The 71,489-nt window shown below is 38.8% G+C and overlaps 5 protein-coding genes and 2 long non-coding RNA genes across 7 annotated transcripts; 2 read left to right on the forward strand and 5 right to left on the reverse strand.

Annotated features, from left to right (window-relative positions):
- Window positions 1–3,256: 3,256 nt before the first annotated feature.
- On the reverse strand, window positions 3,257–5,628 carry LOC147483835 (uncharacterized). Its single transcript, XR_015205682.1, has 3 exons — window positions 5,577–5,628; window positions 3,742–4,186; window positions 3,257–3,289 (listed from the first exon to the last, which is right to left on the reverse strand). It is a non-coding gene; the product is annotated as an uncharacterized LOC147483835 (long non-coding RNA).
- Window positions 5,629–22,712: 17,084 nt separating this feature from the next.
- On the reverse strand, window positions 22,713–25,574 carry LOC147483836 (protein SCARECROW-like). Its single transcript, XM_086580485.1, has 2 exons — window positions 23,581–25,574; window positions 22,713–23,466 (listed from the first exon to the last, which is right to left on the reverse strand). Exons 1-2 carry the CDS (start codon window positions 25,404–25,406, stop codon window positions 23,025–23,027), a joined length of 2,268 nt encoding a protein of 755 aa, XP_086436611.1. The 5' UTR covers window positions 25,407–25,574; the 3' UTR covers window positions 22,713–23,024.
- Window positions 25,575–33,108: 7,534 nt separating this feature from the next.
- Window positions 33,109–36,096, reverse strand: LOC147483837 (calcium uniporter protein 1, mitochondrial-like). The gene is made up of 2 exons (XM_086578329.1): window positions 35,560–36,096; window positions 33,109–33,920 (listed from the first exon to the last, which is right to left on the reverse strand). Exons 1-2 carry the CDS (start codon window positions 35,944–35,946, stop codon window positions 33,459–33,461), a joined length of 849 nt encoding a protein of 282 aa, XP_086434455.1. The 5' UTR covers window positions 35,947–36,096; the 3' UTR covers window positions 33,109–33,458.
- Window positions 33,927–36,013, forward strand: LOC147483838 (uncharacterized). Its single transcript, XR_015205322.1, has 2 exons — window positions 33,927–34,584; window positions 34,652–36,013. It is a non-coding gene; the product is annotated as an uncharacterized LOC147483838 (long non-coding RNA).
- A 1,952-nt stretch (window positions 36,097–38,048) lies between the features above and the next one.
- Window positions 38,049–42,212, reverse strand: LOC147483839 (TRAM, LAG1 and CLN8 (TLC) lipid-sensing domain containing protein). The gene is made up of 9 exons (XM_086581307.1): window positions 41,919–42,212; window positions 41,685–41,768; window positions 41,182–41,270; window positions 40,957–41,095; window positions 40,237–40,311; window positions 39,815–39,936; window positions 39,660–39,735; window positions 39,078–39,137; window positions 38,049–38,466 (listed from the first exon to the last, which is right to left on the reverse strand). Exons 2-9 carry the CDS (start codon window positions 41,763–41,765, stop codon window positions 38,329–38,331), a joined length of 780 nt encoding a protein of 259 aa, XP_086437433.1. The 5' UTR covers window positions 41,766–41,768; window positions 41,919–42,212; the 3' UTR covers window positions 38,049–38,328.
- A 1,795-nt stretch (window positions 42,213–44,007) lies between these two features.
- On the reverse strand, window positions 44,008–49,456 carry LOC147483840 (methylenetetrahydrofolate reductase (NADH) 1-like). Its single transcript, XM_086581306.1, has 12 exons — window positions 49,124–49,456; window positions 48,863–49,045; window positions 48,227–48,287; window positions 48,048–48,130; window positions 47,351–47,524; window positions 46,604–46,777; window positions 46,415–46,515; window positions 46,180–46,291; window positions 45,645–45,725; window positions 45,362–45,539; window positions 44,615–44,949; window positions 44,008–44,389 (listed from the first exon to the last, which is right to left on the reverse strand). The coding sequence occupies exons 1-12, from the start codon at window positions 49,340–49,342 to the stop codon at window positions 44,306–44,308; spliced, it is 1,785 nt and encodes a 594-aa protein (XP_086437432.1). The 5' UTR covers window positions 49,343–49,456; the 3' UTR covers window positions 44,008–44,305.
- A 5,753-nt stretch (window positions 49,457–55,209) lies between these two features.
- NUP1 (nuclear pore complex protein) lies at window positions 55,210–62,616 on the forward strand. The gene is made up of 9 exons (XM_086579655.1): window positions 55,210–55,548; window positions 55,683–55,732; window positions 55,891–56,015; window positions 57,410–57,581; window positions 57,805–58,101; window positions 58,197–58,265; window positions 58,386–59,135; window positions 59,665–60,146; window positions 60,622–62,616. Exons 1-9 carry the CDS (start codon window positions 55,299–55,301, stop codon window positions 62,138–62,140), a joined length of 3,714 nt encoding a protein of 1,237 aa, XP_086435781.1. The 5' UTR covers window positions 55,210–55,298; the 3' UTR covers window positions 62,141–62,616.
- Window positions 62,617–71,489: the final 8,873 nt, after the last annotated feature.

The raw sequence follows: 71,489 nt of genomic DNA on the forward strand, positions 1-71,489 counted from the left end.
CCAAAAATCGATCGAACTCCGACGAATACCATCTGAAATATTTCCTATTAGATGATTGACAATGTGTTTAAAGTAATCTTACCAGTTGAGACACCACGGCTAAGTAAGCAGGCCTTATCTAGAGCAATTTAAATGGCGATCTTCACTACATGAGCTATATCCACCACAGTATACTCAACAACATTGATACAGAACCAACTACTTAAAATGCAAATTACAAACATGACATTCTACCTTTCTTCTCCTCAAGGTCTATTGTTAAGTTCTCGTCGGTTGTTGTCTTGTATAAAGTAGTGGTTTCAGGATCAGGAGTTTTGTTTATCGGTTCTCGTCCTAGTGTCACCATCAAGGTCTTGTTTGAGTTTCATCTCTTCCTCAGAATTATATAGATTGCCTGCATCACCATAAGAAATTAAAGGACATAAGAAACATTTAATTATGGACAAAAACATAATATCGCTATAATAGGTTTCCTATAGAGGAGAACAAACACTTGAAGCCAAAAAGATAAGAGTACCTTTCTGCTCAATGAGAGTCTTTGTCTCTTTTCACATCGGTTTTATCGAGGGGTCGATATTAATAGTTGCTTATCCTGCTCATTTCTCTCTTACCATTGGAATCTATAAATCTGCTTTCGTCCCATCCCTCGGATACCAGCACCTGTTCTAAACTGGAATTTGGCGACATATTGCTCTTCTCCGACTTACAATAAATGCATTCATTGCAATTTGCTAGAAAAGAAGGAACAACTCTGTCTCCTTCCTTCACTTCCTCTACATAATCTCCCACACTCTCCACCACCCTATATGTTGAAAAAGATCCATTATTACCGGCTTGACAACGATATTTTTATGGAGAAAAGGATAATAGCCTTATAATCGACTAATTTATTCTTTAACATGTCTAAGTAATAAAGCAGTCTTTGTTAAGTCGGACTTGGTCTTAAGTTCTTTAATCATAACAGTTCAATCAGTCTTGACATATACATATGATTTGCCATAGAAATCAGTATTTAGGAAATGTGAACTTTCACTATCATCTACATTTGCATTTGTTTTTCTAATGACTTGAAGTAGTTAGTTTTAGCCGATCTGTAGCAAATTATTATTTGTCATACTATCAAAAGTATAAAATGAAGGTCACTTTCCACATAATTTTTGTTCAATGTTGATAAAGATGAAGTTAAGTAATGCATCGTCGCCGTGATTATTTCAGAATCGCAGCTGGTCATTTGATGAAGAACAACAGGCTATCTAGCTAACTGGAAGAGAAAGGGAAATTCTTTAATTAAATGCAGTTACCCAATAGCTTCATGCCCGAAAATCGTTGGATATACTCCTAAAAGGTGCCTAAAAGGAACACATCAAGGAAATTCACTGTGAAAAATAGAAGCAAAAATTCAGTAATATCGCTAATTGTATGTTCAATTTTTACCTCCATTTTCCAACCGGTAATGTCGAAGAATTGCACGGATTAGGCGTGGGAAGAAAGATACCATTTACCTATGTTATATGGTTATTGTGGATCCCACGAAGAAAAGACCTTTCTTTCCTAATAGGTTGTTATTGATTCTCAAATTTGATGAAAGAACAGAAGGAAACGCCAGGAAGTAGATAAGTTTATGTGATTGGGGAGGAGGATCATATAGAATGAAAGCCAGTGGTGACCCACTATAGAGACTTAGAAATAGAGACTGAAGCATAGGGCCTTAAGCAACCTTTCGGAAAAGAAGATGTATCAAGGTAGATCTGAAACTACAGATATTGAATGAAAGGCTCGGTGATATTGAAGGATTTGGGTAGAAGCTCGACAATCAAACAATTGTTAATGAGCTAAATGGAAAAAGCTTCAAATGTTTGTTGGAGAGTTGTTGTCGATCTAGCCTTTTGTTGGAGATTCAAAATTTTCAAGTCATTTATGTTTTGTACAATTGTCTTTTGTCCAAGGGATCTTATTCAGCATGCTCATCTTTTGGCTGAATTGGCTAGACTGCATATTCAGTTATGTAATGGTTTGATCCCTATGTCGGTCGGGGCAAGTTTCGGACTTTCAGTAGAGTCCAGAATGCTATGTATAACTCTTTTGCCATATAGTAATGAATGGGTCTCTTTTGAAAGCAAAAAATGCACTTTAAGCGAGAGACAAACATTTCATTGGAAAGGTTAAAACCGCAATGTGAAAACTGAAATTTTAGTGTAGTTTGGTGTACCAAGCCATTAGACTGACTGCGTGATAAACATGAGTTGGATCCAAACCAACGTCTCGTTTACTCTCGTATATATCAATCAATCATCAGTTCATCACATGAGAAGTATTTTCCAGCAAAATGTAAAATCCTTCTATTCTGCCAAGAAATTTCAAGTACTACATGCTACTATGCCCAAAAGTAAAAATACAACGCAGCAGTAGACTATTTTACAGACCAAAAGTGGTACGGATCTGAAGTTAAGGATGATACTGCGGTAGCTTTTCACATGTCGGCAGTACCACTTTCCTCTGAACCTTGTCTCAGGCGTGAGCCCAACGCACGAGTAATGGAACCATTCACCTCCTTGACACTGTAAAAAATAATAAAATTATAACGCTTTCACGTCAAGGAGTTGGCTTTCATGTATTGCTCTGTAGCACTTGAGACTGCACAATGGAAGCTCTGACTTGGAATCTCGATATACATATGGATTGGTGCAGGAAGAACCAAAGACATTTTTCACGAAGAGGTGGGTAACGAAAGTCCAAACCAAATACCTCGTCAATTTTGTAAAAAAATGTAATGTGTATATAGTTTAGAGATGGGGATAGGCATATCATGTCTCAATTTTGATCCCACGAGAATGAAGCCGGAGGGATTTTCACCGCAAGGCTTCGAGCTAAAGTACTTGGTAAGCCAACATCTTCGAGAATGTAACGATCGTCCCAGAGGGACGAATGACCCATCTAATAGTATTTGGTGGAAGTGTCCGTGCATTGGCAGCCTTCTCCTGTCAGCAGAAAAATATTGATGGCATAAACGAAGGGTTGTAGATGCCCAACAATAATTTTTAACACAGATTAAAATTTTCAATAGGCCTATGTACCTGTGCTAACTCATCTCTCTCGCTTCTTTAGCTTATCTTCTCGGAGGAAGACAATTATGATGTGGTGACATCCATCTTCTTTGGCTTGAGCTGCCTTCTCTTCTATTGATACAGTTCAATTACGGTGGCCAAGGGCATTTGCCTCACTGGCACAAAAGATACTTGACTCCTCCAATTTGCTTTGCATGAATAAGGACCGTGTGTCCAGCTTCTACCTTCATAAACATAAACCACACATCTTAGAACAAAAAGACCACTAACTAAACAATCTAGGGAAAACATTTATGAGGAGAGCACTACAAGCAGAAACAATTCATTTTCTTGGGATAAACATCAAACATTACTCATTAGTATGTACCGTGTAAAAATTGTGAAGAAAATTCACTATTCATTTATAGTACAGAATTTCCAAACAGGGAAAATGAAACAATTGGTAAAATAGAAACATATAATATTTATTACATGGTTCTTTTGGGAATGTGTACATTAAAGAATTCATACATTATGTTCCCCATCTAACATCTATCTCTTTTGAAAACATTTGAGGTCTTAAAACCTTAGGTGGACATGTCCTAGTGCTATTAAACTTCATGATTTTCCAATGAGCTCCTGCAATTGAAGTTAAAATAAAGTTTATGGTACCAAATGACTGAAATTATAAACAAACCTTGAAGCATTGGCGAAGTAAGAACCAAGCTGCCATTCCCTTAAGCATGACAGAAGCGCCAACAATAGGATCTATAGAAGATGGGACAGACACCACGACACTTGCAGGAAGGACCTGTTCTTCAGTGTATTAACCCATTGGATTTCCCCCATAAGCAACAACATCTCCAACGCTCCTTCCAGTTAATCCAGGACCAACGGCTGTCATCGTCTCAACTGCTTCTCTGCCTGATTAAGGGAAGAGAAAGACCTGTCAACAATTTAATCTCACCCTACACTTTCATTTGCTTTTTATATATTGTTTTTGCAGCAGACGCATAGTATCCACTCTATAGTTTAGCCTTTTTTCATTTCAAAAATACAACTTCAACCACCTATGCCAAGACAGATATAATAAAATAAAGTTGAGAAATGCAGACAATTTCTGCCTCTCCTGTACTGAAAGCCTACAAAACAATGAAAAACAAAAGGATCTTAAGCAATCTAAATCTCAACATATCAAAAACAAAAAAACAAAATGAAAGAAGCATCGAGACATCAGGTACTTTGATTTGGGATTTCTATATAATAAAATTGGTTTTTTTTGTTTGTTCTTGACGAAGAATTGGGATTGTTTTGAACATGTCGCGTTAACTTGAATATTACCATGTACATAATACCTTGTAAAAAAAAAAAAAAAAAAAGGAGTCTCATTCAGCATTTGAGCAACCATTGCTAATGAATTCACATTGAGTAGCTCAATTTTCTTCTATGTGATTCTTTCGGGTTTTAATTGAACGATCATAAGAAACCCTACTTATATTTATTCAGTATTTTTCGTACATATTTATGGGATGGTATCCTTTTTTTCTGTGAGTAGAAAATGCCTTACCACTGGTGCTAGATGGAATTCTCATTGGAAAATCTATTTTCGTGGGCATTTTAGCTAAATCACTATGATCTCGTGAGAAGTGATTTCTTGCCAGCAAGGGTATTTTCATATAAGTTTTTATAAACAATCTATTGCAGAGTAGGTATTGAAACTCCTTTTAGTTAAACATTATAAAAATCTAAACATTGAAAGAAAACAAAATATATAATCTTGAAAGTTTTAATAGTCCTCGATGAGACTCAAACTCAAACTCAAACTTCATTTCAACATCACAAGATAACAAAACTTCGTCCATAAAGAAGGAAGAGACGCGACAACAAAAATTTGTTGTAACATTGAAATAAAAATATAAATATAAATAGGAAGACGTATTTATATACACCTTAAAACACACTAACAAAATTATCCGCACCAATTTGCACTTATCCAATTTGGTACCTTATAGGAAACCCAAGGTGACACGATAAACAAATAGAACAACGTACATGTGTTATAGGCTTTGTATTTTACAACATGAACAACACAAAATGATAATTCCCTTGTAGATCGGTATCAACTAATTTAACTGAGGGTTTTAATCATCATTGTTACAAAACGATAACGGTGATAGATTTTGAGGCCTTGCAAGGTGTTTTTTTTATTTATAAGCGTACAGAAACTCATGCGAGGAGCATGCTGAACCACCAATAGAACTTCTTTTCATCACTATTTCCCTGGAAAAAGTACACTGACACTTTTTAAATCATCTAGGATGACTAACATATAGCTTACATGGTTTTAATTGGTATCTGACAAATGTATGCTAAATGTTTGTTTTGGAGATAAACGTATGAAACCATGGTATCATTCAGTTCAAATCCAATGGGTGGTTCGATTCCAATAAAACTAAGAAGAAAAAACAATAGATAACCTTCAAGAATGCTTGCAGATAATGATAGAGCAGAGATAAAGTCAATTTGACTTACCGCCAGAGCAAACGTAGTAATGTATAAGTCAAGCGGTTTTAACGCCATCCACGAGAAAGATTCACACCGCGGAATCAGACCAAACCAAACATCGGATGTTAAATACATACTCATACGGATGCAAAATTTTAATGAGAGAAAGAGAGGAGAAATTGGATGTACCCATAAAAAATTATTTGATAGAGTCGAGAGGTTTCTACTTACTCAACTGAAATTGGTTTGTGTTTTGTTGATTATGGGTGATTGATCAATTTATTCTTCTTTTCTTGTTGTATCAAGCAAATTGGGGGTAGAATATCCTTGAAATGCTAAGAATGGTCTTTGGTTTCAATTCTACATGGTAGCTCGATAATCATAGTTTTCTCAAGTTCTCAACCCCAAATTTACTCAATGGAGGTCCCACGAGCCAACTTGTTAAGAAGATAATCATAATAATTAAAAGAATCCTCCTTTGATCCTTTCTCTATTTCTCTAATCTCTTCCAAGCATATATAGATGGTCATCTAACCAGTACTGGAAAGAGTTCATGAAGAAAGGAGGGAAGTTGAAAGAACTTCGATATTAATTGGAAGTTAAGTGGGTATTAATGGTATTTAAGTGGGTATGAATGGCAAGGCAACACTGCGTACATGTCAATATAGGCGTGGATTTGGTTTTTGCCCTGAATTGACATAAAACTCCTTTGTCTGTGTGTTGTAATTGAAGGGTATAAATAGAAATAAAAAATTAAATGACGAAATAGTCCTTTTTAAAGACATTGAATAATATTTTTTTGTATTTAATCAGGGATATTAGGTGGTAGAAAAAAGGCTGGTCTAATTTAAAAGGCCAGGTTAATTATGGTGTATTTTACTAATAGAGATTAACCAAAATCAATATTGATAAAATATATTATTTAAATGTGATAATTAATTTATCGCGAATCAATTTAGCAATATTATACTGTAAATAAAGAGTTTAAGAGAGTAATATGGTCCAACCCTCAATTATCTAAAGAGAGGGATGAGGTGAGAGGGTTTCATAATTTTAACATTGATCTTTATAGGCCCGTCCGTCCCTCACTACATCCAACCCCGCCCTCAAGTGGTTTTATGATTTGAGGGTCGGCCCGACCCGACTCGTTTTACACCCCTACTTGTAAATACTACAATCATGGAGAGAGAAAAAATATGCATTTGTTTATGAAAATTTTCTTAGAAGGTCGGTTGAAACATAATTTTCAACAATGAATAATCACTCCCGAGAGGTTTGTAACTAGTTGCTTGTAGGGGAGTGATATTCTCTATCCAGCACGCGCCTAACATGGTGGAAATAACACATCGACCTATGGATACAGGTCGCATCCATGAGCCAATAGAACGCTACATACAGATCGCAATATCATGCTTAACCACGCTAGGAAGTGACACGGACCCCTATCCATAAGCAATCATGACTAAATGGTACTTGTACATATCTTGACCCCACCGGCCCGGTCACTGGCCGCGAGTTACTTTTATACTTATCTGCCGCTCCACATCATTACAGCAGACCTATGAGAACAGTTCTCACGTGCTATCCTAATCTCCACCCCTCGTTTAGGACACCCTTTACGCGTGGAGAGCAAGGATACACTCTCGATCTCTATAAATACCTCTCCTATGAACTACGCCAGACCTGATTCTACTCTCCCCCAGACAACCCAGAGTAAGATACGTAGGCAGTTCGCTCTCAAGTCGAACTCGGTCTCATCCAATAATCTATTCCAGTCCCCCAGAGACTGTTTGTAAGGGAAAACCATATCACGCCTTTACATTGGCGCCGTCTGTGGTCTCGATTACTTGAGAAACCAGACCATTTCCAAACAAATCTGTAGCCAAAACTCTCAAGCCCATGAAGCATGGCAAGCCTCGAAGCTCAACTCCACCTTTTAGCAGGCCAACTAGGGACAGTGAACGAGCAAATAGCTGAGCTCAGGCAAGAAAACATCACACTCCATGCACAGGTGGACACACAGAACCCACTAGGAGTCACCGCAGAGGACGACGTCATCAACGTCAGTCAACAGATCACCGAGCTAAACCAAAGGCTCGACAAAAACGCGGTAAAGAAAGATTCCACTCAAATAGTGCAAAAGATATTGAAAACCTACCGCGCATCTCCATTTGCTGCTGAAATACTGCACAAAGTCTCTCCTCCAGACTTTGTCCAACCACGGTTCCCGATGTACGACAGCCGCACATGCCCAGGCCAGCATATAACACGATATGTTCAAAGTCTTGCCCCTACAAGTAGCACGGAGTTCGACCATCTCCCGCTGCCGGACTATTTCCGGCGAAGTCTAAAGGATGGCCCACTCGATTGGTTATTCTCCTCGAGGCGGACTCCATAAAAGCTCGAGCGGCTCACCGACTGTTCCGTGAAGCCCGATCGTCCACAATAGGCGTAAGAAGGGTGATCTCGATTCACTCTTCCATTTCGCTCTTGGCAAGGAGGAACCCTGACTCCTTCTAAGCCGGTTCAAACGAGAACTCTTGGACATGGAAAGCGGCCTCAAAGAGTCATTTGCCGCACTGGCTTTCACAACCGCCTGCCGCACCCGCAATACCGACCTAACTAGATTGCTCACGAAAAGACCCGAAATGCTTTGCCGCGGTATCGCTTCGAGTTGATAAATACATCAAGCTGCAAGAGGGTCTGAAAAAGCATAACCAAGAAGAAGAAGAAATAGAAGAAGGAGAGGTTTACGAGGTAACATCATCCTCTAAAAAGCGTGGTCGACAACAAGGACAACCCTCCAAACCCAAACCAAGCAATGACCGAGAATTCGCCGTACTCACCAGATCTCCTAGTTACATACTAGAGAAGATCAAAGCGGTCAGATCAAACCTTCTACCGACCCGGAGATAAGGCGGCCGCCAGATCAACCCGACTAACCTAGCGGGGCGTTTCAAGGCGCCCGGTATATGCCATGAGGCGTGTCTTTGGGGGCTCAAACATTATTTGCAAGACCTAGTCGGGCGGGCACATCAAGCGGTACACCAATATACTCGACGGGCGACTGCGCCACAAGCTCATGGCATGAGAATCTGGAAGCGAGTCCCCCCACGGCGGGCGATCCAGCGATCCCAAAGTCGTCCTCACAGAGGAGGGCGGCTCGAGAACGCCCCGTCAAGATCGCCGTCAAACATCAAAAGGTCGCGAGCATGATGAGCGGAACCATCCACATGATCACACTCGGGATGATTCCGTCTCGAAGTTAAGCGAGAAAAAGAAGCGCGTCGGTGCCCTCCATGAAGTGTACAACTTTTCTTCACAAGCGGCTCCAGCGCCACGCGATTCGGGGCGTAGAGCGGGGAGACATCACCTTCTCGAGGCCGACCTCAACAAGGTGCGCCTCCCGCGACAACGACGCTCGTGGTCCACGTCAAAATCGGTGATGGACCGCTGCCGAAGTTTTGATCGATCCCTGGCAGCTCTGCGATATTTTGTTCTACCACCACGATCCAAGAGATGAACCGCCAAAGTCGGTCTTCATAGACCCCATCGCACCCCTCTTTCGGATTCAACGGCTCGGGGCCGATCCAATAGGAGACATCATACTCCCAGTCTAGGTGGGCTCCCGAGAAGACAAGGTCAGCTTCAATCTGGCGTTCAGCGTCCTAGATACCAAGTCGCCCTGGCGCGCCATTCTAGGGCGACGGTGGATCCATCAAATCGCAGGCGCAAAGATCCGTCCACTTTGCACCAAGTGCTCCGTTTTTCAGGCCCAGCCGGGAATGATGGAGCTTCGAAGCAAACCACTCGAGGCCCATCATTGTAATCAGGTCATCGCAGCAAACAAGATCGGTGAACCTCCCATCACCGTCGGCAACGACCCCACCAGCTATACGATGACCAAAGACTTAGTGGCTGAGGTGAGAGCCGATTAGACCAAAGCGATGATCAAAGCGCCGGGGCTCAACAAGAACTTCCTCTCACCGGCCCGGATCCGACCGCTACCAAGGCAAATTTGTGTTACCATTACCGGATTACAAATCCTTGAGGTAAGCCCGATGGAGAACGTCGGCGTGCAAACAAAGTCAATGGGGATCTGGGCATCTACCGGCTCTCATACAACCTGGTTAGAGTTGGGTTGCGTGAAACCACCCGGTTTACATTTGTCATGGCAACAAGTTATCACTTCGACCGTGTTGTCGTAACCACGAAGGCGGATTTCAACTCCTACGGCTATTCCGGCCGGTCATCGGACCATTTCGGCATCGGCAAAGTGCAATCCTCCGGAGAGCACTCAGAAGCGGTTTAGCAGAACCAAACCAAACCAAACTTAAAAGCGGCAAGTGAATGACGGGAACCGAAGGCGACCCTAACTTCGTCTATGTCGGGCTAACCTTGACCCCACACTTAAGGCTCATCTTGTAAAATTTCTGTCCATGAATAAAGATGTGTTCGCTGGTCGTATATCGGCGTGCACGGTATAGACCCTAGAGTTGCATGCCACCGGTTAAGCGTCAACCACGGTGCCAAACCGGTTCGACAACGACCTAGAAGATTGTTTTACGCTTTCAAAAGCGGTCAGCGATGAGGTAGATAAGCTCAAACAAGTAGGTTTCATCCGGAAGGTCGATTACCCGAAGTGGGGTCGCAAACATAGTGGCGGTTCGAAAAGAATGGTACGATCCGGCATTAACTTCGACTTCACCAACCTCAACCAAGAAACTCCAAAGGCGACTTCCACTACCCGAATCGACCAACTAGTCGACCCGGACTTGTGGGCACGAGCTGCTCTCATTCATGGATGCATATAGTGGGTACAATCAAATACCACTTGCTGAAGAAGATCAGGAGAATACCTCATTCATCACTGAGCAAGGAATTTATTGTTACAATGTTCTCCCGTTCGGACTTAAAAATGCAGGGGCGACATATCAACGACTTGTAACTGACATGTTCCAGGACATGTTAGGAGATACCATGGAGGTCTACATCGATGACATAGTTGTCAAAAGCAAGAAAGCAGGTGACCACCTCACTCACCTCGAGCAAGCGTTCTCCAGACTACGACGAACCAGAATGAAGCTGAACCCAGAGAAGTGCCTTTTTGGAGCGTCCTCCGGAAAATTTCTCGGTTATCAGGTCTCGCAGAGAGGTATCGAAGCAAATCCAGACCAAATTCGGGCGTTCCTCGACATGCCCGACCCTCAAACAAAGAAACAGATACAAAAGTTGTCAGGTATGGTCGTTGTACTCAACCGATTCATATCGAGAGCATCAGACAAATGCCGACCGTTCTTACAGATACTAAAGAAAGGCGAGCAGTTTTCATGGAACAATCAATGCCACCAAGCATTCTCCACTCTTAAGGAATACCTGACAACACCCCCCGTCTTAGCTAAGCCGACAGACGGAGAAACTCTGGGGCTTTATCTGGCAGTATCGGATTTTGCCATCAGTTCGGTCCTATTCAAAGAGGAACACAACTCAGAAAAGTCGATCTACTTCACAAGTAAGACACTCACTCCAGCAGAGAGGAATTACTCCCCACATAGAGAGCGATCCTTGCTTTGTTATACTCGGCAAGAAAATTCAGACCTTACTTTCAAGCCCATCCAATCAAAGTACTTAGCGATCTCCCGTTGAAGAGGATCCTTCACAAAGAAAATAAGACCACTAGGATGGCAATATGGGCAGAAGAATTGGGCGAGCACCACATGGACTTCGTCCCCCGCACGTCGCAGAAGGGTCAGGTCGTCGCAGATTTCCTAGCAGATTTTCCAGTCGACGACCCTAATTGGGAAACAGAAACAGAGGTCACACCCACAAAAGCGAACATAAAAACAGTCTGGTCCCTCTACGTCGATGGTTCCAACAACCCCGGCGACAATGGTATCGGAATCGTTTTAGTGTCCCCCGAGGGAACTATGGTAGAGAAAGCAGTCCGCATCGACTTCGCAACTTCCAATAACGAAGCGGAGTACGAAGCACTAATAATGGGAATGCGTGCGGCAATCCAGCTCGGTGTAAGGGAGATCCAAATCTTTAGTGACTCGCAACTGGTCGTTCGCCAGGTTGCAAAAGAGTACACTACCAGCGAAGGTAACCTTTCCAAGTACCTTCAAGTTGTTAATGATCTGCTTCCTTCTTTTAGCAGAGCTACGATACACCATTTTTTGCGTGACGAGAACCGTCACGCAGATAGCTTAGCATACCTAGCGACCCAGACACCGAATTGTGCCCCAAGACAACTGACCATTGAAGTGGTCGATCGACCAGCTTACCAAGTGGACCATGTCTTGGCAATCAGCGACCTGTGCCCACTCTCTGAAGATCAGATGAGTCAAACATGGATGCAGCCTATTATACAATACATCCAGCATGGCACACTTCCAGATGAGCGTACCAAAGCCAGAAAGGTCCCACACCAGGCACATAGCTATTGTTTGTTGAATGACAGGTTATTCCGCAAGTCCGTAGGAGGACCTCATCTGAGGTGCATCAGTCCAGAGCAAGGTCAGTTAATTTTTGCAGAGATCCGTGAAGGAGAGTGTGGCAATCATGCCGGAGGTCGCTCATTGGCCCACAAAGCGATCTCCCAAGGATACTTTCGCCCCCCGTATGCGATTGATGCCAAATCGTATGTCACCGAAGTGTGTCAAATGTCAAACATTTGGTCACAACATCATACTGACCGACCCGAATTGATTAACATCGCGAGCCTTGGCGTTCCACATGTGGGGCATGGACATTATGGGACCATTCATCCTCGGAAGAGCACAGAGGCTTCGGCCGACCTTCTTTGCCCGCAGTTATTTCACTAAGTGGGGGAAGCAATTCCGTTGGCACCGCGTCAAAGAATCACATGTCGGGAATTTCATTTGGACTCATATCATCACCCGGTTTGGCTTACCCACACACCCGGTGATGGACAATGGCTCCCAGTTCAAAGGTAAAACAGTTAAATAGTTTCTGGCCAAGTGGAAGATCGTTCATGCCTTCTCTACGCTGATGCGCCCAAAGCAACGGATGGCCGGAGGCCGGCAACAAAGCCATTCTAGATAATCGAAGAAGAAAATTGAAAAGAACAAGAGCCAATGGCCAAATCATTTCGAGAACATACTATGGGCTCATCGCGACTACAATTTCGCTCCAAAGACCGTGAATCACCATTTTCCTATGTTATGATACGTAGCCGAAGCGTCATCCCCACCGAAGTGACAATCGCGACAACCCGATCCGAGCTTGTCGAGTCAAACTGAATGACTTCGGTTTTAGCTCGAGAGGTCGACCTCCTCGAGCAGTAGCGATCTAGCGACCATCGAGTAGCATCCTACCAACAAGTCTAAAAAAGCGATCCTACTGACAAAGCGAGTGCATCCTCGATCTTTTCAACGTGAGGATCTCGTTTTGAAGAAAACTCAAGATGACTCTAAACTAGCACCAGCGTGGGAAGGCCTTTACATAGTGGAGAAGCGTCGTTGGCAATGGAGCGTATTGGATTAAAACCCAGGAAGGGAAGTTGCTGCCATGACCTTGGAACACATACTTACTAAAACAGTTTTACCAGTAGTGGCATTATGTATTGTAATTCATGTCCACGTGTACTACAAGCTCAAGTGTAAGCTACTGAAGATTGTTATCATAAACTGCGGTTTTTTTTTACTCAAATCTCCAAGCTAAGCCACTCGCACCACAAGCATCATACACACGCTCTCAAGTGAGCAGAACGCTCTCAGGAGTTTACAGGCTCATCGCCTCTCCGAATCTCGCTAAGTTGAGGACCTATACTCCTAGGATCAACTTCGGTGAGAACGCTCGAGGCAAAGACGCCCTCGGGGGGCTACAAACTCTCAAGCGAAAGCGTAACTCGGGGAGCTTACGGGCTCATCGCCTCTCGAATCTCGCTAAGTTGAGGACCTATACTCCTAGGATCAACTCACGAGAACGCTCGAGCAAAGACGCCCTCGGGGGCTACAAACGCCTCTCGAAAGCGGCTTAAGCGCTCTCGGGGAGCTTCGGGCTCATCGCTCTCTCCGAATCTCGCTAAGTTGAGGACCTATACTCCTAGGACCAACTTCGGCGAGAGCGGCTCTCGGCAAAGCGCACGGCCCCGGGGGCTACAAAGCGAAAGCGGTAAGCGCCTCGAGGAGCTTACGGGCTCATCGCCTCTCGAATCTCGCTAAGTTGAGGACCTATACTCCTAGGATCAACTCGGCGAGAATGCTTTCAGAGAAAAGACGCCCTCTCGGGGGCTACAAGCGCTCTCAAGCCGGCGAGCGCTCTCGGGGAGCTTACGGGCTCATCGCCTCTCGAATCTCGCTAAGTTGAGGACCTATACTCCTAGGACCAACTCGGCCGAGAAACACTCTCGAGGCGCGGCATGCCTCGGGGGCTAAAAGCAAACTCTCAAGCGGCGAGCGGCTCGGGGAGCTTACGGGCTCATCGCCTCTCGAATCCGCTAAGTTGAGGACCTATACTCCTAGGATCAACTCGGAGAACGGCTCGGGGGAAAGACGCCCCGGGGGCTACTGCACTCTCGAGCAAGCAAGCGTTTTCGGGGGCGTCTGGGGCTCGGTAGCTCTCCGAGTTTCACTCGTTGAGAACCTATACTCCTAGAACCTACGTAAGAATGCTCTCAGCGACCAACACGACCTCGGGGAACTTCGGAGGCCCGTTCCCCTAAGCTTTAAGCTAGTCAAACACTTACATCTCCTAGATGCGGCTCTCGAGCAATACTAAACAAGCATAACACTTTACGAGAACACATCGAAAACAAGTTCAATGAAAAATAAGTAAGAAAGTAATACCTACAAACGGTCAAGCATAAGATAAACATCAAGCATACAAATTACCATGGAGCTATCTGACCAAGTTTCCGATAACGGTTCGGAAATCGTCGGATCGGACGGATGACGAACAGCGAAAGCAAAATTAACGAACTGCCACTTTCGTGGAGACCGGTTTCCGTATCGAAGAAAAGCAAACTGCTCAGGGCCAGCCTGAAAACACAGCTCTAATGTTTAACCCTCGTAGGGGCAAAGAACAGACAGATTATTTCAACACGAACCAAATGTCTTACCAAGAAACAGAATCAATATCACGGAGCACCAACCACATGCTTGTCACGAGGGCGGCGGTCGAAGGAACATGCCTCGCGACCAGCGAGAACAATGCGCGCATACCGTCCCCTTGAACCCCATCGCCTTAGTCGGTGACAATACTTTCGTCCCGGCATACATACTCACTACAGGCGTGGTATCGCGCTTTGAGCTTTCGCGAGCAACCCACGACATCGCTTAGCATACTCGGTGACTTACGCTACCTCCATTTGTAGCTCATCCATCTCGTGACTAGCCTAAGCGTTCTCATCAACGAAGACCGCGGTCTTCGTAGTCATCAGCGTCAAGTTTCCTCTTGTCGGCCGGCCCTGCATTTCGCAAGCATCCATTTCGACCGGGAGTTGACATCGATATCGACCGCGTTGCCTGGCGTTCTTGAGTTTATCATACCCGGCCGGAAACTACAAGGACGAGTCATAATCGAATCACTTAAGAAACAAAGCGGCAAAGGCGATGAGGAATACTCACCAAACAACTTCGCCATATCTATAGTCCCCAGTGGCGTGTCCATGTCTTCATCCTCGACTTCAGCCCGGTCCCCATCTAACACGATCCCTTGGCCGGCTAGCTAGTCGCTATGGAAGCCAAGTGGAAGCTGCAATCAAAGCGTTTTCTGGACGCTTCTTCCCGTTCTCCCCCGTAATAGAATTCGGCTCCCCCGCCCCCAACCGACGAGGGCGAACCCTCACTAGCGGCGTGGCGACCTTGCTTTTGTGTCGTCGCTTCCCTCAGCAGCCCGATGGGAGCATTCCGCTCGCTGCAGCGACCTGAATACAATGCCGCCCGTCGAGCGACCCGACCCCCTGGATCGTTTGCTCTTCTTGCCACCAGACACAACAACTTTCCTCTTACCGCAGTCCCCATGGACATGAGGACGGAACTCCATCTCCTCCATGAGCAGAGGGGAACTCGCTCTGACACTCCCTTCTCCTCTGACGTAAGGCAAACACCGAGCCATAATGAAAAGCGAAACGAGAAAACAAAACAAAGATGGTCGGGCGACCCGGTAACTTCTACGTTCACAATCTAAACGAAAGCAAGAAAAACGTACCTGAGTAAAAGGCAAAGCAGAGAGAAACCGAAGCAGGTAGGAAGGAGAACAGCCGCAGTATGAAGAACAAGAAGAGCAAATGTCGTTGTTCTCCCTAGACCGGTCGTATTTATTCTCACGAAACGTCTCTTCTCAAGGCACACCATTATGGCATCGAGACACCAAACGCCAGCCAACCTGGCAGCCATCATTTCATACCCCCTGACCGCCCACATTCCGACACGTGCCACGCACGCACTATATCTCAGGCCGCGCCAGAGCACAGAACGCCCCGGTGCCCTCATCGAGATGAACGACCTGCACCAATTAGTTCATAACAGCAGGCACAGGCTTACAAATATAAATATTCCTCTCATACAAGGCCCGACCATAAAGGGAAAGAACAACAAGATTCACATTTATACAAGGAGGCGACCTAACGACAAAGGGGCCCAGTTCCACGATCAACCGTGTTCGAGAATACTCGGAAATCCAAAGACAATTAAACATCCAGATCGTAATCAATAACAAAGAAAAAAGTGAGCTGCCCAGGTCAACCTAGGAAACCAGCTCTATTGTTTACGGCCAGAGGCCCATTACAACCGCATGTGCTAAACAAATGTTCTAAACATTTTCACCTAAATCTTCTCCAAGAGTAACATTCAAAATAGAGACGGAGCTTGGATCACCGGAGGGGCGCCACAACCGCCCAAAGACCAACCACGAGGGGAGATCGCTGGACCCCTGAAGCTGCTCACTCATCAGACCAGCGAGGGAGGGTGACACGACTGCGAGAACGAGGAGGCGGCTGACGAGGCGATTCACCTTCGAGCTTCGCTGAAGTCCGGCGTTCCGCTCCTCCTGCCCGGGTTGTCCATTTTCCTTTCCAGCTCCTCCACTTCAGCACGGATGGCGAGATAGGCTTCTTTGGCTTGCAGAGTGGAAGTCTTACATCGTTCAGCATAAGTGTTCGCCGCGGCTAGTTGGCCCCTCAACGCCTCCACCTCGTGCTTCAACTCGATTGACTCGTTCACCGCAGAGGTCCTCTCGAGTCGAGGCGGTGGTGAGGCCTCATCAAGATCAGTTCGGCTTTTTCGCCTCTTTGCACGGCCCGAGATTGACAACTTGTTCCTTAGCGACTCAACGTCCGCCTTCTCCAATTCAGCGATCTGAGCAGCCGTCTTCAGCTTCTGGTACCCAGCGATCAGCTGCGATAGCTCGAACAACATATCACGTTATCATCAAACAATAGCATGTAGTGCAACAACACAGTCAAGAAGAGCGCAAAAGTTACTTACCAGGCACATCGCCTTGTCCATCCCCCTCAAGTTCGACTCCAGCTCCTTAGCATCCAAGTCCTTCCTATCACCGTCCAGGGTCATCCCCTCCAACAGGCAAGCAGCTATAGGGGCGGACTTGTAGCTGCAGTCAGACCTCCTCACATAGCGCTTCTTCCCAGTTACCTCGTCAATGTACATCAGGTTGCGCTCCAGTTCGTCCTTTCGATCTGGATCGCCCTTTACCGATCTCCCTTGACCCGACCTTTCCCTTCATCTTGCGGAGGATCTCCAACAACCTTGGGTCGGCGACCTCCGGGGCATCCTCACCTAGGGCCGAAGTCGGGCATCGGCCTCGCCCGAAGCCGCGAGCGCCGCTTCCCCGATTCGCGACTTCACCACCCGGTGCGGTCTCGGCCACCCTCGCAGCCTTTGCGGTCGATACCGGGAATGTCGAGAGAAGCGTCGTCCACATCAAAGGAGGCGTCCTCGACCGACCTTTCCCCCCCGGACCCAGAGGCCCCAACACTCCCAACGGTCGCTTCACCCGATGACGGCCCTTTGCTGTCTTTTCGTCGCGTCACGGATCGCTCTTACGCTTCTCCATAACATCTTTCTTCGACGTATTCCCACTCAAGTTACCCTTTCGGGCTTACGCTCTACTTTTCTTTTTCCCGGATGGCAGGTCCTCCGCGCTCTTCAAAGAAATGCGCAACTTCTGGTAGCTTGGCCTGTTTTTCAGCTCGTGACAAGCAAGCAAACTTCTCGATCACTTGTCGACTTGACTCCTTTTTCAGGCGGATATCTGCATAGGCAACAAGACAACAATTTCAGTAAAAGTTAAACAAAACCAAGTTGACCTAATCAGACAACGCTACTGCTACCCCCATAAAGTTGCAGTTGCATACTTTATGGTTCACATGAACCAGCTTACGCGATGGCGTCCTACAAGGAAGCGCGGTCGTTTGTCCCCCGACTTCGTTACTCTTTACCGTCGAGCGCCCGACAGCCAGTAGCTTCGTGTTTTTGAGGCTAAAATTTCAGCGACCTAGATCGCTTTACGAGGTAGTGCTCGATCACATCAGCGACCTCGATTCGGTACTCACCACTGGCGTTCAAGAGGTCAAAAACCTTAAATAATCGCCACGTGTTCCCCACAAACTGAACAGGCGCCTTGCCACAACGGTTCAGGAACTCACAAACCAGCTTGGAGAATGGTATCGTCATGTGCGCCCTCAGCTGTCCCTCACAGATGATCACCCCATGATTGGGGGGGGGGGTGTACCTCTCACTAAAAACCAGAGCGTTCCGATCAGGCTCATGGATCTCCAGATCGCTTATGGTTATCCCATATTTCTTTTCGGATATGGGGAACCCTCAAAGCATGTCTATCCCATTTTAGGGCGGCGGCTTGAAGACGGCGACCCTCACCGCGACTGAAGTGCTAGCTCGCATTTCTACAGACGCAGATCGAGCCACATCTTCCTCACTGCTAGCCCCTCAGCCGCCTCGCCTTCATCATAACTCTCAACCATCTCACACACAGACTCACCCTTCTCCTCACTTTCGTCATCCCAGCCAAGATAAACTTCGCGAACCTCATTAGATCGAGTGTCATCGGAGTCCGACATTGTCTCTTCTAACCCTAACAAATCTAGCTACTAGTATCTAACAGGGTATCTTAACAACTTTAGCACAGAGGCTTAGCACCAAACAAGAAGAAGAGGTTCAAAAATGGCAGAGAACTAACCTGAAGGATGATGCGGTAATGAAGTTCTGTCTACCAGACGAAGCAGCCAAATGAAGTCTCAGCAGAGCAAGTGAAATTTTTGAGCAACCGCCCCTCCAGTTTTCAAGGCATCATGATTACACCCTAGCCCTAGCGGCCCACGACTTCCAACCAATTGTCTTGTCTTTTCACATCCCAAAAAACGGGCGCCATTTTTTCTTCTCTGCGAATTGCTTTCGGATCATCCGCGTCGGCCGCGACATGCATCAAACGTTCGCACCCACTAGCTCACATGGTTAACACGAGCCATTCCTCACAGGTCATTGGAGATTTCCACCTCTCACATACTCCACGCGCGCTACCGATCTCTCTCAGCAGGTCGCTCTCACAACCTATTGAGAGGGGGCTGTGTAGGGGAGTGATATTCTCTATCCAGCACGCGCCTAACATGGTGGAAATAACACATCGACCTATGGATCTGTGTCGCATCCATGAGCCGATAGAACGCTACATACTGGTCGCAATATCATGCGAACCACGCTAGGAAGTGACCGCACCCCTATCCATAAGCAATCATGACTAAAGGGTATTTGTACATATCTTGACCGTCAGCCACTGGTCACGGCCGCAAGCTACTTGTACAGACTGCCGCTCCACATCATTACAGTAGATCTATGAGAACAGTTCTCACGTGCTATCCTAATCTCCACTCCTCGTTTAGGACACCTTTTACGCGTGGAGAGCAAGGATACACTCTCGATCTCTATAAATACCTCTCCTATGAACTACGCCAGACCTGATTCTATTCTCCCCCAGACAACCCAGAGTAAGATACGTAGGCAGTTCGCTCTCAAGTCGAACTCGGTCTCATCCAATAATCTATTCCGGTCCCCCAGAAACTGTTTGTAAAGGAAAACCATATCACGCCTTTACATTGCTACAACTTGAACTTTTCTAAAAAAAGGCTTTTGATGGTTGCTAGTTTGCTTGCCGCTACTCTTGAACCAATTCCATTCTGGGCTGTGCTCGAGATGTTGTTGGGACCTCCTGCTTTTCTCAAATTGTATTGTACGCACAAGTTTTTTTTTGGTCACTATTGTTGTATTGTACACACAAGTTGGAGGTACTGCAATTTCACATTATGCTTTTCACAATCATCTAAGCAACCGGCGTAAAAAAACTTAATAAAAAAATTTCTTGCTTCCTCTTCGTTCTCGTGCTCATATTTGTAACTGTTTTTAAGATGCTTATGTAACAGACATTGACAATCGCGATTAACCGATAGAGATGCTACATATATTTTGTTTCGTCCCTGAGATTAGAGAAGACAATATCTTCTGCATACAAAATAGTTAATAAAAGAGCTATTTAACTTTTTGGTCAACTTTTTAATTGGATATTTTACGGTTGGTCACCAATTTCTAGTATATTTGCATTTGGGTCAAAATTAATAGTTTATTGCGTTGACTTTGAGTTACCGTCTTGTTACATCAATATTTCCCTATAAACATGTCATACACGTGATTTACTAGTGGACAAAACACAAATACAGTATAACCAAATACCAAAAATTCAAAATAATAACCAGACACTTACTAATATATCTAAGATTTTTCAATGACCATATAAGAATTTTTTTACGACCACTATTTAACCAATTTATATTATGCACTTAAGCCAAATTAATTAATTAACATACACACGCAAATACGACCCACAAGTGATGGGTGAAAACAAAACAAAATGTATATTATTAAATTTTGTATAATTGAACGAATTAAATAGTCTTGATCATTTTTTTTTGTGATTGGAACAAAACGAAACTTTACGAATATTATTATGAACACGTTTGAAGTTGTGATAATTCAATTACTTTACTTAAAAGTTAGAAGGTGTATGCTTTTCATTAGTTTTTGTACTAAAATAATTGTGAGGTATTGTTCAAATTAGAATATCTCAAGCCTAAATTTGAACACAATTATTACATCTATATAAAAAGATGACCGATTGTAAAACACCTCATACGGTTTATTACCAATGTTAGTCATAGCGATGAACAATCTATTGTTAATTCAATCGCTATTATTAGGTATAAACTATAATATAATAAATGTTGGTAAAAGAGATCAGAGTAAATGTTTGAGTGGCCAGGTTATTCAATTAGATAGTTTTAACTTTCATGGAGGCGGTGGTGAGTTTATGTTAATGGGGGAGGTGGAAAAATATAAGAATATAATATATAATATAATTTTTTAAATATGAGTTTATAAACGTAGCAAATGGAGAATATTAGCACCATAAAATTATTGTTTAATAATATCAAAAACATAAAATTGTACACTCAAATTAGTGGCTAATTTGATGTCAATTTAGAGTTGATCATTGTATTTAGGGTCAAATACCAATTACATGAAATATGCAATATATTATAACAAATTTAGGGTCAAATACCAATTAGAACAAATTTACCCCATTTATTACATGCTCAAGTTTTATCTGGAAATTAGAGTTTGGCTTTCAAATTTTAACTGAAAATTAGAGTTTGGTCCTAAAAATAAATGTGTCAATATATAAAATATGAATGAAAAACCGTCAATTTTGCTCCAAATGTAAATAAACAATTAAAATTGGTGACCAATTGTAAATTATATAATTGAAAACTACCACTGTTGCGTATATAATTGAAAAAGTAAAAAAATAATCTGGGCGACACTCTTACTATTGTGCATACCGTTGAAAAAGTAAAAAAGTAATCCACCCCACTTCCAGTGCCGCACCCGCAAATGAAATCACAAATTTGTGAATACATATGCGAATGGATAGTTATTGTGACCAGGTTTGAGTTCACCTTTCCGAATTGGTGGTAGCATCCACCAAATTGATTTTACGATATAGAGAAGCTCTAACCTGCCAAAAAAATATCGGACATAGACAATTAGCAGTATAGCAGCTACTTGGGCAATGCTAATATATATGACTTTTTTTTCAATAAAAAACACGCTCCTCATTTTGTGGCCAAAAGCCCAAAACTAATACTAATTTTGTACGATATGTACGTGTGCCCAAATACCCGATTACAGTAATTATCTGTTAAAGTCTAAATATGTATGTTGCTGAATTAAATAACTATTCATTAGTTTATCAAGTTGAGAAAAGGGAGGATGAACTTATTAGAAATCTTTTGAAATAGTACTCTGGGCGTCTGGGGTCTGTTCTTCCGAGGCCCCAGACACGTAGTTTAAACTTTAAAGTCGGAGTAGATCTCGTGACTTTTAGCTCTCGTCCTCTCTACTCATGTACCTGCCTATTGCACCAAAGCCACATGATCTCTTCATGGCTCCTTTTCCAATGCACAACATCCATCTCTCTATTATCTTTCCTCCAAAATGACGAAAGTAGTATGTGAATCCAAACCCACTCTCACCAGTCTCTGGATCACATCCAGAGCAGGAAAAAGGCATTTACCTTTGCAGCAAAGCTATTCATATAACAGTACCTAGCTCCCCAACATGAGCACACAAAGGCTCTAAAAGATACAAGAATAATTAATTGAAGGGGCATATTAGAAATTAGCTATTAATCAGTAGGGACCTTTATTTTTTTTTAATACATTATATGGCAAAAGGGACAGAAAAGTTGCACACTGCTCGAAAGTCGAAACACAAATCCAACCAGTAGAGATCTCAAAGTAGGTCAAAATGACCTAAGATGTTGTGAAAAGTTGGTCCTTTAACAATTGAGTTTTGTGTCAGCAGTACTTTAGCTAATTGGAATATTATACAGGAATAATCAATCAACAATGAGACCTAATCAACATTTAACGTGCCACTTACCTACTCTGCCACTCAAACCATACCATGCAATGCATATAAAACTTTGTCTTACGAAATCAAATGAAACTAAACTCTGTGCAACAGCAACTGATCAAGCGAAACGCGGAACTGAATCCACACTTCACATTTAAAGCTAAAACAAGATTTTTGAGAAGGTATATAGTTCAGAGAATAAAGTAGAAAAATGTGATTCTTTAACAAACTAAAAGTGATTGTTTCTTTACTTGTACATATGACTAAAGAATCATAATGAAAGAGATATCAAAGTCCCATCAAGAAAATTGGTGAATTTAGAAACAAGAACATGCGCGTGTGAACAAGCCAAGTACATACATATTTGTATCTCAGCGACTCAGCCTTCTAAAAGGTTGTGACGAACAATCAAAACTTGGGTGTTTGCTTTTCATCCTCTTTTTTGTGCTGTGAAGTACTTTTTACAATGTACCCAACATTGAGATTCATCTCCCACTAAAACTCACTCATACTACCTGTGGGTGGTATGAATAGGTCTCCAAGCAGAAGCAGTGAGCAAGCAAAGATCTTTCCAACCAAGTTTCAATGCACCATTGTCCTCAACAAGAGTATAACCATCACAAGGAAACATACCCAACAACAAATTAGCCTGTGTAGCTGCATTACCACCTAAGGATATCCCTCTAAACCCAGAATGCTTCAACTTCTCCCTCCAATTGTGAAACTTAACCTCTCCAGTCCTCCCAGGTCCCCCAACAGCCAAAACATTCCGAATCTCCCTCGACAACAATTGTTGCTCTACAACATGCCTCTCCTCACTCTCCTCACCGTAACTCGCACCGAGCGAGTCAAACAACGCCGAGTAGTAATGTATTGCCTCGACAAATCTTCCCAAAAATGTACCTGCTTGGCTTAAGTCTTGTTCCACCATTGTTACTACCTTTGGGGCCAACCTGAATTTGCAACAACCCCACATCAATACACACTATACCGTTCGGAATGCCAACAAAACCGCTATAATAACTAAATTAAAAAATCAAATTCAATGTTGAAAACAAGAATGTTACCTTTGCAAGAGCCATAGAGTATTGTTGTCTGAACCAGTAACGTCATAGAGCGAATGGTGCAACCAATGCACTGCAACAGCTTCTCTCTTACTAACATTCAGTCTTTCGGGATCCAAATTGCCAACCTTTTCAGCCACAGGAAAGAACTCAAATGGAAGACCTAACGTCTCTGCGAAATCAGACAATCGTTTCCCAGTCGCTTCCAATGCTTCAATATTCGTCCCAAGCCCGGTTAACCGAACAAAAGGCGGTCCGCCAGGCCGCGACGCAAGAATGTGAAACAGTCCCGGCCATTGTAGTCCCTGCATTATGTCAAGGTCAATGATATGCACTCTATCTTCCCTCTCAAAGGCTTCTTGTATTGCTTGATTAGCTGTGAAATGAGAAAATTTCACAAAAGGACTAATTCCGTTGAACACTTGGAAAGCTGATGCCATTTTTTGGCTGTGGATTGGGGCATTAGGCAATGGGGCATATATCCCTAGGCATGAACTCACTAGTCTAGCCGACATTGCCTCTGAGAAGTACGCCGCGACGCGTTGGGCGGATGTTCCGAAAGGCGTCGACAGCTCGGAAATTTCAAGAAGCATTTCATTTGCTTCTTGAAAGTTATCCGCGGACACTGCTTCTGCGCATTGAAGAAGTAAGGTGAGGAGGTGGAGACCCTCCTCATCTCTTTTCTTCTGTCTAATTTCTTCTTTCTTGTCTCTGATTGCAACCTGGGGCGTTATGGGCGCCACAGGTTGAGCTAAAGCTTGCTTCTGTGCAATCTGTTGTTGTTGCTGCTGCTCTTGTTGCACTAAAGGGGGAATAGAAGTCATTGGACTAGACTGTTGTTGTTGATGAATATGCTGAAGTCCTTCATTAGAAGGCGGATTTGTTACTGCCCAACCAATAAATGGATTCACAGCATTTGAGGTAGGATCTGAAAATGCAAAACTTGTATCAAGTCCAGAAGACCCTTGTTGCACTTGGGTATGATGCAACTGTCTATTTAACCCCACCAAATTATTTCTTCTATCAGTCTGTTCCACTACTGGTTCCATTAAAGATCGTAAACGATATTCGAGTACAGCAGCAAGATTCGCATTACAAGGGTAGATAATATCTCTAATGTTTTGAATAAGTTGAGGAATGGAAACACTACTTGAAGTATGAACAAGGTCTTTAATGATTCCATCTATCCAAGCAGTTGCTGTATTATCATCCATTGGAAGTATGTTTCCAGTAGTACTAGAAATGTTGTTGGTGGGGTTTGATGTGCTGGATGGAATACTTGTGGTGTTACTAGTGTTACTTATTCCAATGTGGGGATCTCTTTCTGATGGAAATAAAGGTAAACCTGAAAACCCACAAACAGCAGGTGATGAAAGAAGCGATGGAGGGTCGACAAGATAAGGAGCAGGGAAACTAGATGTAGAAGAAAACCCAGTGGTAATAAGACCTGATGTCATGCTTGAAAATGGAGCTTGGGTACTATTACTAGTGGAGTGGTTGGGTATAGCAAAAGGAATAGATGAGTTTGGGTTTGGATTAATGATGTCAGTGAAGAGATTATTGTTTGAATTTGCAGTGGTGGGGCGTCTTGAAACTAGCCTTTGGTACTGATGAGTACGACTAGCTTCAACTTGGTCCATTTCTGATGCACTTCTCTTTCTAACCATCTTACCGTCTAAGGAAAGCAAGTGTTGTTGCTGATGTTGTGGAAGTGATGTTGATAACAAGTTTGAATTTCTTATATCTTCATTTGAAGAACTACCCATTCTATCACTACTACTACTACTTGTGCTATTGCCATTTCCACTAAGTAAAATGCAAGCAGCCATAAGCAAAATAGAGCAAAATGGAAAGAGTAGTAATGGAGTTGTACTTGTTAGTGTAATAAGTTCTGAGTAGTGATATATGGTTACATAGGTGTGATTTTGGTGAAGGGGTTAAGAGGGTATGTGGATATTTGAGCCAAGGGAAGCCAAGGAGAAAATTGTGAGGAGATTGGGACATTAGTATTTTGATTCCTTTTCACTACTTCTTTGAAAATTTAAAACATAACACACACCCCAACAATGTATTATATTAATTCTTTTTTGGCAAACTTTGGAGATCAAGATGATGGTGTTGTGGGTTTGAGTTTGTAGGAGGGAGGGAAGAGTTTATAGTTAAGAAATAGGTTAAGACATGGGGGGTGTGGAATGTTGTTGTTGGCGTTCCGTCGTCTCTATGTTCTGTTCGTCGTTGCTTGTTTAACTTGTTTGTTAAGTGTTGAGTTATGAGTTGGGTATTATCCAAGAGGATTATGCAAGGCTAATCAGATGAAAACAAAGAAGCAGTGTACCACAATGTAGCAACTAGCAACTAGCAAGAGGCCAGCCAGGTTGATGAAGATCAATTAAATTAGAGTTTTAAGTATAATTTTGCTTTTCTGCACATGGGTTTAAGGTTCTTCTCTATGTACTTGCATTGCGATTTGAGATAAAGAATGTTTGGGCCATCCTAATAACAATGTACTGCGTACGTGTAGCACGCTTGATACGCAGTCCGTCCCCCCCCGCCCCGATAACCACCACCCTAAACGCTTGACACGCAGCCAAACATTGTTAATGTTTTCTCCACTCCACACATGGTGCACAAGCCTGATAGGTCCTCGACTTTAGCCACCACTGAGCCCAAACCGGGCAACCCGATGTGGTCGCTCTGTCGGAATTCAGATAATTTCGTGTTGTCAATTTCCACCTTGAACCCAAATTGGCCCAATAAAACCATTGATTCAGTCGTTCCGCTAGTATAAACAAGCTTAAACAAGCTCCGATCTTAGCCACCACCAGGGTCAATAGATTGGGCTCCTCCATGGTACCATGCCAAAAATCAGGCTACTGGGAAATTTCGGTATTTCTACCACATGTTTATGTATGCCAAACAAATAGTGACGACAACATTCGACATTTATGTAAATTGTTATGGACATTTTTTTAACAGTTAATTAACAAGACTCACTCAAGTGGAAGTGTGGAACTCTCCTGTACCGGCCTGTTAATTAATCTCGTTTCGTTACTATCGTGTAGTCTAATTTAATTCCTCACGACCTCACTGCAGTATCAACCATCGCTATCGCATTCTCAGCTTAGAAATTAGGATTGATATTTTCAGATCATCATTGACATTTTTCGTGAGTGTGAAATCTGAACAGACCTCTTTTCTTCTTTGTTTAACACAAGTAACTAAGGATACCTAGGAGAAAACGATGCTCCATAAAGACTGTTCTTTTTGGGGCAAATGTAAATATGTATTTGACTCTTAGGCCAAAATCCTATATATTTATGGGAATGTATTCAATTCATGGTTTCCTATAAATCTGGCCTATTAGATTAGATTCCTTATTCTAATATATATTTGAAAAGCTAACACGTTGAATATGAAACCTAGTGCCTTTGCAGGTAGTCTTGGTATTTAAATGCATGTTCTTCAATGCAAACTGAACAAATATTGTTGAGCACTACTACGACAGTTCGACGCAGCCTGGGCAATTAAGCCAGGAAGTGATAGAGTCATGAGGCACAGATCTTTTCATCCACGTATCCTGATTGTGTGGAGATAAACATTTTACCTTGATATATATACATTGTTCTTGGATGAGATATGATGGTACTTTGTCAAAACGAACAAAATGGTCCCAAAACTTTTGATCAGCTAACCATACATGAAAACAATCTGGGTGCACGTCTCGGGAACAATTTCTGATCGAAAATAACATGTTTTACTTTACAAGTACCTACAAGAGTTAAAACTGTAAAAGAAATCTAAGAAGTAAGAACAGGCCTCGCATGGGCCTTGAAACTAACACATATTCTGAGCAAATTGTTCTCCTCCTCAATAGAGTCCACGAGGGCCCTCGAGCATTGGAACTTTATTTCCATTATTATAAAAGTTTATTTCGAGCATCCTATTTGCCTCATCCTTGAATGTTTTTTTTTTTTTTTTTGAAATGGTCTCATCCTTGAATGTTATTATCAGATTTCGAACCAAATCGAAGATAGGCTCCATTGCTCCAACACACATTGAAAACGAATTGTACAGTCGTTTAATTTGTTATCAAGTTCTAATCATGGTACAAATGTACAATTATATGCAGAAGTGTTCAACAAGAATTTTTTTATAATACCACTATTGTACCAAATGGCATATAACATGTGGGAGAGAAAGAAACATGTAACACAAATAACATCACAAGGTCACAACTACTCTACTCTCTCCATCTGTATTCTCTATGCAGAATTTCAGATTAGGAAGAACTCTGGAAGAATGAGACCATGGGAAATGGGACTACGTCGACTTTCAGTTCCCCAAAACACAACTTAGTGTTTGACATTTTGCTTACAAATGAATCACCTTTTGTTCTCATTTCATTATGCATTAATTATTACTACTTTCTGTCTTCGACTCTTTCGCCGTCATCTCTGTAGTCTCTTTCTGTTTTGTTGTTTTCTTCCTTTTGATTTAATTATTACTGACCTAACGCTATCTCCGAGGATATTAAGATATGGTCATGTACAGAAAAACTAACGCTTAGGACTTCGGAGAAACTCCTTCTGCAAGAGTTGTACCGTGCAACCCCTCAACGTCTAATTCCAGTTTGTAGTTTATAGAGATCATTTATTTATTTGAGATTTTTTTTTTTTTTTTAATAACTTAGAGAATAGAGATTATGACAGATCTCAACCTGTATTAGATGAAACTCGGGCTACATAGTACCTATTCTATCTTTTCTATTATATGATGTAATTTTGCGACGAACGAAATATAAGGCCGACCCTGAGCAGGTACTATGTGGGCGACCGCATAGGGCCCCGAATATGCAAAGCCCTAAAAATATATGTTTAGGTGAAAATGCCTATTTGGCAAATTAAAATCCCAAACCAACCAAAAACCCAAAAAATCGGAAATTTCACAATAAACAATCGAAATATTCTCTCATATTCTCTTTCCTCATTAATTATTTTCGTAAAAAAAATAAAATAAGAGATATAATAAATGAGGAGATCTTCTCAACGGCCAGATATCTCTCTCTTCCTAATTAATAACGTTTTCTTTTGGAAAATCACTCCAATTACTTGTTGCTTGAGTCGCCCCTCAATTACTCAAATACAAAAAAAAATAAAAAAAAAACCTCCTCATTTACCTTCTGATCATCTAGTATTCTCTCGTTCTCAAAATTTATTTATTTACAATTGTAGATTTGTATTAGTTTTCACTTTGATCAATCTCAATTATTTATTCACCTAACTTTTGATTTTTCTTCAAGTAAGCATAGCTTATAGAATTTTGTTGACTGTTCCTATTACTGTCGCGTTTGCAGAAATAAATTTTTCAAAATTAAAATGATTGAAATCATATCTTAGATCTACTATATCACAAAAAAAACTAAAAAGCTTCATTGATGATTTTGCAACTAAAAATGCGAGAAAAGCAATATTTCAATGATCTATTTTGTATTGATGGAATACTGGAAGAGAGCTACATTTTGTTGTTTGCACAGGGCCATTGAAAACTCAGGGACGTCCCTGACGAAATATCTAGTGGTTACCAAACAAAAAAAGAGATATATCTAAGTCGATCTTGCATGTTTGTACTTTGAAGGCACAATTGTGCAACTCTTTTATAGGGGTTGCTGTTTAGCATCTCTTATATTCATGTATTAGTATGGACCCTCCCTGTAGTCCTAGTCCTAGTACATACACATCCATCAGATCTTGATTTGTACACATACCTTTTGATTGTCTTGTAAAGTCCAATGTCTCTTGCTGCATTCTTCTTCATTGATCTTCTCCACGTGACACTTTTTGGATATTACTAGTTTATACAGGGCAGGTAGGTTCTTATGGTCCCCATCTTCTCCACGAAAAGCACTACCAAAGTACCAATAAATGAAACTAGCAAGCATTTGCTTCAGTAGTGTCTTTGAATTCGAATATTAAAAATTTTAAACGGTAAAACCAATTCAGCCGCTGAGAGCCTGAGAGTGTTTGCGATTGCGTCAAGTCATGATTCATGATACTGATTGTGCAAACTACTAACTTACTGACTGTACGGCAATTGGCAAGGGCTTGTAAGCAACGCTACAAGGCTACAATTAGTCCATATGATATGAAATCGATATGTATGTGGACTTCGCTCGCATAAATTGATAATTGTAACATGTTCATGAATCTTGATATTACCTGCCCAGCTAACATGCAAAATTACAAACGAACTTTCACACAACTGAATTACAATAGTTACATTTAACGTCAAGTCAGGTTCCAGAGCAAAATTACAATAGTTACTTTAGCACACAACTGAAAATACAGGCATAAGACCAGACAACCATAGGCACATATATCTAAAATCTGTGTTATTCATACTCTCCCTACCAGCATAAGTAAACTAGAGTCTGGTGGCGTCCAAACATCAACAAGAAGACATGAAAACAACTGCTAAAGCAGACACGCACGACTATTTATTCAAAAATTTCCACACAACACTTAGAAGTAGCGCTTGACCTTTGGTATCACCTGCAAGTACTTTCGCAATTATATAGGCTTATTATCAGACAGTTGTTGTGTTGCCATCGCTAGAATTTGCGGTGCACTCTGTTCCGTCCTTTTCCAAGTGATTCCTATTATCGTTTGTACTTGAACGAACTTATGTGAACTCTCAAATCTTCAACATGTGACTTGATCACTTGCCTCTTCTAACATGGCAAATGACAAGGTATATCCACGTTTGTCTAGTGCGATTGTGATGGGAGTATTGTCAGCGAAACTGTTCTGCAGCTAATCTGCGCACAGGGTGCTGGTTAATTGAATCAAGTCATAACTTTTTGTTCATTTGATCTGACCAAATGGCTGTGTTATAAGAAAATGTATGACTCTAAGTTCTAATGATATAGTGGTGACTGGTGTGCTCAACCAGTGCGAGCAGGTATTAGCAGCCACTCATAGAAACTGCAACATCACTACTGTAGTACTCTCTTTCGAAAATCATCCTAGCACGTACTGTTTCTTTCCTGCCCCTTTTCTTTGATCTTCGAAGAATTATAATGGATGGCTTTGGTTGACCGCCTAACTTTCTAAACAAATCTTGAAGTTAGGCAAACCTCTACCTGTATTCACTAGCATAAAATCTTGCAACAGCACTACAGATCCTCTTTGACACAGGAGGGTTCTCTAGAACAATGTTTTAAAACACGAAAGCGTCGGGCGAGGCGTTTGACCAGCCCATGATGTGAGGCGTAAGGCATAAGCACAAACGCCTTTTAAAATAATGCTCTAGAACACTAAAATAACTAGAAAGAGACTACGACCCGTTAGAGATATCGATTATACAGGAGATCGAGTTCAAAGCCATAATCATCTCTGAACACAAGAAAATTCACTTCTTATATAGTTTAGTACCATAATTTAGTGAAACTGATTACTCATGATTTCCCAGTGGTAGTATGTATTTTATTAACTGTGGCATGCATAATGACATTGTATATAGAAAGAAAATTAAATTAATATCAAATCGACATACTTTACGTTTTAAATCATACTTAAGACGAATCACACGAACTTGACGAACAGAGGAAACAAGAGCAGACAATAACTCCAATGGTGGAGACGGAGTGAAAGCTTTTAACGTTGTTTGGGTTGACATGTAGTCAAACATATCAACTTGCCATGCAGTCATGCATGACTACTTGGAAGGACTACCCCCAACCTGTTCATTGCGAAGTGAATAAAAGAACAAAAATAAAAGTAACTTCTCTGTACTCTATACCGAAGAAAGCATCAAATAGATACAGGAGGGGGCCATTGAAGAAATTCATTAGCTTCCATGATTACAACCCCATCATTTATTGTCTCGGTAGCAAACTTCGCATTGTGTTAACTTTGAATTAGATGATTCGGCAAATAATGTCGCAAGCCTTATTGTTGCTAGACTGTACGATGAAATTTGAAATCGCTGCATAATGGAATCAAATGACAAATTAATTGGGAGAATTTAAATGCATCTTCCCCGCTGCCCTGGGTGGGGATGGAGTGATGGACAAAAATGACAAGATGAAGATCCTTGATCATGTAAAGAAGTAAAGGAAAGCTGGAGAAGTTCTGCTTGAGAGGAGCGAAGAGGACTTTGGTGCCCTATGATGAGAATGACTTTGCTAAATTAGAGATAATTTCCTTCTTACTAATACTTGTGCGCAAGCCCCTGCTCTAAATGTGTTCCCTTTCTCACGGAAGCTAGGTGTTCTACAGCAATATCTTACTTTGGTGTCCCTCGCTTACACAAAAAATAATGGCCTTGCTAAAGTAAATTCATTTGTACTTCTTCAACGATTTCTACATGAAACAGCTCGTATAGTATGAGCATCCCATCTATAAAGATACTATATAACAAGCGATCCATAAACCAAAATTTCAAAACCCCTTCCGCAGCTAAAGTCAATTAGTATAACCATCTTATACAGCAGCAGACAGATTTATGTCACAGTATGTACTCAGTCCTGGCTGGCTTACCTTGAAAATGTTTAAATTCTTCGTCATTTTGAGAGTAGTAACTCTTAAAAAGCTCGAGACTTAGGGGTTGAAATAACCATGAGTCCACTATACGTGTCGTTGACTTCATATGCATAGTCTGGAAGCACATCTAGAACGTTTTAAGTTTACTTGAGGTCTCCTCATCAATTTCAATGCCGAAAGCAAACGGCGTCTTACACCAAGTAATATAAATCTTAGGCATGTATTTACGTGAATAAATATACCAACGCTGACCAGAAACCTTACCATTTCACAATAACAATCCAAGATTTCTTCGTCGTCGTCCTCATCACCAAAAAGTTGAGGTCGCTTTACATGAATAAGCCAATGATCAGAGTTCCACTCTAAATTACGTTCAGAAAGGTTATGATAAGTGAACATGTTATCAAGTCGTTGATCCGGGTTAACAAGAGTGATCAATGAAAGATTACAAAAATCTCCGACCACACATGTAACACCTGGCTTATATTTGGTCTCTTCATCAATTTCAGCACCAGAGCCAACGCGTTTATGAACGCATGAAACAACGTAAATTTTCTTTCTTGCTTGGTGTCAAAAAATAAATCCTTGATATCTAAAATCAGGAGTAAATGACAAGGTGACAAAGTTTATTGTACCACAGCCGCAATCAACAACCTCACCCTCACGAATTTCTTTGATAGCAGGCACTAAATAAGCGAGTTGAAGTGGAGTTCAGTTAAACAAAACTGTACTAGTGCTGTTCCCTAGGGTATATGAAGTAGAAAAAACTCTTTTGAATAGCAAAAACATGGAAGAAGACGAAGTAGAGAGAAGGCCATAAATGTAAGTGGGATTGGAAATGATAGTTGGTACTGTAGTACAGTAGCAGTAGCCATTGCTGGGAAGATTTCTGCCTGAAATTAGGGCTAGCGGAAGTTTAAAAAGATGGCAGCCTAAGCCCAACATCAATTGATTGGTTGGGCTAAATTAGATCCTAAGAATAGTCCAGAAATACTGCAGAAAATAAGGTAGTATTCATCCACATTAACTGTTATTTGTAAGCCGCCTATCAAAAGGATTACAATAATATACTTGTCAGTATGCACTGAAATACAACAATTCACAATTGCAATAGACATCCAAAGACCATCAGTAATTATGTTGTGGTTCTCAAAATTTTGGGTTCCTAGTGTATTTTTGGGCAGTTCACCTTCAGTGGAAGATGTGTCAAATTTCTGATGCTGTAAAACTATGCCCAAGGAATGTAATATGGCTTAAAGAGCCATCTCAAACACTTCAATGAGAGGGCTAGGGAAGCTACATTTTTAGTCAGTAAATGGTGGATTCCAAAGGTAGCGACGACTAATAGTGTATTGCATCTTCAATTCGTTTGGGATATAGAGTAGCATCCAAGGGTGACTTGCAATGTTTCTGCAGCTCCTTCAATCGATCAAAGTCGAAGTTTTGTGCCTTGAACAACTTCCTCTGCCTTGACAGGAAGAGCCTTTTCATTAGGTCTTGGTAGGTGGGATCCCTGGAGGTGAACAAGAAGTATGCATATCCAACAACGAGGCCAGTGGTGGTGGCGAAAAATGCAATGGGCTCCATAACATCCCATGAGAACTCCCAGAAAGTTAGACGGAAGAAGAGGCCGACCTGTACAATAGAAAAACCCAGCCCTGCCCACAGTATGCGACGCACTTGCTTATGGGCCAGTGTATCAAGTTCTTCTTTCTTTTGCTGAAGCATCTTGAGTTCATCCTTCCTTGGATCATCATCAGGCGTTAGTGCAAGCGGTACTGCTTTTCTGACCAAATCAACCACCTATTGAACACACAAAAACAAAATATTGAAATACAAGCAAGACAACATCAGAGAATCATGGCAAAAGACTAGTGACATAGAAAATGATGCATAGACTGAAGACATAACTTATATAGAATAGAAAATGGGAAAAGGATCAGGTCAGCTGACTTAAGTTCCTCGGTATGATGCTATAACTTGCAAGAAAGTGGTCATTTGTGTAAAACTATGTCCTCCATACAAGTTAAAGGGTGAACCAGAGACCTTCAAATGAAAGATAAGACCTCAAGTATGCTCCACACTAAGTGCATCACAGTTCAGAACTAAGTCCCAATAACAAAGGGAGACTATCAGGTGGAAAAATTAAGATGTGAAGACATAAATCAACTATGACTATGCAGCTGTCCGGATAGCTTGCTAGGTACAAACTAAACAAATGCATCGACCTAATATTTCTAACGCTCGAATATAGATTGGCCATTAAACAGCCTCGGCTTTATTACGAATAGCCAAATAACAAATTTAGGAGCGAGCATTAATCAGATATAAAGTTAATTTTCCTCATTAATCCAAGTCTATACATGCCACGACAATCTGTAAAGATTTTGAAGATTGATGCCAAAATGACATACACTCCACCACTGATAAATAATGAACATTTAATATCCTTGAATTAAACAATGAGGTGAAAATATTCATTCCATCAAGGTAGACGGTCTTAACAACAGAAATTCATGATTGTCTTTGACGAGAAGGAAAGGGGTATAAACCATGTATAAGAGGAATAACACAACACAAACCAAATGCAAGGTTACGTTTTCCTTTTCTTTTTTTTAGAAAGGTGCAAAGATGCAGTTTATCTTTGACTTTGATCGAGAAGCTTCTTCTGTGCTAATGTTCTGAGATTACATAAAATGCGCATGGTGGAGAAACAGAGAGGTCTGGAGGGCAGAGTAGCGAACTTAATAAACATGGGATAAACACAGTAACCAGAAGTTAAGATTCATTTGAATCCTTCACATTACCATGTTAAATTTAAAAATACATGTGAGTGTGCCGTGTTACTCATTTGGGTAGCATAGTCTATAGCTATAACAAACCTAAAACATGCCGAAGTTACTTCTCAGTTGTTAACAAGCCACATGGCGTCAGTATGTCGGAGCTCATTAATAAACTTACTGATCAAAATTCTTCAAACAGTATGTACTATACACTCCTCCAATTATAACAATATTGTCAGATTCTAATATTCAATAAAGTCAGGTGATTTAACCTTAAACATTCAGGCTAGCCGAAAGATCAATAACGTACAGTTGGGCAAATTGGCAACTATGTGGGGAGCCATATGTGGTGTTGCTGAATAGCAGTTGCATGTATCATTATCATGGGCAGATTTGTGTCTGCTGAGCTTCTTTGGCAGTACCCCATTATCAATATCAATTACCTATAACACCCCTCACTAATTCCCCAAATCAACGACACACAAGTACACAAGAACCAATCATTAATCATCAATCATAATCATATAGGTAAACCTCCTTATGTGGTGCCCAATATCATCACAAGTCAACAATTGAACCAAATCAAACATTGAGACCCTACTTACCCACCCAATTGTCCCTTACTTTTCTTAAATAAAACATAATATAATATAATATACCTTATCAGGATGCAGATAGACTTTGTCTCTAAACAAAAGAATGACACCAGCTTCATCAAGAACACGAGCGAAAGCAGTAGCCTCATCATGAGATCTAGCAACACCCATTGATTCACAAGCTTTAAGGAGGTCAGAATAACCAATGAATTCATCTCCTTCCATACCCAACTTCTTCTTCAATGCTTCCACATTCACCAACCTCATTAGCCTCTTTGCTTCAGAAAACGATATCTCTTCTCTCCCATTACTTTCTTGTGAAGTGGAGAAGAAAGAAGGTGGACGGAAACGGAAAGTGCTGTGCAATAATCCTAACCGTTGGTTATTGTTTTTGTGTAGAAATGATGATAAGCTTCTTTTTAATAACACGAATCCCGAGGATCTGAACATCTTGTTGTCTGTTTGTAGATTAGATTTACCTTAAAACAATGTAACAAGTTTTGTGTTTTTAAGATTCGGAGAGAAAGAAGGGAAAAGAAGAGTTTATATTTAAGGTCGAACGTTTTTTTTTAGAGCGAACGATTTGACTTAAAATTACAACAGCCAAAGACGAGTGGACAAGTGGTGAGTTAAAAAAAAAACTTTTTTTTATATGCTCTATTGATAGTGATGGACAAACTGACAAACGACAAACTACGAGACACAACGGTTTTTTAAGGAGTTGCACCGTGCATCCCCAATGCAAACTGGTATCATGTGGACTGTCGACCAAGGCAGAGTTCTCGGAGTTTCCATAGAATATTTCGGTTTTCAAAGGAATTGAAAATAATGTCGAGATATTTCTATTTTTACTGTACCAACAGTATGTAGATTGCAAGTTGGAGGACAGGGGAACTGATTATATATATGTATATATATATATGTAACTATATATGACATGAGACAAACACGTGTAAGGCCGGGCATTGTGTAATGTTGTCAGTAATTCTATAAACTATGTGCAGTAGAGACAACCAGGTGAGTATTAGGTGTTTAGGTGTGCATATCTTTTTGGAGTTTTTTCATGTATCTTCTTGTTAAAAATGTTATGCCAAGCAAATTGTATAGTGAAGGTTGCACGTTGCAACTCTTTTAAGTTTAAGTGGAGAAGGTAACTTCAAGGAAATGTTGGTGGCACTTGATGGAGTGTGGGACTGTGAGTGGTAGGTAAAATCCAAGCAGAATTGGATTTCTTTTTTTCTTTAATGAGGATTTAATATTGTAGCAGTGTTGACTGGGTGGTTTACTCTCTCTCACCAAACTCATTTTCCGCGTAGGGAGAGAATGAGAGACAGAGAATGGCAGAATGCGCGGTAATGTACGTGTTGGGTCGGTTCCTTTTCTCATTTGATACTAACTGTTGCTTTCTAACCTTATCCAAGTGATCCAACTATCCAAAGGATAATGACCTTTGTTCAATGCCCAAGCATTCGTTTCAACAGTTGATTTTATATATATATTGCCGACATTGAGATACATTCGAGCTTTGAGCCATATCTTGAAATGAGTGGAGGGCTGGTTATGGAGTCGAGCTGGACGCGAGTAACTCGTCGAAGGCTCGACTCAAACTCGCTCATTCAATAATATGAATATAGTTTGAACACATTTTAAAACTCAAGACGCTCACGAGCTATTCACAGCTTATTTGGGATAATTATTTATATTAGTGTGTTGGATTATAATTACTCAACACATATTGATTGTATTTATAATATGCACACTTTGAAATAGTTGTTTGATAGTGGTCATTGTGGTATTAGTGAATTATAGTTGCATTTTAGTATTTTATTTAGGTGAGTTTAGCAAGTTATTTTGGTTTTGAGGTAAAATTTAGAGTGTATTTGTGTTTAATTATCTCCAATTTGTGGTTGAACTCGAGCCTATATATAATACAAGTCAAATCAAACTCTAGAGTCTATAATTGAATTCAAATTTGTAGTATAGAAGAATAGAAATCTAGACTCATTGAGCTACTCGAATACTCGATGAGTCGAGTTTGAGTACGAAATAAAGCTCAAACAAAATTTGAACTTGACGAGAGATACACGAACCGAACTTAAGCACCCTAGTACTCGACACAAGTAGCTCAATGACCAACCCTAAATGAGTGTCTAATTTCGTTGTTCACTACCAGCATGCTTGGTCCCAGAGCTAGTTATAGATTCATTAGTTATATCTAGTTTCTTCCAATGAAGTATGGTTTAATTAATGAAATTGTTGAACCCTCTTAATCGCTGCATCTGCATGGGATCATCAGAATTATCTAACAGAGGCAAAAGCATATGTGGAGCCACCTTGATTCTGTCGAAATTGGCTTGGCAAGGCGTGGTCCAACATGGTTACACTGCGCGACAATGTGCGAGCGTTTCTTCAATTCTGTCAAAGCCCAACTAGAGAACAATTTTACATTCATCCAGCGATAGTAGCCCAATTTGTGGAATTGAGGTCCCATTGAAGACACATTTACGAGCTATAGCCTAAAGATACACAGATATGGTAATATCTAGAAAAAATTGATTAACCTGATGCCAATTAATGCATTGATCTGAAAATTTTCTCAGCAAACAGCAGCAGACACAAATGTTGCCAAACTCTAGCTAAATCGTAAAATTTACACGCACATAGACATGAAAAGCTGGAAAGAAGCTTATTTGCATCTGAATAATTCCAAAAACTACAAATGTACATTCTGAGGGCACTATAGAAAGCCACCTTCCAACATTGAATCTATCTCTACCACTGAAGTATACATACAATTCAAAACACTAAAGAACCGAGAAACGAATTTAGTTTTTACTGAACATGTTTCGCTTTAGATAGGGTCTTCATCATGCCTCTGGCAATCTTCCAAAACCAAAAGACATTCATAACTGCTAATATGGGAGCCACTGTTAGCAAGCTGTAGAAACCCAGTGGAAATATCTTTTTGACCTGAAACTCAATATGCACAGAATCAACAAAACAGGAATCCAAAATCATCTGTGGGTGTGATCATCAAATAAAAGGAGCACTCAGATAGCTATATGATGATTCAGACTGATACTTGCCGAAATTGCCACCTCACACTGAAGATCATAATCCCCACTACAAGCAAAACGATTTTTCATTTTCATTTTTTTTGAAAGTTTCAATAAAACAGATGAGGGATTATAATCTAGAGCCACTTATTGGTAGGATGTGTCAAAAAGAGACAACTTTCCGCGAGGATGATCTTCAGCAAGATCATATTCATCAATGCAAATGAGTACCAAACTGATACCCGTGGAGTCTCACGCTGAGTAGTCAAAACAGTGTGAATAATAGCCCGCAGGCCGCACCAAGTAACTACATGGTGTGAGTATATTTGAATGTTTTACTGATAGCATTAAAGTGATCATATCCTAGATCTGAATCACATGATTCTCCAACTTTCGTACATTCCAAGTACAAGTGTTTCCAGTATGGAAGTTTCATGGTAAAACCACAGCTACAGGTTGAATCGCTGATTCTCATAACAGACACTTAAACATGATAAAGAAAATTAATTAAAAAGCAAAACTTACCTCATCGAAATGGAGATACATGTGGATGAAAAAATAGATGAACAGAATGATCCTTGCAACCTGAGGTAGTGAAATTTGAACAGACGGTGAAGTAAAATGAATAGTGTGGACAACGACATATAAGACCAGAACACATTTTCATATACACACAAAGAAAAAATAAACAGTCGCCAAATTGACGAACAATGCCCACGTAGGAGACTCGTTAATCACTTGGAACTCGTCAATTGGCAAACATTTGCTAGGTTTTCCAATAGAGTCCCGAACCCGATTCTTCTGAGAATCAAGAACTTGTTATTACAAACACGAAAACAAATTAAATAACTTATATACATGTAAATACTTCAAGCGATGCTAATAATTAAAAGTATACCGGACTAAAATAATTATATGAGGAACTGAATTCTCCTTTAAACATATAGTCATATAGTACATTTCCACAAAACAAGTATAACATAAACACATACGTGTTTTGTACACTTGGAACTTGAAAAGCTTATTGACAGACAGCCTAAGCCACAAGATTTTATACTAAAACACATTTCAAAAGATGCATCAGAGAACCAGAGGTCTTAAACATACCAGCCAACCAAGAAACAGCGCAACGCCATTGCAGATATAAAGCTTGGAACTCTTCTGTTTAGCAACATCCAAGTACCTGCACATGCATGAAGTAACTAAGTCAACATTGACTGTAACCGATGTGGTAGTATAAGTATGTCAAGTTGAACACTGACCATCTTAGATTCACAAAGGGAGTTGTGCTCTCTGAAAAGAGAACTATTAGTATGTAGAATTGTCCTTGGCCACTTATGAGTGAGAGAAGTATTGAAAACATGGAGAGCGCGTGATGTAGTACCTAAATTAGAGGCCATATGAATTGCTCAGCCCAGCATACAAAAAACTCACATATTAACTAGTACAAGCCAAATTAGCCAACTTTGAATTAGCACTAAGTAATATATGCCAACCAGCCCAAAAACTTACAAACATAAGTACTCGGACAGTGCTTGATAAATCTCAAGATTACATTATGCAGTTCAAATGAGGCAAAATTCAGAAATCTTATGACTTGATTGTGGGCTGAGGAGTTGTAAAATAGGGATATCAATCTCAATCCATATTCGGGTATTGCAAGAGAGAAAGACGGAATACTTACATACTCCAGACCACCTAATTCTGGAAAATACCAAAGGATCATTCCCAAGTCAGAGACAAAATAACCAATTGATATCTGCATGAAGAGAATCAGATTATTTTATCAAAGCTCCAACATCTTTTGATGAAAACTGAAGCATGTAGATAAGATACAAGAAGAATTGGAACATTGGAAATTAGAATTCTCAAGCACTCGTGTTTCTGCTTTCGAAACATACAAACCAGAAACATTTTCAAATGGTTCAGAAATTCTCATTAGTACAGTTGTCTCATCATGTGTGCATAGCTTGAAAGTGGCAACGACTACAAAGTATAACTTAATGCACTGTCTATCAAGCAAAGTGTTATAATCAACAAAGTGAATTCACAAACTAAGTGTTCATTTTACTACCTACCACGAAATACCAGCTAAGTCTCAAACGTAGCTAATTTTGGAACATTATGAGACCTATTAAGAAACAACTATCCTAGATTCATTATGTATATAAGCATACATGAAAAGATACACACATCCTTACATAAGAGTGTGTGTGTGTGTGTGTGTGTGTGTGTGTGAAAGAGAGAGAGAGAGAGCTTTATGCAAACTCCATTTATCGTAAAAATCAGGAATCAGGTGAGTTTTCCTTATATACCACCTTCAAAATGTGCATGAGACGAGATGATTATATCATACATATAGATGTATTTGGTTATGAAACTTCTCAGTGTTTTAATAACATACCCCAAACAAGGTGTCAGATTGGGGGGACAATCTTTCCAGAATTGATTGATTATGAGAACCTTCACCAAAAAGATCAGACAACACCAGAAAATAGAAGGAACCAACTGCAACAGCAATTGCATGAACTGTAGATATACCCCTGATGACACAAAATACAAAGGTTACAGTAAACATAGTACAACACAATCTGGAAAGTCGCCATTTAAAATAAAATGGTAACATTACCGATTGTTCCATTCCATTTTTTCCCTTTCCGTTAGCTTGGCATAAACATTTAAGAACAAGCGACTATATAACTCTGTGAGTCTGTAAACCTTCAAGAACAACAATTCAATATCTTAAGAAACACGATATACAACCCAAAAAACAAATCATTCTAACAGATATCTAAAGTGACAACTGCCTTGTCCTTGGGCCTAGAACACCTCTCTCCTTTTACAGCAGGTATAGTAAATATCAATATATTTGTGGATGCCATAAGTACTCTATCTTCTCCAAGTATAAAAATATCATTGTCATCAAAACTATGTATAATACGAAATCGAGGTAAACATGTTCCCTCCCCACATTGTAGAAAATGAGTCATTTTTAAGTATTATATTCTACATTCTTTCCTTCCCCCTCTTAAATCAGTATAAAAAACAATTCACTAGCTAGGGCCTCAATTAGTTGATTCATAAAAACTTATATAGCTAGTAAAAAAAAACAAGTGGGTAACAGTAACTTACCATGATGCACATAAAGATGCCACACAGAACACACCAGACACTCTGCCCAGTAAAGCTTTCCATCACCATCTTTCTAATCATCAACTGTAAACACAAAAGAAACACAAGCACTGACTTATAATAATATGTTGAATAAAATGAAAAGGTTGTCAAGTATACTTGTTTTAAAGGACACGTTTGTGTTAAAATGGAATTAAAATATTAAGGAAAAAAGAAAAAGGATGTATATATTACCTTCTAGAAGGTTCGAGGGGAGAGAAGAGAGGATTGATTGGTAGTGTCAGTGTTCGTGGGTGTGTATGGGCGCTTCTGTAGAAAACTCAATTATTATTAAATTTGGTTTGCCCGCTTATGTCATAGAGTCCTTTTATTTGAGGACCTAGAATTATTTTGTGTTTTGTTTTTTGCATACGGTATATGCAGTCCTTGGAGCGTTGGAAAAATGATTATGGGCCAGTGGAGTAGTGGACTAGTGGAGCGAGTGGACACAGACAGTTTTGGTCTTGGTAGCGAAAATAAAAGAGAGGAAAAGAAATGTGAATGGGAACTGCTAGTATTAAAGATGACACATAAGAGTATCTTTAGGGTGAGGTATCACCGCCCGTAAATTCGTGGACGGCAAAAGTTCGATACGGAAATTATTCGCATAAGATTCAAAATATTTAACAGTAATATTTTTAAATATTTGGTCAATAAAACAAGCAAAAATACGATATATGTGTTTTAAACGGATATTATAATACGAATGCATTCCTTTAAAATTTGGTTATATATTTTATATTTAAAATTTTGATATATAAGTATATAACGTTTTTATTTTTATTTTTACAATTTTATTAATGAAAAAATAATACAAATATCAAATTTTTTTGTTCTAGTTACTATTACTACCACAAACAAAATTAAAAACGTACAACCAACACATCCACAAGATTGTTTTTGAGTTTTGAGCTTCAAAGCTATGACTTCAAAAACAAAAAACTGGTGGAATATGTTTTCTAGCTATGGCTTAAAGCCTTCAAGAACTAAACACATGTTTTTCTTATTATTTAATCTAAGTATTTAGGGATTCTTTTATTTTTGAGTTTTTCCGAGTATTAAAATATGAGAGTTTCCATTTCCAGTTTCCAATAAAAACCCCATTTTTTTTAATTTCAATAATTCGAACATTATAATTCGGCAGTAATAAGCCCAGCCCAAAAAATTCGCGTATTAAACTGCATCTTTCAAATATTCGCCGTCTTGTTCGTTTTATATGGGAATCCTTATAATAAGTGAATAATTCGCGAATTAATCGGCGAATTATTAGCTATGATCACCACCATATTTGCCTCTACCATTCGGAATTTCGTGAAAAACCATCTCTAGATGGAGACAAATGTGGAGATATCACATGTCTAACCATATCTATGGAAGCAAATTTGCGGTTTTGGATGTGGATGTGACGCGACAGTAACAATGTCACGCGCCATTGCCAATGTTTCAACTTGAGGCAACAGTGGTAATGCATGGTAGACTCTACTCCAAATCTGCGACTAACATTTGCTTTCACTTGGTCAAATTTTACGAATACTTGCCTCAAAGTAGGTCAAATTTTACGGATACTTGCCTCAAATTTCGGCTTCAAACATGCATGTGATGCCTCCACCACCTAGAGATACTCTAATTTAACTGATTGATTATCGAAAAAATAAATAATTTAGCTGCATTTGGTATGGTACTTAATTCCCTGATACTTTATATAAATACAAACTTTTATACGATACGATTATACAGAGAAAGATCCTGAATTTTTCATCCACACATGTTTCACGGGATTGGTAGTTTCATCATTTTCATGACATGAATTCTTCAATGCTTTTTAGCGTTGTGGACTTGCGGGTGGTTGTATTACTGCTTTTAGCTCTATGTTGAGTTTTCACCTTTAATGGGGCACCAACACTTCCCTGATACATCAATATCATATTTCTAATTTTCCAACCAACAAAGAGTTCACAGAGAATTCGACCAATCAAGTTAGGCTTGGTCAGTCATCAGTCAGTACAGTTCTCACAACAGACTCGTTCAATCTTCAATACGAGTTGACGCAACCAGACAAGATTCGTAAACTTCCTCACTGACACACAGCCAGCAATGTCAACATGTTAATGTTAGTTATCCTATCGTCCTATGGATGAACTGTATAGAAAAGGCGATGAACGTATCATAAACCCATATTGGCATGCTTTTGTTTTTTTTTTTCTTTGCTGGAATATTTTTGTTAATCTTGGCTCAGAAGATATATTTGTATATTTGTGTGGTCATTGTCGAAAACAGAATTCACTGACATGGAAGTGGGATCTTTCACTATCATAACAACAGAATTTTTAATACAATTCAAGAACTAAAAGCGAATAAATTAGAAAATTTTGGCCCCTTTGGATGCAATTTGCATTAGTAGGGAGAATATAATGCAAATATCAAAAATAAAATTGCAAGCAATACACTTCCAACACGATGCAACCTACTACTACTCTTACTTTGGCTTCTGTGACAATCAGCTTATCATATGCAAACTGGAGACAAATGTCTTGGTGGCTGCAACGGGAACTTTTATAGCAGAAAAGTAGGATGAGAAAAGGTCATACTTCATTGAAAACGGCAAAGAGGTCCCCCTTGATATAATCATTGTCAACCAAGCTCACCAAGTAGTAACTGCTTTGCACCTGTAATGATATGAATACAATGTTAGTTGATTATGTATTACATGACAAAACTAAGAATGCAGGACATACTATGAAAAATTCTGCATTGCTACTAAGATTTTCTACAAAGGGAAGCCGCCTCCCCTTAAAGTGTTGCAACATGAGTAACTGAAACGAATCAGGAGTCTGGGCGATGTTACAAAGTTCTGAATATATGGAGAAATGATAGGTTTTAAATGGTGTTACCTGTTCCAACAATGTCCTTGATGAATCGTCCTCTGGATACAGACGTGCCCAACCCTTTGTCCAGATCTCAAATGCCTCATCCTTCCACACTATGAAGCTGGCAGGATCCACAATGGTAGGCTGGAGGATCTCCTTTGCTGGGAATACTCCCCATGTAACAGCGTTCACATCATTCGGTCCAACATTTGAAATAGATTTCCCTTCTTTGTTCACAGCTATGTAAGTAAGGGATGGGAAAGTCTTGGCTTTCTCAATCAATACATTTAATTGCCCTTGAGAACAGAAGAACTCCACATAAGCCTTCTGATAAACATATCCACCAGGTCCACCCCATCCTGTGAAGAATGCATGTTAGTTACTGAAATGATCTACTCATGCTAGTTCTCATAAGAGTAGATATTAACACAATCCTCAAGTGCTACAGGTTATTTCATCCAATAGCTCCCCAAGAGGAATCCCAAAACAAAAAAGAAAAAGGAATGCATCATCCACCATAGTTGCTGAAAAGCAAAGATGGCAAGGGACGTCTCGTCTAAACAAAATTTACATAGATACCAAAGAAATGCACTAAAAAAGAAACGTAGATTTTCAACATGTCTTTTTAAACACAAAAAATTATCAAAAGTTCACAACTCCAAATAGACAATGTGACGGTAATCTGATATAAAAAACATCTTGTCATTTCTTCAGTAACAACAAAAGATGATGCTATAAGATGGTACATGGCTTAAATAATATACTACTCACCAACAGAAGGAGAATCAGATTTCGCTGCATTAACAGATGGCTGGCTGTTGATGGTCAGAAAACCCTTCAAATTAATGCTTCCCAATTGTTCATTAATGATCTTTGTCTCTGGCTGGAGACCATCTAACTCTGACCATGGATTGCTTTTAAGTTTTCCCAAGCACAATTGCATAAATTTCTGATGAATCAAGAACCAAATGAGGGCATATTTTCTCATGAAATTGTTTAAGCTAAAGAAATTGGAAGGCGCAGTAATACTATAAAATGGAAATGAAAATCATACATCATGAATATCTTCAACGGATTTCAGTGACACAGCCCATTCCTCTTTAAGTTTCTTGTCACGTGAGCGTGGTCGCATAAACTGTCACAGACGTTACAATACATTACTGGATTGTTCTGGATGAATCAATAGCCAGAATGGCGAAAGTAGAGATAAAGAGGTTTGAAGCCAATGGACAATCCACAGACTATAGCTAGAAAATCCCATAAGTATTTGAGAGACACATAGAGCAGTAAATAATTATTTAAGAATACTTGGACCAAAGAAATAAGCTGAGAATATCAAAAGCCATCCCAAGTTCTTTCTTATATTTTGATTGATAAGCTAGCAACATTGTGATAAAGACCACTGTTTTGTATACGGCCTAGGCGGCTATCCAGGTGACTTGCCTAAAGCCTCCAACAGGTGAAGAAATCGGTCAGCAGGTGGGATCAAGGATGTTACAATACTAAAGAATCACTATTCTGATTCCAAAAGATTCCATGTGTTTCGTTTTTGATTGATTAAAGATTCAATGTGTTAGAACATTTATTACCTGATAATCAGTCAATGCACCATATGAGGGGTTACCAGAATCACCCCATCGACCATGCGGGAACTGATCCCACCCTATAGTCCTTGATAAGTAGCTTTTTGGACGATTAGCCCTGCCATCATCAGCCAGAGAAAGTTAAATGCCTTGAAAATTTGCACCAACTCTCGAGGAATTCAGTAAGTTTCAATAAGCATTTGAATGGATTCCAGTTAAAAGGTAGTAAACTGTAAAGTACCAGAAAATTGGCCGGACATCTTCTTTAAGACGGAAGATATTTGTAGGGCGCCTCCATGGAAGAGTTCTTGAAATCTTGGCTTCGTCGATTAACCCAAGATTCTGGAAACATAAATTAATCGTAAAATTCAAAGAAAACTATGACAGGAAAATATTACTTCAAAAAGAACACATCTATATGTAAAATTACCTGTAATATAGCCAACGCTGATTTGTCCATGTTTAGCGTGTAAAGGTGAAGAGTTTTGATCCCATGAGCTAAAATCTTTTTGCACATTTCAGTTCCAAGGTAAATACCATACTTCCTAACAGCCTCTTCATCATCTTTGATAGAGTCCAGGGCTGCCATAATCTCAGGTGGTACCTGCGATATGAGGATCAAGAAGAAAATTGCGTATATTATGGGACTAGTACTATTAAGCTAACATTACCCACTAACAAGTAGCAACAGTATCCACAACATACACTTGACTTACTTTTTCAAAAGTAGTTTAACACTTAAACCTTGGACTATCTCAAGGGGAAAAAAACTGAAAAGCTTTTTCAGAATGTTTCAAATCATTATCTCACAATCACTCGGCCTAAGACTACCCTAAGTAGGTACAAATCAATAAATCATCCATGAGTAAGTATCTGAGAACTCAGATCTGATCTCTCTTTAGCTGGCCTATCATAACTTTCTTCTACTAGTTCTGAACAGTATTTAGTTATCTGTTAAAACATGCATGAGCTCCACAAAACATGGTACGTGACTGAGCAACAGTGGTAGCAAGGGAACCGCATGGAAGTACTAAAAGGGACAATAAATATGTTCTTCACAAGTACAAAAGTGAGGATATACAAACATGGTACAATTAAACCAGAAAAATCCTGGCCTCCAGGAGATGAAAAACAGCCAAAAATTGCCTATGAAGTTAACAGTTAGAGGAAAGTGTACCCTAGTTTTGCAGAAACCAGTCATGCGCAAGAATCCCTTATAGTTATTGATTGGCATGATTCCAGGAACGATGGGGCAAGTAATTCCCATTTGTCGACAATCATTGACAAACTTCAGAAACACATCAGTATCATAGAATAGTTGAGTGACAATGACATCAGCTCCAGCATCAACCTGTGAAAGAAGTGAAAAGAATGTTTGATAGCGGTTCTAATAATAAGTAGATGGGATAGTTCTAAAATGATAACAAAAACAGGTCTAGTACTTGCACTTATGAAATTTTCCATGAATAACCAAGCATTATATAAATATGATCTGGAACTAGTAATGAGAACAGTAAATTTGTAAGCAGAGAGAGATCACCACATAATTTTTAAAATACATCATACGTTTGAATTTTAGCCCTTGCTATGATCACTGATAAATCCTGGCACACAACAACTAAACTTTTGTATAAAAGAAAAAGATATCAAAAGCTTTTAAATCTTCAAGTGCCGGTGGATAGTAGTGATGAGAAAGGACGGTAGACAGAGATGCAAATGTTCTGGAACATAGTAAATTTCCTAAGAAAAGTAGAAAGTGGAAATAATGCATAATCCATTATACAGAAAATAGTATCTTCTACCACAGAAAATTGGTAAATAAAGTAAGACGAATTTTACAACAAAGTTTACGGAGACAATGTTTTGATTCAAACCTTTCTTTTCAAATAAGCAAGATCGTTGTGGTATGATTCCAAAGTAGCCACGCCATTACTTTCAATCACTTCAGGGTGTGCCTCTGCAGTAGGAATGAAGACATTATAAGAATTCTAGAAGCATAAATCAATATTTTAGATATTCAACTTTCTATTATTCTAGTCCCTAAGAAACAAACCTGGATATCCGGCAACGGTGATGCCAAAGTAGTCACCATACTTGGCTCGTATATGCTTCACCTGCGCAATTCAAACAATTATACCAGATTATCATTAAAATCTGGAAGCATAGTATACAACTTATATGTCCAACAAAATTCCAAGACAGTAGTTTATGAGTATGAAACCTAGCTCGCTTAAACGCTTAAAGATTTGAATCGACTCATTCTTAGTGAATTGGCTCAAACAACTTAATATGCATCATGTAACTTATTATATCATATCATATCATATCATATTGGACAATTGTAACTTTCAAACCAATAATAGTAGTTTCCAAATCTAAACTCAAAGCCAATTTGATAAAACCAAGTTTACGAGACACAAACTGTTAAATATGTTACAGAATGACAAAGTGAAATTCCCAGATCGTAATTCAATTCATTTCAAAATCCAACTGAGCATAGTTAGCTAGCACCGTTTCCACTAATTAATTGCATCCGCTATGTGATTAGAACACCCAAAAAATGTCAAGCTGATCTATCTTATAATTATGAATTTACACTTGAAATTCTCCAAACACTGTCAGCTCATGCAAATTCAAATCAACTCCAATTACTTCTACAACTTAAAACATATGCTAGAAAAGGGTATACCAGATCTAAAGCACAAGCGAAACCACCTTCAGTCTGAACAAATTTATCTTGACCATGAGGAGGATCACCTCTAAGTGCCAAAACATTCTGAATCCCATTCCCTTTAATAGCATCCAAAGCATGATCTATTTTCTCCACAGGCATATTCGTACACGTCAAATGCATCATTGTCTCCACACAGATCTATACACAAAACCAAAACACTCGTCACATCAGATCTAACCAAATAAAAATAAAATGGAATTTTTCATTTGTTTATACCATGTTTTGCATTTTATTAGCAATGTCTAGAGTTAGATCAGCAGTAGTACCACCAGCACCCCAAGTGATGTCACAGAAAGATGGATTGTGCTGAACCATACGGTCCATTTTATCGAATAAATTGTCGACACCATCTTCTGTTTTTGGTGGGAAGAATTCGAACGAGAATAATGTCTTGTTTTCTAATTCGGCTTCTCGGATTTTCTCTATCACCTTCATCTTCTTCTCTTTTACGAACACCGACAGAGAATTAGAGAAATGAGAGAGAGCGAGTTTTTGAGATTAGTGGGTTTGTGTTTTTATAGGGGTGGGAATTAGTGGAAAGTCAAGTGTGAGGGATCGTCACCAACTCTTTTTTTGATCAATGGTGTCAGGATTGTACACGTCACCATAGACCAACAACCCATTTTTTGTCCACCAACTTTGGTGAAAGAAATTGATACTATTGGTGGGCTTTCAAGAATTTCTATCTGACAAGTGGATTTCACATTTTCACCTACCACCCGTGCAATGTAAGCGCTAATCGGAAGCAAATCGTTCTAAGAATTTATAGTGATTAATCGAAATTAATCGTCTTAGTGAATTTATAAGACATATATTATATATAAGTGATATAACAATCTAAAACAAAATAAAATCAAAAATTACAAGCCTAAAGTGGTAGAGTGTTAGCTGACTTAAAATTTTTTTTCGATGGTTTTTCACTTTTTACAGTTTTGATTATTATCTAGTCTAATTATTTTGGAATACGGTGGACAAGTGGACAACTAACTAACATTTTAACAAAACACATAAGGCATGTGCATTTAGGCAGATTGGTGAACTGAAGGGTTGATGTGGTCACTCAAAAGTTGCTATCAAGTTTACTTTTAAAAATTGACCATATAACAAACTCTTAAATGTGAAAAACTCGCTAGAACCAAAATGCATGCCCTCATAGAAGGTTAGAACTTAGAAGGGCACACTTGCTTTTGACTAGGGAAGGGAATCGGGTTGGGTAGACCGAATCCGACCCGACCTAATTATTGAGTACATTGGGTTTGGGTGCATTTTCATATCCGTTTATTTATTCAGGTAGGGTTCGGATTTGGGTATGTCGGGTTCGGATATAATTTTTTTTTTTTTTTTAAATTTTTAGTATTATCCAATCGGGTCAGTTGGGTTCAAGTCGGGTTCGGATATTAAATTTCTGTTTTAATCGGGTTTGGTTAAGATATTGTGAAACTATTCGGATTCGGATATAGCCATATCCGACCCAAACCCGACCCGATCTCTGCCCTACTTTTAACAGAGATTTTAGGATTTGTGAATAAATCTCCCAACTTAAATTCATTCTTTAACGGGGAGTTTGAAAAGTTAACCAACAAAGAAAAAATACACACAACACCGCTAAGGCAGGGAATCGGGTCACTCGAATTCCCGACCTGATTACTGAATATATCGGGTTCGAGTTGATTTTTATATTCAGGTTAGGTTTGGATATGTCGGTTCGGGTTCGGATTCGGATATAATTTTTAGGTTTTTTTTTAATTTTTAGTGTTATCCGATTGGGTTAATCGGGTTCGGATATTAAATTTCGGATATAATCGGGTTCAGATATTATGAAACTATTCATATTTGGATTCGGATATAGCCCATATCCGACCCGAACCCGATCCGATCCCTGCCCTAAACACCACACACATTCTAATAATCATTCGGATTCTTCCTTCCCCTTTGGCAATAGAAATAGGCCCAGCAAATTTTCATATTTGACCCAACAATGAACACTTAAATTAAATAATTACCCCGTTTTCCACATTGAAATTAAAATAAGTCCTATTTTATTATTGATAATTTAAATGAACTTCTTTAATATCACTTACATAACATAATTATCTCTTATTTTATTTAAAATAAATAAATAGATGAGTCTCTCCTATATAATTACAACAATTACTATTTACAATTAGAATTCAAAAAAACTAGATGGGTTTCAATACTTAAAAAAACGATTCATAGGAAGGTTTGTATACTTGTGAACTTATATTAACAAATAGACAGAACGGTAAACTTTTTGTATCTATTGTACTGTTGATTTTAAATGTTTGGTTTAATGAATATATTGAAAGGTATGCACGGGCAATGTTGCCTCCATGGCAGCCAAACATTTTGTATTCTTGTACTCTTTTTTGAGTATGAAACTCACGTGGGCTATATCTTTCTCTCTGCTGTTCTTTTTTCTGATGAGACTCACGTGGGAAGATTGCGAGAATCGCGTGTTATTTTGTGGAATGCTACGGTCGTGCATCCACAGAGCCAATAGCTCGACTGCTCGTCCATTTCTCTATTTCAAACATGGAACTTCATGGGATGGACTCCAGATCTCAAGTTTCCACAGCACTAGTCCTAGAGATAAATTCCATACCTGAAGTAGGAAAAAACAAATACCGAAATCCTGTATTTGGCATTGTTGAACTCGGAAAGTGATCTTTCATTTGTAGCTTACTCGTTACACACTTACACCCCTTCAATCATCGCTTGTTTTGAACCTTTTTTTTCCGATCATAACTCGCTTGTTTTGAACTCGAACACGAGAAAGTGCCTAGATTACAGCGGCAACAACTTAAAAATGATTCAGCCTAAATGTGTTGATAGACTGACGACAGTGACAAACAATAAAAGGTGGCTGTGTCCACAAGTGGTTGTTAAAACTACGGTCAACCCGGCCAACCAAGCCCTACAGCTATAAGCCAAAAGAATTCTCAAAAAAGCATGGCTCTTATAGGGGTCTCACTATTTTCCGAAAATATAATTTTTTCGAATTCTGATATGATATTTTTTCGAATTTGACAATGATATTTGTGTTGTGATATTTGGTTTTTTCGAAAAATAATTAAATCATAACTAGACATGTTTTCAAAATCCAATTTCCAATTAATTTATGAGTTTTTAGCATATAGCGGTCTATTTAATATAGTTACTAAATTAAAACTACATTTAGTTTATAAACCAAATAAAACCCCTGGAGAAATAGAACATTATCTCTTTCATAACTTTAAAAAATCAATATTGTCATTCTAGTACATGTCTCAATTTCTCCAATCTTCCTATTTACTGAATTAATGCATTAATATAAATAAAACTTGTTGAATGAACGTGTTAAAAAGTTTAAGTTGTTTATTGAATTAATACATTTCAAAATTATTGCTAAATGAATGTATTAATTTGATAAAAAATGGTTATTCTAAAAAAAATCCGATTATATAATTCAAATTTCCGATTTATTTCCGTATTTTGGGAATTCCAAAATTTATAAAAAAATTCCGAATTTGGAAAAAAAATTGTCATCCGAAAAATAATTGGATCGGATTTAGTTATGATATTGCCATCCGAAAAAAATTATAAATTTTTCCAAAAGCCCGCCCTTTATCCGATCCGATCCAAAGTCATCCCTACTCTCACACAATTAAAGGTCGAAACTCTAGCCTTTGACAGACAAGGAATTGGGGGAAAGGGGTTTTGAAGCTTCGGATTAGATCCGCTTCAATGGTGCCTAAATGCTTACCATGTAGATTTATTTATCTACACAATTTTGTTAATTAGTTATACTCAAATTACTGATAAACTAATTAAATAAAACTTTTTTTTTTATTGGCAAAAAAGTGTGGGCAAGCCTGTTTTTAAAGATATCAATAACTCAATTGTGTGTAGTGGGGTTCGAATCCCAAACCTCTGGTATTATCACCTAAAGGTTTTACCAACTAAGCTATAAAGCATTCTATTTGGTTTCCATTTAGGTTTAGTAGTTATTTTCTTATATAAAGGCATTTAGGCCTTTATTGTTAGATGGTTATTATTGATTATTATTATTTTGTGAATTATTACTCGTGTTTGAATGTTTAAACTCTAGATTTAGGTGTTTGTTTTATTAAATATTATTGATGTTCATCCATTGTTGAAGCTTTCGCCAACAAGATACATCCAATTTAGTATCAAAAGCCAATTGATTTTGAGAACTTTTTTTTTAAAGGAAACACTATTAACGAATACTGTTCACCGAACACTATTCACTAGTATGGAGGGATTTCTTCAATTTTATTGGTTAATTATCATGGAGTATCGTAGGAGAAGTAGAAGAGAGTCACCGCCACCACCCGATCAGCGAAGTTTCCATGGGTTGAAGTACTGTGTCAAACTGTCAATCACAATTATGGGAGAACTTAATTACGATATGGATTGTAGCCGCCGCGAGAGTTTTACTCTTTTAAGAAGGTACAAACTTCCTTCCCCTCCTCCATCACCGGTTGTTAGTTTGCGACGAAAATTCAAGCCAAAGAAGAGATGCAAATTTTTCTCTCGCGAATTGATGTATGATTCCGATTCCGACCACACAAAGAGGGATTTAAGTGCAAACAGATAAACTTTTAGTTTGTCTTCCTAATTGCATCATTATGGTATTATACAAATTTATATTTATTCGTCCTACTATCCTAGTAAACATATATGACAATGAAAAGTTTGTGATAATGTCATGTTGTTTTTCTATCGATGTCGGTTTGGTGCGGTTTGGAAAAATTAGAAATTGACATTTTTTGTTCGGTTCTTGGTTCGTAACTTTTGAAACCGAATAAAATTGAAACGCACCGACTGTGTATTAGTTAGGTTAAAAAATTTAAACGTTTAATCATTAGATAATAAATTTCATATTTAGTAAATATATATTATTATATATATTTTTTTGTGATTTTGAGATGCTATTACGAAGTTTAGTATGCTACGAATTGAAAAACTTTAAAATACTACCAACAAAAACTAATTATAACCAATCTTCATCACTAATTATTGATTGATTTGTTGAGAAGTTTTAAAAAATTATTATTATTATTATTATTATTTTTGCTTGTTATTGAGAACCGAAATATGAAATATCATGTTGGCTATTGTTATATGTTTTGTTTCAAAACCAACTAGAACCGATTCGTGCACATAGTAGTTTAGACCCGCTAAATACATAAGAACAACTAAGATATACATCTACGATAAAATGCTACATTATCTAAGAGCATCTATAGGTGGTGGAGGCATCTATCAAGTGTCATGTTTGAGGCCAAATTTGAGACAAACATTCGTAAGCAATGACCAATTATAGGTGGATGCAAATTAGAATCTCAATTTTCGTGTAGGACCTACTCTACGCGACATCACCACTACCGCACAACAGTTAGTGTCGCATGGTGCAAAAAAAAAAAAAAAAAAAAAAAATTGAAAACAATAGCAAACAATGTTGAAATGGTAACAAACAATAATGTTGAAATAGTAAAAAGCAGTGTTTAAAAAATTGGAGTGACACACATACCATTCCAAAAGTAAAAAAAAAAAAAAACCCACCTCTGCATCCAAAACAGTAAATTTGCCTCCACAAACGTGGCTAGTCATTTTAGTCCACTTAGAATTGGATTTGGCCGAAATTTCAAATAATGGAGGCAAATTGGCACTTAATGCCTCCACCTAGAGATGCTATCAGGAATTTAGTTCCATGATATCCAATAAACGATTACCTAAAAAAACCTTATGACCCAGAAGTAACTACCGACTAACTATTTGATGATGATAATACGTACACGTATGTATCGAAGAGAATTAACAATTAAAATTAATTAAGAACAAAAAAAAGATCGAAAACAACATGATAGATCGAACTTTTTTATTTTTTTATTTTTCCGATGCAATACTATTTAGATTATATATAACCACCTAAAGGTGAACTGGAACACAACCCGCATCAACCATACACTTGGGAAGATCAGACCTACCCAGCTGATGGTTAGACCATGGTTACCCCATTTAGCTAATAAGTCTGCATCCCCATTTGAAATCCTACTAATCCAATTAAAGTCTGCATCCCCATTTGAAATCCTACTAATCCAATTAAAGTCTGCATCCCCATTTGATAGATCGAACTCATAGAAAGGAATAATGAAACTGGTCTGTCTTATTTATCAGCAATAAGGCCCATATTAATATGAAGCCCACATTAATAACAGCTAAAGATCAATAGTGAATGAATGACCACGACCGAATTAAAAAAAAAAAAAAAAAAAAAAAAAAACTCGGCCCAATTCCTCTCTGCTCAACAGCCATCAATTTCTAGAACCCTATTTTGATTTTCTCTCTCTCTCTCTCTCAAAATTAAATGGCAGGACCATACGAAGGAGGAGGGGCGGGTGGGAAATTCCGAAAAAGGGCATTTAAAACAACAACAACACCCTACGACAGACCAACAAGTGTTATTCGAGCTTCTTTTCAATCAGCTTCAAATGTTTTCCATTCCAAACTTATTGATCCTGCTTCTAGACTTATTACTAAAACTGCCCAGAGCTTTTTCGCTCCTCTGTTTCGTAAACGTCTCACTTCTTCTCACCAGAACCAGCTTTTTGTTTCAGGTTACAACTTCAATTTCGAAATTTCGTTTTGTTTCAATTGAAATTTTGTAAATTTCAAAACTTTGTTGAAATTTATGCTAATTTGACAGTTGGTTTTAGTAGTGTTACTGTTTTTTGTCTACTTTGATTAACAGAAGCAATTCGAGAGTCGAGGGATGAAGTTCAACAAGGCAATAATACCATTGTAAGTCGCATTAATTGATGCCATTTGTTACATTAATTGTTCATGTGATTTTACGTCTGTGTAGTGTTCAATACTGTGTTCCTAGGCTGTTTTTCATATTGAACTGTAAGCGATTGGCATCTCTTTTCTCATATGTTTGCTGTATCTGCTAATGTCAGGTGCATAATTCGGGTTCTGTAGCACAAGAACAAGCCAGTAATGAACACGACACCTTAAGTCGTGGTTATGGTAACAAGGGGATTAATGAAATTGAGGAAGTTCTCAAGCAGAAAACCTTTACAAAGTAAGTTTCCGTTGAGTGCACCGTGCTTGTTGTTTGTTTGGTTGCATACCTAGACCTAGGGCTGTCAATGGGTTTCGATAACCCGATAACCGATCCGAACCAAACCGATAAAAAACGGTTTGGGTTTTGATAATTTAGTTTGCCCTTTACTGACCCAAAACCGAACCGATAAGATATTGGTTTGGTTTTGGGTTTGCCTTGCCCTCCACCGAACCGATATGAACCCGAACTGATAAGATAGCATTTTAGTAATATTTATGATTAATTTTGTATATGTTTATCAATTGTGTGGTTAAAATTAATTAATTTAATTTGAAATTTAATTGATTTTATAGTTTTCGGTTCGGGTTGGTTTGGGTTTGGTTTGCAATATATATTATCGGTTCGGATTGGTTTTGAATTAAATGTAATATTATCGGTTCGGTTTCGGGTTCCCAATTTTCTTATCGGTTTGGGTTTGGATTTGGATTTTCCAAAACCCGACCCAAACTGATCCATTGACAGCCCTACCTAGACCGGTCTAATTCTAGTTAACCAAGTTAGGGTTTCCTGCTTTGCCCTTCCTCCCATCAGCTGTAATATGGGACACAACTTCCTGGATCCTTGTCCATTAGCTTTCCCTACAGTCCTTTTCGTTAGAGATGGGATTTGCTGGTCAAGGCGTCACCGATTTTTAGTTAAGAAAGCATCATAACAAGAACGATAAAGAGACAAGTTTAAATATTATTAAATCCAACTTTTCATTTAGTGCTGCACAATAATATAAGCAAGTTGCTAGCAATAAAAACTTGTAGTACACTATAACATGCATATAGTTTACGTAAAATTTAACATAGTGAGTTGCCAGGCACATTTTTGCAATTCTCTTTCAGTCTTGTTATCCCAAGTGGAAGTTAATCCAGAATTTGTTTCAAAATCAGCCTTAATCTGTCCAATAGATCACCTTTCGGTATGTAAAATTTGTCTTGAAGAAAAGGATTGGTGTTAATGTCTATGTCCTCGTTGGGGGGAGGGGATCACTTAAAATAGCCGCATGATTCATGTGTTTCTACAAAGTGTACTCTAACCATATAGATGCTTGGGGTAAAAAAGCATGTTGATCACTGTATAACAGATAAGAGTGGTGCTTTTAAAGCTAAACATGTCAATTGGTCAAGGGAATCTTGGTGGAGCCGCTTTTGTTTTTGTGGTATACACCTGTATATTTTTATGTTGAAAGGGGGATTGGGAGTTATAATCTCAAAATATTTTGCCGTGCAGTGTATTTGGTTGCATAGGATCAGAACCAATCTTGTTAATCTCTTATGACTACTTAGCTGTTATAAAGTTTATTTTAAGAGGATTATCTTTGCGTTAGGCTGTTTTGAACATTATGGATTTCATTGTCTGCACAGATCTGAGATTGATCGCTTGACTGAGCTATTGCAATCAAGAACGGTTGCTCTACCTGCAGAGAATGATACGAGAAGATCTGAACCAACAACATCACGCACGTTGGCAGCACATGACTTCCAGGGGTTTCAAATAGCCAAGTGCATGGAAATAGGATGGAGATTCAAAGATCACTGAGAGGCATTTCAGGCAGTGCTGTGACCTCAAGTGTAGGAGACATGTCCATCATTTCTTCCTTTATTTAGTTAATTTTTGTGCAGTTGTGCTTTGTGCAATTTTTGACTGATTGTTAATCTTTGCATCATTAGCATCAGAAAATTGCATTTGGTTCCTTTCCTGTAGTCCTGACGTTAATTATCATTGATTTAATAATTCTTATCATTACACTTAATTGTAGGTTATGGAATCGGATGTTGCTTCTCCCGCGGAGCTTGCTAAAGCTTACATGGGCAATGGCTCTTTGAAAGGATCCCCACTAGCTTCTGGTTTGCGTTCTCAAGCATTCAGAAAAGAAGTACCTCCGCTATCCAACATACCATTTACTCCAAAGTCGAGTGGTTTGTCACTTGCACCAAGGTCCGCTAGTGGTGTTTCTGAAAATGGCTACACTATGCCAAGACCTCGAGGCCGATCAGCAATATACAGTATGGCTCGTATGCCAATTTCTAGAGTTTACGGCAATGGGACTGGAAAGGTATTTGTTTTTTTGTGTTTTCTGTCACACACACACACACACTTGTTTCTAGGACTGCAAACCTTATGTGCATGTATCCTTCATGTTGAGATCAGATTGATGGTTATGTTACCTCATCTTCTCAGCTGTCATTTGAGAACAGCATGGTTTCTGGTGGTAGACAGGTCAGTTCATTTTTTGTTTCTTTATTTTTTTACTTTATTAAATATTATATTCTGTCTCGGTATGCTTTATCTGGGTTGACCATTATATTTTGTTAATGGATTCTGATATCGTATATGCAGAGCTCAAAACGAAGGAGTTCATTTTTAGATAGTGATATTGGTTCTGTTGGTCCCATACGACGCATCCGCCAAAAGACGATTATGATGTCTCCTCCGAAAAATCTGAGCTTGTCAACTTCTGGAAGTGCCCTTTCTATTTCTATAAATGGTAATGGTTCTGACATTGCTCAGGGCTCCAGGTCACAAATGCTTCTGGATGAACCCAAGGACAATATATCAAATATCCGTTCTGTGGAAAATGAGAATAATGGCATTCTGAAAACAAGTTCTGCATTTGTTTCAACCCAGTCTAGTGAAATGGCAGAAAAGATATTGATGCACCTTGATCAGACACCGCCTACTCCCAAGGAGAAATTAGCAGAGCTAAAGCTAGCTGTTGCAAGGGAGAAATCTCCCACTAAATTAACACATAATATGTTACATGGAAAGGCTCTGAGAAGTCTGGAGCATATTGACTCATCCAAGTTGCTATATAATGTACCCCATCCTGTTGCTTGTGATAGTCAGGATGCTGGCCACTTGGGTGAAGCTCGAGATTCAACTTTTCACAAGCAAGATAAGTTGGAGAATGGTGGCCCTACACTGGCTGTTGCTTCGGATAAGAAATTGGCTCCAAAAGAAAATGGTTTACAGACTAAAGCCTCTACAAATGAGAATATGTCTAGTGGTAAAGCTTCTGAGTCAGAAATTTGCGGGATTGATGCTTGTCCCTCACAAAAGAAACGACCCTTCAGAATGAGTGCACATGAGGTTGGTAATGTTTATAGTTTATGTTCATCTTAGTTTGTGTTTACGTTCATCTCAGTATTTGAACTTTCAACATGGGTTTACTTCCTTAAACTAGTTTACATTCCTGTAGCTGTGCTATGCATATGCCATGGATGGTGGCACCCATGGAGTGTTTCTATTCTCTAGGTTTACTATTGATTGGCTTCCCTTGCTGGACATCTTCTTGGTCAAAGTGTGATAATAATTTCATAATCCATAGGCTGTGTTAAGTTTTGCAAGTTTTTAATACTGGAAAAACCGTGGTTAATGATAAAGAATAGTACATATATTTATTTGTCCTGATTATGCTGTGATGTTTTGTCCTGATTATGCCGTGATGTTTTGTCCTCATCATCCTCTTTTGTTTAATATTTATATATTCTAAGGTGGTGGAGGTGGGTTCAGAAGTTAGTGTTATTGGGGTCTCAAGTTAAGGCTAAGTTTCCTTGGTCATTTTTTAAATATCCTGAACTCCTGAACTCCTGATGTCCTGTGTGTTTTTGTTACTCAGAATTTTCTGGACTTGGATGATGATACTGACAGTGATGGGGTTCCCTCGAGAAATGAAAAAGAAAAACTGAATACATCTGCCTCAGATAGCAAGGCTGTTACCGTTGGAACAGGAACTTTGGGCAATCACTCTGTTTTTTCTGAAATCAAATCTCCTGCAAAGCCCGTATTGCAGGATGGTGCAGATACCAAAGCTGATATTGTATCCACAGCTACTGAAAAGGATGGTGACTTTGCATTCCCTGCCATACCTGCTTCCAGCACTATCACGCCACTGGCCTCCCCCGCTCCTCACGCGCATCTTTTTTCCAATGGAGCAGCTCCATCGAAGGAAATGACTGCAGCTCCCAACTTTGGGTTTATTGGGAAAATTGCCGACAAGGGTTTGCCGTTTGAATTTTCATCAAAATCTTCTGGTGTTAATGAACCATCAGGTTTAATTTCTAGTGTTCAATCAGAGCCGAAATTAGAAACACAAAGCAGGTTAGCTATATTGCTCTTACATATTCTTTTGTTTCTTTCAGAGTTAACACCCAACTGTCAATCTGTTTTTTCACTTCCTTTTCTTTTTTCGTGAAAACCATTTGAAGATTCACAAGTCTTTGCTTGGAAATTAAATGATTTGGAGTTTTGGAGCCATAAAGATTTAAAATCAATCTAGTCTTCAGCAAACTGAAAATATCTGAAAACGACGGCACCAAAATTATCTAAATAATTTGGTTATTAAAGTGGCTGCATAGCAAGTATCTTATATGCATGGCATATTGTATGTTGGACCGGTATCCTATATGACATGGCAACCACGTATACCTATCAATTTTCACAAAGATGATGAGCTAAAGTTAACCCTTTATAGGGTCAGATGGGGTATTAAGATATGTAGTACAAAAATGACAGATAGTGTTGCGATCTAATCTTACTTTATTTTTCACATCTAACACTGTTCTCTTTACTGCAGCACTACCACTGTTTCTGTTACAATAATAAATCCTCCCAGCGTTGTAAAATCAGATGAAAGTGACAACTCTCTGAAAAATAGAGATTTAACTGAACGTCCAGAAAATTTTGTTTCAGTGGCTGCATCATCACCAGCTACAGTGAACATGTTCTCGACCGGAGTTTCTACCATTAGTCCTAAAATTAATTATGAGCCACTCTCAGTTACTTCATCTTTGCCCGTCAGTGCTGCTCAAACTTTAAACGGTTCTTCAGGTGGGATTTTTTCTGTTACCACCAACATCAGCACCACTCCAACCACCAGCCCCTTCACCAGCACCACTGCTTCAGACTCCAGTGCCAATGTTTCAGCACAAGCAACTTCTACATTTACTGGTGTACCCTTGTTCAAGTTTGGATCAGACACTGCCGCAGCTCCTCCACTTTCAACCTCTCTGCCATCAACAACTTCTGGAATAAATTCTACCAATTCAGATCTGAAGGACAAGATGACATCTCCCTTTGGCAGCTTAACCAGTTCTCCTTTTGGCGCTTCATCATCTTCTGGACTTGCGAGCACAGGCAGCAGCATTTTTGGGTTCACTGCTTCAGCAACATCAAACCTGTCAACGTCTGCTAGCAATCAGTCTGAGAGCTCTAATCCTTTTGGTACTGGTGTTGGATCTTCGTTTGGTGCTCATGGGGCTCCTACTGAAACTAAATCTGCCGCTGCACCATTTACTAATAGTATGCCAAATCCCTTCGGTTTGTCTGCCACGTCTTCAACGGCTGGGCAGAGTGCATCTTCCTCACTCAGCTCTGGAAGTTCTCTGTTTAGTTCTGCTACCCTTGCTACTAATATCTTTGGTTCAAGTTCTGGCTTTGGAATAAATTCGTCAACATCTACCGGTGCTAGTTCTTTCAGCTCTAGCAGTGGTACTAATTTATTTGGATCAAGTTTACCTTCAAACACACCATCCATCTTTAGTTCTGGGTTTGGCTCTGTATCATCGTCAACTGGGTTTCCCTTTGGTGCATCTTCTGTAGCTGCTCCCTCTATTAGTGCTCCAATAGTATTTGGTTCATCTAAGGGTTCATCAGCGCCAGTGTTTTCATTCTCCCAAGCTGGCAGCACTACTTCGTCTGCATCTCTTCCGTCTCAGCCAGTGTTTGGTACCCCAAACCCAGTTGCCCCATTTGGTTCAAACCTTCAAAGTACGAATCAGATGAATATGGAGGATAGCATGGCAGAGGACACAGTCCAAGCATCTAATCCTGTGATTTCAGCATTTGGCCAGCCAACTAATTCACCTGCACCTGGTAATTTCATGTTTGGCCCTGGACCTCCATCAGGAGGGGCTCTGTTCCAGTTTGGTGGCCAACAGAATCTAGGAGCTCTACAGAACCCATCTCCATTTCAGACTGAGGGGAATCTCAATCTCTCTGGTGGAAGTAGTTTTTCCTTGGGTACTGGCGGTGTCGACAAATCTAACCGGAGAATCATTAAAGCAAAACGAGGAGATAAGACGCGGAGAAGGTAGAGCCTTGATGGATATCCAACTATGGAGTGATCATATTATCATATGCAACATGGCAGATATGTTGCTATGGAATGTAAAAGCAGCATTTGACTTGGTTGCCGGTTCTTCAGTTTCATCTGGCTTGTTCTCTGTGACAGCCTTCATTGTTTACAAGAACAAGTACCTTATCACTTGGACACTCTTTGTCGACATCCATATCATGTTCCTGTACTCGAGAAAGTTAAATATTGGTCTCTTTGCCCAGAAAACGTGGTAGCCAAACTGCTTCCTTCTCATATTTTTTTCCAACCGTGTATTTTTTTTCTTAGTCTGTTTGAGTGGCGGGCTTTATAATGATGCAATTTTGGTATAATTTCTAGGGGAAGTGTTGTTGTTTGATGTTTAGAATGTGGGATACTGGGATCAGTCATTTGAGTTGTTGATCCTGCTGTGTAATTGTTTTTTTCTGTTATAACATAGAAAGGGAGTTATATGTATTTCTTCAAAGTTTCAATTACCTTTACTTTGGGAAACTTATTAGTTACCACTAGCATCAGTGTCAAACTTAGCATGTTACAGTAAAGAAAGGCATGTAAATTTGTTTGTTGAAATTATGAAGGTTTCAATTATAAAACTTGCTGATATTTTTCAGTTTCAATTGGTACATTATCTTACTGCCCTGGCCCATAGGAGAGTGTAGCATTAGTCACTCATTTCTTCGTGACTTCGTTCGAGTAATAACAATTGTTCTCGGCTCTTGGATTCTCCCCAACAAACATAAGTATCCTGGGGATATTTTGCATCTGGTTTAAGCCTTGGAACAGTATAAACTTTTCATTTCACTCGTTTGCTTACTCCATTCACTAAATGCAGAAAAAAGAAAAGAAACACGGGACCAACGTAACATTAAAAAAAATTTATGGGTTAATTAGTATTACTCCCAACTAGATTCAACAAAGCTTGAAGCTTTAAAACAATGAAAATAGAAAATAATAATAAAAACTATTTAATCTACTCCTACTCCTAATTACTTACACCACTCCTCACTAGCCTACCCTAACTAACCTATCTATTTTGTGGGCATCTCTACACTTATATATGTGTAGAGATATACAAATTTGCCCTCCTCAAACCTTATTCATCAAGCAACATAATCTATAATCTTCTTGTGCCTTCTTTGAGTGGATAAGATCAAGTCTTTTTGGGCCCAAGTGCATGTATTTGGAAATTTGGGTATTTGGTATTTTGAAACTTTAGTTGCTTAGCTATTGTCTTGCAAACGGTTGAGCCCTTGGCCCCTGAAGTCTTAGAGTGTTTTTGAGCATTTGAGTTTTAGGACCCTTGAGTTGACTTTGATTGTTGACTATTGACTTTTTGTCATTTTTCCCTATTTGTTCCATAAGGTCCATTTTAGGCTCTTTTTGTTCTAGAACACGTCTTTTGAGATATTTGGGCTTTAGCCCTGTCAATTAAACTAATAAAGTTGAGACTCCTACCAATAGACGTTTGCCACGTAGGTGATGGTCGATACATCACACCCTCTTTGGCATGGCGAACGAAGTTCGTATGATAAAGAAAATGAACCGATAAAAATAAGTGGCAAAGCAGTATATGAAACATTAGTGCAAAAAGAAAAATTAACGTGGCAGTGAAAAGAAATAGCGAAAGAAATAAAAAACGAGTGAAGAAAAAAGAAATAATTTCAAACTAATTTATATAGGGATGCAATGTAGTTAATTGAGAAAGGTTGAAGAGAGAATTGAAATAGGTGCAAAAAAAAAAAAAAAAGATGGCCAAAATTGTACCGAAATAATTACTAAATAGTAAAATTGACATTAACTACGGCATGCCCGTAGAAGATTCATATAAGGAAAGAAATTTAGAATTAAAAATAGTGGCAGTAAAGTAATAATGGGGGAAAAAAACACTGAAAGAAGAATTAATTGGAGTAAGAAGTGGATTTGGAATCGGACCTACAATGACAAAATGGAGTACTAATGGGAATTGAAGTCGAACTTAATAACAGTATTGTATCTCCACACAACAAATGTTTAAGACACAACATGAATATATATAAAGGGTGTGTTATCTGTTCCAAAACTGTGAGTTCTCTATCTTCCTCTTTGTTAAAATTCAGATATTTGTTTTTTTGTTTTTCAATAACAACTTTTCAAAATTCTTCATTGTTTGTAATAGCCAAAAAAGTTTTTCCTAAAACCAGATGTTAGTACGAGGGAGAGTTGCTAGAACATACACAAGACACCTTTTTAATTTTCCTCCTTTTTGGAATATGTTTTACAGGTTCGATTTTTGCAGTAGATCTTAAGAAATGAGGTTTGGTTTTGACAGAGAAGTAACACTTGGACTACTAATAGGAATAAGAAAGACACAACATGAATCTATATAAATATGTTCCAAAACAAGTTTGAAAAGTATGAAGAAAAGAGAAAGTTACTCCTATTTTGATTCACCCTTCTTCTCATATCATCAGATCCCCGGTAGCGACGCCATTTGAAGTATGCTTAGTGGTTTGTATTGGGTTTTGAAGTTGTTCATCTTAGATCTTTGAAGAGAGGAAGTGTGATAGATAATAACTAAACCTTTTCTTTGATTTTCATTTGTTCCTTGTATGGTTTTGGTGTATGAAGATGTAGACAACTAGTTATTGAAGGTTTGAGGATTAAAACATGAATACTATAGTTGTTTTATGTGTAAAAACATGAAGATCTAAATATGAAAAGGTAGCTTGGTTAGCAAGTTATACTCATTTGATTGATTCAAATGAGTATAACCAACTTTGATGTATTGAATGAATTAATAAGAAGTTGTTTTGAAGAAATATTTTGATAAGTAACAAGATTAAACACTTTGAATGGAAGAAAACCAACTAGATTCAACAAAGTTTGTTGCTTTAAAACAATTAAAATGGAAAATAATAATAAAAACTATTTAATTTACACCTACTCCTAATTACTTACACTACTCTTCACTAGCTTACCTTAACTAACTTACCTATTTTGTGGGCATCTCTACACTTATATATGTGTAGAGATGTACAAGTTTGCTCTCCTCATATCTTATTTATCAAGGAACCTAATTTAGAATCTTCTCGTACATTCTTTGAGTGGATTGGATCAAGCCTTTTAGGGCCCAAGCGCATGTCTTTGGAAATTTGGGTATTTGGTCTTTTGAAACTTTAGTTGCTTAGCCATTGTCTTGCAAAGGGTTGAGCCCTTGGTCCCTGAAGTCTTAGAGTGTTTCCTGAGCTTTTGAGTTTTTGGAGCCTTGAGTTGACTTTGATTGTTGACTGTTGACTTTTTATATTTTTCTTTATTTGTTCCATATGGTCCATTTTAGGCTCTTTTTGGCTCTAGAACACGTCTTTTAAGATATTTGGGCTTTAGCCCTGTCAATTAAACTAATAAAGTTGAGACCCTTACCAATAGACGTTTGCCACGTAAGTGATGGTCGATACATAACACCCTCTTTGGCATGGCAAAAGAAATTCGTATGATAAAGAAAATGAACCGATAAAAATGAGTGGCAAAGGGGTATATGAAACATTAGCGCAAAGAGAAAAATTAATGTGGCAGTGAAAAGAAATACATTATATAGCGAACGAAATAAAAAATGAGTGAAGAAAAAAGAAATAATTTCAAACTAATTTATATGGGGATGCAATTTAGTTAATTAAGAAAGGTTATAGTGAGAATTGAAATAGGTGCAAAAAAAAAAAAAAAAAAAAAAAAAAAAAAAAATTGGCAAAAATTGTACCGAAATAATTACTAAATAATAAAATTGACATTAACTACGGCATGCCCGTAGAAGATTCATATTAGGAATAGAAATTTTGAATTAAAGGTAGTGGCAGTAAAGTAATAATAGGGGAAAAAAACATTGAAACAAGAATGAATTGGAGTAAGAAGTAGATTTGGAATCAGACGTACAACGACAAAATGGGATACTAATGGGAATTGAAGTCGAAATTAATAATAGTATTGTATCTCTACACAACAAAGGTTTAAGACACAACATGAATATATATAAGAATGTGTTATATGTTTCAAAACTGTGAGTTCTCTATCTTCCTCTTTGTTAAAATTCAGATTTTTTTTTTCTTTTTCAATAATAACTTTTAGAAATTCTTCATTGTTTGTAATTGCCAAAAAACGTTTTTCCTAAAACCAGATGTTAGTATGAGGGAGAGTTGCTAGAACACACACATGCCACCTTTTTAATTTTCCACCTTTTTGGAATATGTTTTACAGGTTCAATTTTTGTAGTAGATCTTAAGAAATGAGGTCTGGTTTTGACAAAGAAGTAACACTTGGACAACTAATATGAATAAGAAAGACATAACACGAATCTATATAAATATGTTCTAAAATAAGTTTGAAAAGTATGAAGAAAAGAGAAAGTTACTCCCATTTTGATTGACCCTTCTTCTCATATCATCAGATCTCGGCAGCGGTGCCATTTAAAGTATGCTTAGTGGTTTGTATTGGGTTTTGAAGTTGTTCATCTTAGATCTCTGAAGAGAGGAAGTGTGATGGAGAATAACTAAACATTTTCTTTGATTTTCATTTGTTCTTTGTATGGTTTTACTATATGAAGATGTAGACAACTGGTTATTGAGAGTTTGAGGATTAAAACATGAATACTATAGTTGTTTTATGTGTAAAAACATGAAGATCTAAATATGAAAAGGTAGCTTGGTTAGCTAGTTATACTCATTTGATTGATTCAAATGAGTATAACCAACTTTGATGTGTTGAATGAATTAACAAGAAGTTGTTTTGAAGAAATATTTTGATAAGTAACAAGATTAAACACTTTGAATGGAAGAAAACCCACTAGCAGATTCAACAAAGATTGATGCTTTCAAACAATGAAAATGGAAAACAATAATAAAAACTATTTAATCTACTCATACTCCTAATTACTTACACTACTCCTCACTAGCCTATCCTAACTAACCTACTTATTTTGTGGGCATCTTTACACTTATATATGTGTAGAGATGTACAAGTTTGCCTTCCTCATATCTTATTCATCAAGCAACCTAATCTAGAACCTTCTTGTGCCTTCTTTGAGTGGATAGGATCAAGCCTTTTAGGGCCCAAGTGCATGTCTTTGGAAATTTGGGTATTTGGGTATTTGGGTATTTGGTCTTTTGAAACTTTAGTTGCTTAGCCATTGTCTTGCAAAAGGTTGAGCCCTTGGTCCATGAAGTCTGGGAGTGTTTCCTGAGCTTTTGAGCTTTTGGAGCCTTGAGTTGACTTTGATCATTGACTGTTGACTTTTTGACATTTTTCTCTATTTGTTCCATATATATGGTCCATTTTAGGCTCTTTTTGGCTCTAGAACACGTCTTTTGAGATATTTGGGCTTTATCCCTGTCAATTAAACTAATAAAGTTGAGAACCCTACCAATAGATTTTTGCCATGTAGGTGATGGTCGATACATCACACCCTGTTTGGGATGGTGAACGAAGTTCGTATGATAAAGAAAATGAACCGATAAAAATGAGTGGCAAAGCGGTATATGAAACATTAAATTAGCGCAAAAAGAAAAATTAACGTGGCAGTGAAAAGAAATACATTATATAGCGAACAAAATAAAAAACGAGTGAAGAAAAAAGAAATAATTTTAAACTAATTTATATAGGGATGCAATTTAGTTAATTGAGAAAGGTTGAAGTGAGGAAAAAAAAAAGTTGTACCGAAATAATTACTAAATAATAAAATTGACATTAACTACGACATGCCCGTTGAAGATTCATATTAGGAATAAAAATTTAGAATTAAAGGTAGTGGTAGTAAAGTAATAATAGGGGAAAAAAAACACTGAAAGAAGAATGAATTGTAGTAAGAAGTAGATTTGGAATTGGACGTACAACGACAAAATGGGATACTAATGGGAATTGAAGTCGAACTTAATAACAGTATTGTATCTCCACACAACAAAGGTTTAAGACACAACATGAATCTATATAAAGATGTGTTATATGTTCCAAAACTGTGAGTTCTCTATCTTCCTCTTTGTTTTCGGATTTTTTTTTTTTTTTCAATAACAACTTTTAGAAATTCTTCATTGTTTGTAATTGCCAAAAAAAGTTTTTCCTAAAACCAGATGTTAGTATGAGGGAGAGTTGTTAGAACACACACATGACACCTTTTTAATTTTCCTCATTTTTGGAATATGTTTTAGATGTTTGTTTTTTGCAGTAGATCTTAAGAAATGAGGTCCAGTTTTGACAGAGAAGTAACACTTGGACTACTAATAGGAATAAGAAAGACGCAACATGAATCTATATAAATATGTTCCAAAACAAGTTTGAAAAGTATGAAGAAAAGAGAAAGTTACTCCCATTTTGATTCATCCTTCTTCTCATATCATCAGATCCCCAGCAGCGGCACCATTTGAAGTATGCTTAGTGGTTTGTATTGGGTTTTGAAGTTGTTCATCTTAGATCTTTGAAGAGATGAAGTGTGATGGATAATAACTAAACCATTTCTTTGATTTTCATTTGTTCTTTGTATGGTTTTCGTGTATGAAGATGTAGACAACTAGTTATCGAGGGTTTGATTATTAAAACATGAATACTATAGTTGTTTTATGTGTAAAAACATGAAAATCTAAATATAAAAAGGTAGTTTGGTTAGCAAGTTATACTCATTTTTTTTATTCAAATGAGTATAACCAACTTTGATGTGTTGAATGAAATAATAAGAAGTTGTTTTGAAGAAATATTTTAATAAATAACAAGATTAAATACTTTGAATGGAAGAAAACTAACTAGATTCAACAAAGCATGAAGTTTTAAAACAATGAAAATGGAAAACAATAATAAAAACTATTTAATCTACACCTACTCCTAATTACTTACACCACTCCTCACTAGCCTACCCTAACTAACCTACCTATTTTGTGGGCATCTCTACACTTATATATGTGTAGAGATGTACAAGTTTGCCCTCCTCATATCTTATTCATCAAGCAACCTAATCTAGAACCTTCTTGTGCCTTCTTTGAGTGGATATGATCGAGCCTTTTTGGGCCTAAGCGCATGTCTTTTGAAATTTCGGTATTTGGTCTTTTGAAACTTTAGTTGCTTAGCCATTGTCTTGCAAAGGGTTGAGCCCTTGGTCCCTGAAGTCTTAGAGTGTTTCTTGAGCTTTTGAGTTTTTGGACCCTTGAGTTGATTTTATTTGTTGACTATTGACTTTTTGACACTTTTTCCTATTTGTTCCATAAGGTCCATTTTAGGTTGTTTTTGGTTCTAGAACACGTCTTTTGAGATATATATTTGGTTTGGGCTTTAGCCCTGTCAATTAAACTAATAATGTTGAGACCCTTACCAATGGACGTTTGCCACGTAGGTGATGGTCGATACATCACACCCTCTTTGGCATGGCGAACGAAGTTTGTATGATAAAGAAAAGAAAAAATGGACGTTTTGTACCATGAATTTTGCTGGTTTTATCAGTTTGGGCCAAGAACTTTTTTTTTAAAGCAAATTGGGCCATGACCTTTCTTTTTTGTATCAGTTTGGGCCACCAGTGTATTTCCGTTAAAAAATTTGCCTATGTGTACAAACGGCTGCCTATGTGTACAAACGTCTGCTTATGTGTGCTGGACTTACCCATGGACCCAATGGGCCCAAATCCCCTTCGCTACATAAAAAGACTGAATGGTTCATTTTTTTTCTAACAAATTGGCGGTAAGTGAAGAAGAAGCATCACGAATATTAGTAGTAGAAGAAAAAGAAATGGCATCATATCACTTATTCGCAATTTAAAGATATGCTATAGCAGTGCGTTTGGGATAGATAACCATGATTTACTACAATCAAAAGTAACACCACAACCTAATAGAAAAGTACGGATGCTCTATCATTTGATAAATTATTTAGGACTCAAAAACTTGACTTCAGTCCTATGTTACCAGAGAGAGAGTTCGAAACATCTCGATAGATAGTACCGCTCTAAAGCGACCAAGCGTTTTTTTAAGCTAATTCTTTCTCATATGATATGTGTGCTTAATTCATTTCATAAATGATCACTGAAGGTGCGAATGGGCTCTTGAAGTAAATTCTGAGAATCGTATTTACTAGGGTGATGAGACTCAATTCTTGAGTCTAAATATTAATTCGAATTGATCCTTTGATTAGTGATCAGCTACCAATAGTCTTTTGATTAGAGACTAAAACTACCTTTTTCTATAATATGAATTCAATTCTTCCTTTAAAGAACAATCCTACGACCTTTATATAGGTCCAAACCCTAACAGTTTCCTACTATAACTAGGAAACAATATTCAACAATATTCTATAAATAGTAATTTACTTAAAATAAACTCTTAGGACACATAGGTGTGTGATGCACGTAGAGCTTTAGTCATGCAATGCGGTGAATGGTCCGGCAAATTTGGAGTTGGTGTCTCAACATCCCCGCTTCTACAAACAAGGCTTGACCGCAAGGCTTAAGCCGAGGAAAACTTATTTGCATCAGTTGTGAAGAATCTTCCCAAGTAGCCTTGTCTGATGAAAATCCTTCCCATTGCACTAACCACTCCGTTGTACCTTCATTAGTGAGCTGCGTCTCTAAAATTTGGTGTGGAATCCAAGTTGTCTTGTCGGCGGAACCGGTAGGTCATCCGAAATAGGTTGATTTGCCCCCAAGGACCTCTTTAATAAAGAGACATGAAAAACTGGATGAATCTTACCATGTATGCCACTGCTCCAATTTTTTGGATAATTTTAAATGGTCCGTGAAACTTTGGAGATAGTTTAGTGTAAACTTGAGAGGAGGCGCAGTTGGTTGCCTATATACAGTAATCTTAAGTAGACCGGTCATCTAAATCAAACTCGCTCGTTACGTTGGCTGGTGTGCGCCAAAATCTTCATACGCTCTTGAGCTGCAATCATATTTTCCTTTAGAATCCTCAAGGTGTCATCTCTCGCTCACGTAGGGTTTCGTCTATCTTGCATGAGCAGTGGTTGTGTGCTCGGTATGTCTTTGTAGAATCGAAGGCGGAGTTCTACTATAAACTGCTTCAAACGAAACGGAGTCATCTTGATTGTAGCCTGATAGGTAGAATTATACCACCATTCTGCCCATGGAAGAAATGTAACCCAAGTAGGCGGTGTCCGTCACCGCGAAACATCTTAAGGTAGCATTCCAAAATCCCTATTTGTTACCTCTGTTTGACCGTCCGATTGGGTGATATGCTGAGCTGCGACACAACTTTGTGTTTTGTAACGAGAAAAAAGACTCCCAAAAATTACCTATTAATATAGGGTCACGATCACTTACAATTGACCTCGGAGGTCCATGAAGCTTGACAATGTCTCGAACAAAAATCTCA

The sequence above is a fragment of the Coptis chinensis genome, chromosome 8, assembly GCF_015680905.1.
Source record: "Coptis chinensis isolate HL-2020 chromosome 8, ASM1568090v1, whole genome shotgun sequence".
Classification (NCBI taxonomy): Eukaryota; Viridiplantae; Streptophyta; class Magnoliopsida; order Ranunculales; family Ranunculaceae; genus Coptis; species Coptis chinensis.

Bases quoted from the DNA above. Each gene is read 5' to 3' on its own strand.
- LOC147483836 (XM_086580485.1), bottom strand. From the start codon at position 25,406: ATGGCTGCTTGCATTTTACTTAGTGGAAATGGCAATAGCACAAGTAGT. The intron at 23,467-23,580 runs GTAACATTCTTG...TTGCAAATTCAG, and splicing joins ACTCTATGGCTCTTGCAAAG to GTTGGCCCCAAAGGTAGTAA.
- LOC147483837 (XM_086578329.1), bottom strand. From the start codon at position 35,946: ATGTTCAGATCCTCGGGATTCGTGTTATTAAAAAGAAGCTTATCATCA. The intron at 33,921-35,559 runs GTATATTATATT...TGTGTTCAATAG, and splicing joins TCTATCTGCATCCTGATAAG to GTGGTTGATTTGGTCAGAAA.
- LOC147483839 (XM_086581307.1), bottom strand. From the start codon at position 41,765: ATGATTAGAAAGATGGTGATGGAAAGCTTTACTGGGCAGAGTGTCTGG. The intron at 39,937-40,236 runs GTAAGTATTCCG...CCTCTAATTTAG, and splicing joins AATTAGGTGGTCTGGAGTAT to GTACTACATCACGCGCTCTC. The intron at 39,138-39,659 runs GTATGTTTAAGA...TCACTACCTCAG, and splicing joins CGCTGTTTCTTGGTTGGCTG to GTTGCAAGGATCATTCTGTT.
- LOC147483840 (XM_086581306.1), bottom strand. From the start codon at position 49,342: ATGAAGGTGATAGAGAAAATCCGAGAAGCCGAATTAGAAAACAAGACA. The intron at 49,046-49,123 runs GTATAAACAAAT...TTTTGTGTATAG, and splicing joins CTAATAAAATGCAAAACATG to ATCTGTGTGGAGACAATGAT. The intron at 47,525-48,047 runs GTTTGAATCAAA...CTTCTTTCACAG, and splicing joins TTGCTTATTTGAAAAGAAAG to GTTGATGCTGGAGCTGATGT.
- NUP1 (XM_086579655.1), top strand. From the start codon at position 55,299: ATGGCAGGACCATACGAAGGAGGAGGGGCGGGTGGGAAATTCCGAAAA. The intron at 55,549-55,682 runs GTTACAACTTCA...TTTGATTAACAG, and splicing joins GAACCAGCTTTTTGTTTCAG to AAGCAATTCGAGAGTCGAGG. The intron at 57,582-57,804 runs TGAGAGGCATTT...ACTTAATTGTAG, and splicing joins GATGGAGATTCAAAGATCAC to GTTATGGAATCGGATGTTGC.